At 40.9% G+C, this 70,511-nt stretch overlaps 6 protein-coding genes across 11 annotated transcripts in view; 1 reads left to right on the plus strand and 5 right to left on the minus strand.

The window, feature by feature from the left end:
- plppr3 (phospholipid phosphatase related 3) overlaps nt 1-1,326 on the minus strand; it is a 12,277-nt gene extending 10,951 nt beyond the window's left edge. The window contains exon 1 of the mRNA XM_015399005.1: nt 1,095-1,326. The gene's annotated coding sequence lies outside the window, so the exon portion shown is untranslated. The remainder of the gene's footprint in view (nt 1-1,094) is intronic.
- A 3,027-nt stretch (nt 1,327-4,353) lies between these two features.
- med16 (mediator complex subunit 16) lies at nt 4,354-15,228 on the minus strand. 2 transcript variants are annotated; one of them, XM_015399004.1, is made up of 16 exons: nt 14,877-15,228; nt 13,299-13,480; nt 11,210-11,317; nt 10,932-11,101; nt 10,569-10,850; nt 10,342-10,491; nt 10,166-10,271; nt 9,938-10,093; nt 9,630-9,844; nt 8,008-8,214; nt 7,705-7,915; nt 7,500-7,633; nt 5,414-5,606; nt 4,767-4,983; nt 4,612-4,695; nt 4,354-4,491 (listed from the first exon to the last, which is right to left on the minus strand). In XM_015399004.1, exons 2-16 carry the CDS (start codon nt 13,435-13,437, stop codon nt 4,365-4,367), a joined length of 2,499 nt encoding a protein of 832 aa, XP_015254490.1. In that variant the 5' UTR covers nt 13,438-13,480; nt 14,877-15,228; the 3' UTR covers nt 4,354-4,364. The 2 variants fall into 2 exon arrangements, with proteins under 2 accessions (XP_015254490.1, XP_015254489.1); XM_015399003.1 differs by having other exon boundaries at nt 7,491-7,633; nt 14,877-15,227.
- Nucleotides 15,229-19,453: 4,225 nt separating this feature from the next.
- Nucleotides 19,454-21,385, plus strand: LOC107100507 (piggyBac transposable element-derived protein 2-like). Its single transcript, XM_015399018.1, has 2 exons — nt 19,454-20,941; nt 21,056-21,385. The coding sequence occupies exons 1-2, from the start codon at nt 19,454-19,456 to the stop codon at nt 21,374-21,376; spliced, it is 1,809 nt and encodes a 602-aa protein (XP_015254504.1). The 3' UTR covers nt 21,377-21,385.
- A 2,632-nt stretch (nt 21,386-24,017) lies between these two features.
- misp (mitotic spindle positioning) lies at nt 24,018-35,157 on the minus strand. 2 transcript variants are annotated; one of them, XM_015399007.1, is made up of 5 exons: nt 35,042-35,157; nt 29,862-31,815; nt 27,353-27,561; nt 27,226-27,264; nt 24,018-24,384 (listed from the first exon to the last, which is right to left on the minus strand). In XM_015399007.1, the coding sequence occupies exons 1-5, from the start codon at nt 35,099-35,101 to the stop codon at nt 24,295-24,297; spliced, it is 2,352 nt and encodes a 783-aa protein (XP_015254493.1). In that variant the 5' UTR covers nt 35,102-35,157; the 3' UTR covers nt 24,018-24,294. The 2 variants fall into 2 exon arrangements, with proteins under 2 accessions (XP_015254493.1, XP_015254494.1); XM_015399008.1 differs by lacking the exon at nt 35,042-35,157 and adding an exon at nt 34,689-34,703 and having other exon boundaries at nt 29,862-31,813.
- Nucleotides 35,158-43,411: 8,254 nt separating this feature from the next.
- Nucleotides 43,412-58,804, minus strand: LOC107100505 (paralemmin-1-like). 4 transcript variants are annotated; one of them, XM_015399012.1, is made up of 10 exons: nt 58,726-58,804; nt 51,916-51,955; nt 50,495-50,575; nt 49,508-49,635; nt 46,614-46,677; nt 46,467-46,488; nt 46,332-46,400; nt 46,166-46,231; nt 44,963-45,094; nt 43,412-44,584 (listed from the first exon to the last, which is right to left on the minus strand). In XM_015399012.1, exons 2-10 carry the CDS (start codon nt 51,949-51,951, stop codon nt 43,938-43,940), a joined length of 1,245 nt encoding a protein of 414 aa, XP_015254498.1. In that variant the 5' UTR covers nt 51,952-51,955; nt 58,726-58,804; the 3' UTR covers nt 43,412-43,937. The 4 variants fall into 4 exon arrangements, with proteins under 4 accessions (XP_015254498.1, XP_015254497.1, XP_015254500.1 ...); XM_015399011.1 differs by having other exon boundaries at nt 46,166-46,240; XM_015399014.1 differs by lacking the exon at nt 44,963-45,094.
- A 5,025-nt stretch (nt 58,805-63,829) lies between these two features.
- Nucleotides 63,830-70,511, minus strand: part of map1s (microtubule associated protein 1S) — a 15,070-nt gene continuing 8,388 nt past the window's right edge. Inside the window, exons 6-7 of the mRNA XM_015399020.1 lie at nt 66,582-66,805; nt 63,830-66,506 (exon numbers count right to left, since the gene is read on the minus strand). Coding sequence (XP_015254506.1) covers nt 66,351-66,506; nt 66,582-66,805 — 380 coding nt within the window. The 3' untranslated portion in view covers nt 63,830-66,350. The remainder of the gene's footprint in view (nt 66,507-66,581; nt 66,806-70,511) is intronic.

Genomic DNA, 70,511 nt, shown 5'->3' on the forward strand with positions numbered 1-70,511 from the left:
AGATTAGAGCAGGATTTTCACTAAATGTCATGATCTGGCCTGTTTGCTCTCCCTTAATTAGTCATTCCTTTTACTTGGATAAAAACTGGACCTCCCCACATATAGAGCCAAAAACCAAGAGGACACCGCAGGGGAGGAACAGTGGACGATTAGGAGACGAGACAAACACAAAAACCCTCTTTCCAGGACAGAAACCAAGGAATAAAACTGACAGGCTAACAGAAAGGCAAGTAATGATCTGGCACTGAATGCTCAGGCTGAAATGAATATAACCAAGAGGAAACAGGTGAGAGGAATAAATTATATTAGAGGCAGGGAGGGAAAACAGGTGAAAGGAATGACTAATTAAGGAAGAGCAAACAGGCCAGATCATGACACTAAATGTCCTAAACATTTAAAAAATAATATGATTAAAAACATGTTTCTGCAATGTTTTCCTGAAATATCAATAAGATGCAGACGACTAAAGCTCTGGTTCTGGAAAGCCCAAACTGGGCTGCTAGAACAGAGCATAGATTTAACAGATGGCTGCTGCATCTCTGGTTGTTTTGATTCTATGAAGGTGGGTCTGTATTTATGCTGTGGAGGTTCAGTTTCTATTTTTGCAAGAAACTGAAAATAAGGAGGTCTCAGACAGCAACAGCCTGTAAATTAGATGGGATCAGGCCTTATACTGGAGCTGTTGGATCTGGAAGCAGTTAAATCTACCCTGGATCATTTGGCTTTGTGCTGGATCAGCCCTAAGACCATCAGCAAGCTGTGGAACGGTCCACAAGTTCTACAATGGAAAGGTCCAATACTGGAGAGCTGTGCAGGTCCATTAATGGACCGGAACAGAACATGGACATCTGTCATAGAAACATGGAGGTTTCCCATCATCATCCTCCTCAGATCAACCACCTCAGGCTCACTGCCAATTAACCTCCCACCAATCAGAACACTGGGATACAGATGTTACTGCGGCGCGTGCAGGATTCATATCTCTGCGGAGCGGATAATCCGGATCGCTCCTGAAATGTTCCCATTCTTAACCCGCAACGCGTGTGCATGCATAGCCAAACACGCATTGACGGAGGAGAACGGGTTGGTCTCACCTCAGATCATGGAGCCGCTGGGATTCCGGATCTCTGCTGCAGAACCGGACCGCCTCAGCAGGATACCTGCTCTAGTGGATCGCGGGCCTTTGGCTCTGGTCCAGTCAGTTTGGGTGCTGGAAGTGTCGGTTCCGACCCATGCGGTTTGGGTTTTCAATGCGTTCGTCTGATTTGAAACCTGAGATCTGTCAACGTTTTCTGGCTGGTGGGGATGCTGCTGCTCGGCGGGGGCGTGCGTCTGCGCGTGCACGTGTGTATGTGGGGACAGAGAGAGAAACACAGAGGAGAGAGAGGCAGCTTCTGAGAGCAAACTGGCTCTAATGGTTCTGACCTACAACCAGAACACCTGACAAACATGGAGAACCAGCTTCAGAACCTCAGATCTTTTAATCCAGGTAGTTTATCAGATCAGATGTCAGCTGGATCCTCTCAGTGAACTAAAATAATAATATCACACTGGAGAAATTCACCTCTGCATTTAACCCATCCCCTTTGGGGAGCAGTGGGCTGCCATTCTGCAGCGCCTGGGGAGCAGTGTGGGGTTAAGGGTCTTGCTCAGGGACTCAGAGTGGAGGCTGTGGGGATCGAACTTGCAATCTTCTCAGAGCATAAGTGCAGGGCTCTAACCACTGGGCCAACACTCCCTACTATGCAGGATCTCCAGATTCTGTTGCATTGATCTCCTACAACGGTCCAAGCTCTTGTGTTGGTTCCATGGTTCTAGATGTAATGCTGTGAGTGGTACCAGTGGGCTACTAATGTCTCCTCCTCCTTGGCTTGGACTGGGTCACTGGGTGTGAAAAATGTTTGAAATCATCAAACTGTTCGATCCCCATAGTCCTGCAGCAGAGCCTTCAGGAGGGAAGGTGCTGCAGGTTTCTGCTGGGATCAGTTTCCTGGACCGGTCAATCTGGATCGATCTCATTAGATTGTTGTATCAGGATCGGCCTCTTCAGATCAGTCTCCTTGGATTGGTCAGACTTTCTTCCATAGACTTCCTGTATCTCTTACTCTCTAAATTGGTCTCTTTCTAGATCAGTCTCTCTGGACCTTTCTCTTCGGATCAGTCTATCTGGTTCCATCTGTCTGGATTGGCCTACTTGCATTAGTCTCTCTGAGCTCGCCTCATCTGGTCTCTGGGATACCTGCCCATTCCTTAGGGATTCATAAATGACCAGTGTTCTTTAAATCAAAACGTAAATTATTAGAGGTCTTAACTCTTGTTAGATCATTTCAACATTTAAATGTCCTTTAAAACGGCTCTCGTGCTGCTCTGCTCTCACATTAGTTATAGACCTCACTCATAGAGCCCTTATTAGTGCCAGTGATATTTGGATGCAGTGATGCAGATGCATTTTCTGTGACTTTAGTTTTTGATACAAAATTGTTTCAGGTTGTGCTTTAAAAAGGTCCATGCTCTTGTCTGCTAGATCAACCTTTTTGGCAGGTTTCCATAGGGTGAATGACTGAAAATTTTCTTCAATTAAATGAAGAAAATGGTGAGGTTATCATTTTTATGTTAGAACATTGTCTCAGATCTCTGGTTTGTCACTCAGTTAATCTTCCTTTCGGCATGAGATAAAATCTTAACTCATGCTTTTTTTTTTTAAATCTTGTCTGGATTGCACTTTACTTGTATGCTGACCTGATCGGACCACCACCAAAATGTGTTCATAAGACTTCTAGGTTCTGTTTAACTGTAAGATGCATTTCACACAGCAAAAACTATCTTAAAATGTGTAAAAGATTCTTAAAATAAAAGTGTATTTACCCTGTACAAAAAAACTACAATGCAGCAATTGAGTTAATCCCTTCCCATTGCAGCTCCAGCCCCTGTACAGGAGAGCAGAAGACCTCTCCTATTCACCCAGGCTAATAATTTCCTTTAACGACCCCCCTTTCAGACACTTAGACAGGTATGGGTCATTGCAGGCTAACAAAAGAAGCCAAATGACCCCCATTCCAAAGGGATGGACCCCTTCGTCCGTTTCAATTTGCATGTTTTTAAAAGACTACTGTATAAAACCTCAAACTCAAAGCTATACATGACATTTTGAAATGAAAAAGCTTCTTTGGATGGGAAGCGAAAAATCTTCCAACTTGGAAAGAAAGTCCAGTGGATTGTTTTTAATTTTCTTTTTTTGGAATGACTATGACTATTAATATGAGTGGGTATATAAGATGTCTGCCAATGGAATCAGTATGTTTAGGCTTAAAATAAGATAATCAAGTGTAATGCGCTGGAAATAAGAGACAACAGTAATTTTTTTCTTATTTTAAATGTAAATGGTCTTATTCAATTTGCAAAGTGTCTCACTTACAGCTCAATTCAAGGGAAAAAAAATGCAATTAATTTTAGAAAAATTCACATAGATTTAATTTTTTTGCAGTGCAAGATGTCAGTTTTGAGTCTACACTGAAAAAAATAATGCAAGCATTATTGGTATTTACTTCATCATATTTAGTTACTTTAACACAATTGCTTTATGTTAGCAGGATAGGACATAAAACAATTGCGTTAAAGTAACTAAATATGATCAATAGCAAAAACGATTGCATTATTCATAGCCAGACATCTGTCTTTATCTCCGAATACCAACATCCTTTTACCTCTATTTAGAGCCTTGAGGCAGACTGGCAGGTTCTGTTCCACAATATTTCCTGTATTTAGCACCATCCAGCTTTATTATGACTGGAATCAGTTTTCCAGGCCGTGCTGCTACTACAGCATGATGCTACCATCATGTTATACAAGTTTTCTTGGATGCTAAGAAGTTAAACTTTAGTTTTATGAGACAGTCAGGTTGGTTTTGGTATGAGGATCTTTCCATTTGAAGATAGATTGGGTGGTTTTCCAGAGAAACAATAAAAATCTGGATATTTAGGGAGAAGCACTCCGGTTCATAAATGGGCGCCTCTGCTTACATTTTTTCACTAATTATGTGGTTTCAAAAACAAACTGGTTGCACCAGAACATTTTGGAGCTTTGTTTTTATATTTTTCTAATCTAATTTAATTATTTTTGACTATTTTTTCAGATTCATCACACAAAATAAGATTAAAACCATTAAAATTAAAGCTAAGGTTAAAGGGGGTAAATTCTTTTGTAGGTCACCTCCACCTACAGACGACAGACTTGGACACTTTACTAGAAAAACAGGTTTTATTTACAGGAAACGGGGGCACTGCAGCCTCACAGGAGTAATCAGGTCGTCAGGTTCTGGCACCCTCTTACTTCGAGCAGAACCTGATAACAACAGGGGGTTTGGTTCATGAGAACGTTGGCGGGATCCTCCTCCACAGACCCCCACAGAGGCAGTTCTTGATCCAGCGCTGCTCCCACTGCTTCATGGCGTTCGTCTTGTTGGGAGATCGCAGCATCGTCACACAGCCGCACCTGGAGGGGGAGGAGTTTAGCACATTACAGGTGACGTTTCAGAATGAGCAGATTCTGCTTCCAACATGCCAACCATGATGGATAACTGAGATGCAGTGATGTCACTTCCTGTGGACTCACCTGGTGCACACTTTACTCTCCTCGGTGGGACTGACGCCCATGTGGATGCAGCGCAGATTGTCCATCTTCTGAGCTCCGGGACTCCTGAACACAATCAAAGATCAGTCTGTCTGCAGCTTGATGACGGTCCGCTACAGCTGCCAGGGGAGCTTTACCTGGTGAAGACGTCCAGGGGGGCGGTGCCTCCCACTACCTGCAGCGATGACGCTCTTCCAAACTGCAGCCGGAGGGGGAGCTTACCCTGCAGCTTCACAATGATCCCATCGTTCACTGGGAGCCAGTCCATACTGGGAACCAGCAGCTGGCTGGGCAGAAGGCAACATTCGTCTATTAGGCTCTCGTCAGGTTCCTGGGAGGTGCCATCCTCCCGAGCTGCCAGACAGAAGGGGGGGTTAGCTATTGGTGTTTCAGATCAAAATGTACCTCAAAGTAAAAGAGGACTGGGTGATGTAACTAAATCCATAAGTAGAGACAGAACTATTATTTACTGTAAACATGTTTTTTTCCCAGTGTCTCTAAATGCATCACTTATGTTACAGCTCTCCAAGTCAATTTTCCTGGAATGTGATTATTTTCCATTGTTTTTAATGGGTAAGACAGTTTTTCAATAAAATTAAGATGATTTATGTTTAAAATATTAATTTATTTCAAGTTGATTACATGTAATTATTTAATTCTAAGGGCAAAACCACTCATTCCATAGTATAAACAAGATCAATTTCACCTATCTTAAGAAATCTTTACTTATTTTTAGATCAGTGTTTGGTAAGGTGTTGTGTAAGATCAGGACTACGTCTCTTACAGCACAGCCACAGCTTGGTGAGCAGTCTGAACAGCAGCTGCATGCTGTCCTGGTTGTCTGACATGGCCGTGAAAGTGGGGAGGCAGCCGGGCTTCAGCAGCCCCCAGATCCGGATCATCACCAGCATCTCCCTCAGCATCCCCAAAGATGCCCCGTCTCTCATGAAGCCAAAACCGGGCCGCACAATGGAGCCCTGCAGGAGACAGAAGAACGTGGGAGGAACAGGGTGAGTCCACGGAGCGCCTGAGGGGGAGGCAGGATCTAAAACTGTAAACTACCTAGTTCTAGGGATGACATTCCAAACTCTATACCAAATCTAAGAAAAAAACATTTTCAAAAAAACTGCAATTTATCTTCTTTCATGGAAAGAGTTATTTACAAAAAGTTTACTATATATAAAATTTACTATATAAAATTTTTTTTTTTTTTTAGGGGAAATCTAATAAGCACGGACATTTATTCAATTAATATGCTGGGAAAAAAGGTTAATTAAATCATAAAACACGGTAAACTAAATACTGATGAGATAAGAAAATAGAAAATAAATTCTTATTTTTTAATTGATTATAAATTTGTCATTATTTTCAACCAATATTGTGATTTTATTGTAAATTTCCTTTGCACTTAGCATAAGCATGTAGCTTTTTCACTCCAGGGTTCCAGTTTCTTCAGGACATTGAAAGCTTACTTACCCAGAGTCCTTCGGTGCAGGACTTTACTGTAAACTTTACATGTTCTTATTTCTACTATAATGCATGGATCTGCATTCTAGCTGCAACTCTCTCTTTCAGTGTGGTGGCAAACCCAATTTAAGCGTCTTACCGCCACCTAAAGGCCTGGAGGGTGAAATTTAGCGTCTTACACATGTTAAGTTTAATGTGGCTAAAATAAAATTCTGTTTTTCTAAATTACGATTATATTGCAAATGCAATTATTCCCCCAGCCCTACATGCAATCACACATCAGAGCTTAGACGGTTATTAAAGTAATAGTCGGGCGGAACTACCTTTACCAGCTTAAGGATTATTAGGCAGAACCAAATAGCAGAGAAATGTTTGTCTGCCAGAGAAAAAGGAAACAGGATCTTGACCCAGAGAGAGCGCACACACAGTGAACCTGGGCAAAGTGTTCCCTGGACGAAAGCGCTAAAAGAAAGAGGAGGCTGGAAAAACACATGCAGACCTGGTGATGTTGCTAATGTTGGACACATAATTAAAGTTAGCTGTATGTGATAATGTCTATGCTGCATATAGCTATTACCTTTGCTAGATGGTACTGTGTAACTTTAGTAAATTTGCCAAGAGTTGTAATGTTTGGACAAGCTGTGAGATCATATAGTCGTACAATGTGAGCAGCAGCTGCGTGCAACAGTGTACGCCCGGCTTAATGCCTGCTTTGGGAAGTGGCGGCCTAGTGGTTAAGTCGTGGCGCTTGGAATCCTGAGGTTCTGAGTTGAAGCACCACTCCCACAGCCTGCCACTCTGGGTCCCTGAGCAAGAACCCTAACCCCACACTGCTCCCCAGTGCCGCACCATGGCAGCCCACTGCTGCCCAAGGGGATGGGTTAAATGCAGAGAGTACATTTCGTTGCTCTGTACTTGTGACAGCGTAATGACAATTAAAAAAACAAAAATGCTTGAACTATTAGCAGTCCTTTAATGGCAGCAATTCTCAAATTGTAACAGGAGGAGCCAGAGTGTAAAGGTTATTTAGTTCTGCTTTAAAAGTTATTCTGCTGCAGGGAGGGAAGTTGGAACGAAAAGATTAAATGGAGGTGCCCATTGCTTTGACAGTTTATATGGTTCCCCTTATATGAAGGTTTTAATCAGAATCAGCTTCATTTGTCCATGTGTCTACTGATCCAAGAACACAGTAATGAAAACCTGATCAAGGTAAAAAATCCATAAAGACTAGAAATGAGACGTAACAGCTGCTTTTCTTTTGTAGGGTTTTAGTTTTGGTGAGGATTGCTGTTCATCTGTGAAGATTTAACGTTTGTGTGCCTCAGTTTATCTGAGATGGTGTCCTCCATCCTTTAGGATTAATCTGGCTACACCTGCTGTGTGTTCTTACCCACCTGGCTCACCTGGTTGGGCAGGTTTGCCAGCAGGTACAGGACAAAGTCTCCCACCCACTGGATGAGCTGCTGCAACGACTGCAGAGGAGGTCCATCCAGAACAAACTCCTCCGTCTTCAGATTGATCATCACCTTATCAATGTCTGAGGAGACATGATGCTCAGATCAGCCAAGGCCGCCACCTGATGCCGTTCTCAGCGGGTGCCCCTCTTACCTGTGTCTGTGTTCTTGGCGCAGATCTCCGTCAGTCGGTCACCTGGACTCTTGTCGGGCGTGTTGAGGACGTGAGGTCTGAGCAGAGACTTTAAGGTGGAGCTGATGGCGATCAGCAGCAGTTTGGCGTGAAAGTCACACGCTCGCGCAGCCGTTGCCGTGGAGAGTTTACAGAGGGAGGCCTTGACGGCTACGATGCGTGTCGCCAGAACCTGAGAGAGAGAAATGATCCCAAATCGATGAAAAAAAAACTGGAGACTAACACACCTGATTTAACGGAAGGTTCCATACGGCGTGTTCTGACCTGCTGTAGCGCCTGGTTCTGCCTCATGTACTCCTCGTGCAGCTTCTCCACCAGGTTGTGGACCATAGTGGGCTGAACGTGCAGCAGAACGTCCCACCAGTCATAGCCTGTCACCATGCAGTACTCTAGCAGAAACAGCAGGTGGCGCAGTGTGGTGTTCATGTCCAACACTTGGCCCATAGAGGGCGACACTCGCAGCATGTGGAGCTGAGGATCAAACAGCACAGAGGTGATGAGAAGAGGAATTCAGGTTATTTCACATTAATAATCTGAAGCACTAGATCTATAATTTTACTATACATCTGCCGACAGGTAACCTTTAAAAGGCTGAAGCTGGCCTTAAACTGTAAGATTTTTTGCACTTTTCGGACCGACTTTCCAGTCGTGCAAGAATATTCTGATCAGTCTGACTTTCAGCCTGATTGTGCGTCATGCATCGTGTTGTGTACAGGGGGTAACGAGGGGCGATCAGCCTTTCAGACCACCTCCCGATCAGGAATCGTGAGAAAATGAAACATGTTTGATTTTCAGTAAGAACAAATCCTTCACTGAGCAAATCGCTCAGTGAAGGATTGTTGAGTCCGATTGTTGAGTCCGACGTGGTTTGTAGATGTACAGTGTGAGCAGGTAGATCGCATCAGAGAGTCAGGTCGCACAGTGGGAGAACATACATCGTGAGCTGTGAACTCAAACTGTACGACGAAACCCTGCGGTTTTGTCGTACAGTGTGAGCTGTAGCTGCGTGCAATGATTGAATAAATCGGCTTTAAAAAAAAAAAGAAATGGGACCTTTAAAGAAAAAGTTTTATCTTAAAATGTCTAATATTGACAGTTGTCGAGGTCCACATGATGTCTCAAAGTATTTAGTGTTGATGAGGTTCAGATTATTATTGGTTTAACTGAGCTGGATCTGCTCACATTCCCAGCTCAGGTTCTTCTGCATAGGTACAGGTACAGGTTGGGGCTGTGTGCACCAAGATATCCCACAATGCCTTGTGTCTCCAGCAGCTGGAGAACAAGAGTTTTTAGTTTGTTATAGAGTAGTGTTAGGTTTTATTATTTATACATCATGTGCATTGTTATTTTGTTAGCCAGATTAGACAGAGCAGAAGGCCTTCCTTCACATTGTGGATGTCGTGGTGTGTACGGAGGTCATCTAATCAAGACAGCCTTCGTGTCTTTAAGAATACACAGGATATGAGACAGAGAGGCAACCTGCATGGAGTTCAAGACATGGATGGCGTGTCAGTTTCTGATACGGACAGCTAAGCATCCACATGATGCAACACAGACTCAGAAGGTATAAGAAGCAGGAGATGACGTTGTTCGGGGCTCAAACTTTGCCGGACGCTTGCGGACGTGATTTCTGAGACCACAGCTGTGCATAGCTCTAAGCATTTTTCTCTGTCCTGTAACGACCTGATCTGGAATAAACTCTGTTACTTTTTTACTCCTGTTTTTATAGTCCTTTTTTATATGGTTTTAACGAGTTTGAGTTAAGAGTAGTAACTAACTTGCTCCCAGGAAAAGAACCGGTGAGAAGGCCCCTGGGGCGCTACAGCCTTTACTTCCAAGGGGACAAATCCTTCTCACTTTAACAGTAGTTAGAAGATGTTCCTCACCTTTCCGTGGCTGTCAACTCCAGCTAGGGCCAATGAGGTCCAGGATAACTGCAGGGCCTTGAAATGGAGGGCGGGACCTGCGGTCCTCTGCCGTTTGATAGCTGCCTCGTCTCCAGGCCGCTGGGCGGAGGAGGAGCCATAGAAGACTGCCATGGTGTGGAGGGAGAGGCGATGGAGGATCTGGATGCTGCCGTCGTGGAAGGCCAGAGCCAGACCTAGGAACAAGAACAGGCGAGTTTCTTAGAACCGGACCAGACGCTGCAGCTAAGAGATGGTTTCAGGCAGGTGGTTCTGCTCTGTCTGCTCACCGAGCCCAGGAAAGAACTTGGTGTCTGAGGCCACCTTCAGGTCGGTGTTGGAGGTGGAGATGGGCAGTTTGGGTAGAGCCATGGTGGAAACGCGCTCCAGGTCGCTGGTGGTCGTCAGGATGCGCCACTTCAGGATGGTCGGCTGCTTCTCGCCCACTGAACACAGAAGGTCAGAGGTCAGGATGGGGCTCTGCATCACCAGCAGTGTACCCAGGACGCTTCTCTTACCAACTGGAGAGCGGTGCTGGAAGATGTTATTAACAGGAAGTCCCTCCTTCCTCAGCGACCAGCACTCCACGATGCTGCCGCTCTGATTGGACGCACACAGCAGCACCTGAAACACAGCCCAGCCATCAGACGCTGGCTCCCGCCCACCTCCGGCTCTTACTACTGGCACTGCTCACCTGCTCCGAGTTCTCCCGGGTCAGGAACTTGAGGTGGGTGACGGCTGGGTACTTGTCCCTCCTCATGGGGTCGGTGGTGCAGCGCAGGAACAGCGATGGCAGCAGCTCGGTGTCGATGCGACATTTCTCGCTCACAACGCTCACCTGCACCTGAACGCACACAGAGAAATAATTTAGCTCTCCTAAGAGGCAGGTAACCGTAGCAACAAACACTGTCTCCCTCTGACCTTGTAGAACTGGACCGGGGAGGAGCTGCTGCCATCGGTGGCCGCCACCACGATGTTCCCGCCGCCGGTGAAGGCGATGTCGGCCGAGGCCACGCGGCCTCTCAGCCGGCACAGGCTCTCGCTGGCCGTCAGCAGAGCGCCGCCCGGCTTCAGCAGCGACACGCTGACCAGACCGCTCACCGTCACCGCCAACCAGCCCTCCATCGGCTTCCCGCCGAAAAGAGTCATAGACGGAGAGAACTTTACCCTGGAAAACTTCTCCCCGAAGTTTGTGGAGCCGGACTAAAATGAGAGGAGACAGGATGGCGGATTTCAACGCTCGGCATTATCCCACTGGCAATTATTGACAGGAAGTGACCTCACCATCTCGACATGCAGGGCCAGTTTGACACCGTTGTGCAGCCAGCTCAGAGCCACGATGGGATCTCCATCCACAGAGCTGGAGAAGGCGCACTCCCAGCTGTTGACCAGGTGGTCCGACATGGACCAGCACTTAATCTGACCGTCACCATCAGCGGACAGCAGGCGAGAACCTTCAGAACCCGACAAGAACAGGGCTTCAGTTAAGAGAAACGTTCAGAACCTAGAAGTAATATAACCTGACCACCAGCAGGGAAACCAGCTGACATCTGCAAACCTACCTGACTGGTCCCACTCCAGACAGGAAATGACCTCACTGTGGCCAGAGTTGATGGAGAACATGTCCCAGGGGTGCTCGGTGTCGATGATGTGGATCATGTGACTGACATCTGAAAGACAAACATGGCGGAGCCTAAATAGGCCTGAATGGATCTCTGGGAAATTCTGTGGCTGTTTCTGGGTCTTTGTGGGGCTCTGGAGGAAGTCTGAGGAATTTGGAGGTTGTCTTTCAGTCACCATCTACTATCGCTAAAAAAACACAGCAGGTTAACTCCAGACCAACATCCTTCAGATTCCGCCATCTTTCCCATCAGTGTTGGAAGTAAACACCAGAAGTTGGTCCCAACTCGGACATAAAGAGGATATAAAAAGTCCACAGACCCTAGATTCAAGTTCAATCTGCTGTGAATTTATTGGCAAAAAATAGATAATTAAATAAACAAAGAACAGAGTTCAAACATCTTGGTTATCAGCAGTCAGGGGTATTTTTTTTTATAAAGAACCTTAAACTTGGAGGATAAATGACATTCTAAATTGCCTTAAAGGGATCCATGATACGTTGTGAAATACATATGAATGTAAATGAAATACTGGGAATAATGAAAGCTGTTTATTTCTATAAACAAATTTAAATTTAAATAAAATATCACACAGATGTCACTGTGTTGTTTATGGATGGAGTAAATTATGTATGCTCGGTCGTGTAGCGCTTGCTCGGTCTCGCCAAAACAGTAACAAGTGAAAAACCTTTTCAGTTTGAACAGGAGCGCATTGAAACTGATGGGAATGTAGAAATCAGGAGGATGGTACAGTTGTCTAAGGCTACAGTCACACTGCAGGCCTTGATGCTCAAAGTTTTTGTGAAATCCGATTTTTTTTTTGCGTTGCCGTTCACGTTTCCAAACATATGCGACTTCTATGTGATCTCCTTTGGGAACTGCAGTCATACAAAGCAAGTGTCACGTATGCGCAGTAGAGGATGCAATGACATCACAGGCCAGTGTGCTCTATGTTTACGAAAGTAAAGATGGATGGTAATGCAGGGGCGCATCTAGCGATCTTTCCCAACCATAAAACACAGTCTTTTCAAGATGGTTAAGCATAAATACTTCTCTCCGCATCATCGTCTGCCATGGTTGTTGTTTTTCTTGCCACTTCTTCATAGCGAGACCCAGAATAGTGACCTTTGTCGGGTATTAACAGCGTTCAGGTCAGATGAATGCGACCTGGCTGTTCAGACACAGGTCGCAATTGAAAAGATGAGATACGTATCGGATTCAGAACCACATAGCCAAGTAGTCTGGGTCAGATTGAAAAAAATAATAAAAATAAATCAGATCCATGTTGTTCAGACTGTCATGAAAAGATACAGGTTGCATATGGGCAAAACATCGGATTTGGGTCACTTCAGGCTGCGGTGTGAACATAACCTAAAAGTCCCATTCTGCTTTTTTAATCCAACTTTAGGTGTGTATATAATGAAAACTGCTTCTTGCATGATGGAGTAGTCTGTGGTGCTCCTCTTTAGGAAGGCTGAACAAAGTAAAAGCTTTGGCACCTTTAGCAGCTGAAAAACATTTTAGACCTAAAAAAACAACTAAAAGGAGCAGTTGCTGTCACTGTGAGGTTAGCCACTAAACAAATGTGTTTGTTGAACAGAATGCACTTATTTAAGGTGGTTGCTTCCTAGAGGAGTGTGTGTGATAACTGGTCTTTGTAAACTTGTTACGGCCTTCCGTTTTCCCAGGACTGGGAGGGGCTGCTGCTCAGGGAACTTAATTCATGAGGATTTCTCCTCAGACATTAATAAATCAAGCACATTACCCCTTTGAAATGGTTTTGATGATGGGCCAGGTGAATTAGAAGCATTATAACAGTTAAAAACCCCAAAAGGTTGATTTTTCCTGGTAGAGACCCTCAGTTGAACTACAAAGAGACATTCAGGGTGGTGGAAACTTTTTTAGGATTTCTGTAATTTATTTTTCCGATGCACTGCTTTAAGCCTCTGGCAGGCGGTCAGCTCTGATTGTTAACCTCATAATTTTGTGATAATATCCACTCAGAATTTGTGTGTCTGTGGTTTCTGCATACCTTTGTCATCGTCGTCATTCTTCAGGTCTGTGGTGAAGGCTATCAGGTTCCTGCAGGACCAGGAGCAGACCAGAGGGATGGATGGGCAGTGGGTGCTTTTTGGACGTTTCTCCCACTCACACACATAAGCCAGTTCCATGATGCAACCAAAGAAGAAGAACCAGGGCAGGTGGACGACTCACCTGGGGAAACAGGCACGGCTCTTTAGGCTTTAGATTATTGATCAGATCAGTTTATCATTTCTAAACATCGTGCTCTGGGTTAAAATACATTCCAGGTGTTGTTTAGTTCTCCCATATACTGGGGACAAACCAGCATATTTCACTTTCCTCTCAACTGGTTATCAAGAACCTAGAACTTTTGTCATTTTTGTATACGCACCGGAAAAAAAATCACCAGCTAGGTAATTAATTTTTTCTTAAAATAAGTGCATTTAAAAAGAGACATTTTGCCAATGGAACAAGACAATTTACATTTAAAATAAGAAAACACAATTGCATTGTCTCCTTTCAAGTGTATGTTTTCTAACTATTTTATTAAAGAATAAAAATACTCATTCTATCTCATTTACCTACTCAAATTAAGGGTAAATACACTTCATTTAAGGGATTTTTACGTATTTCTAGATCGTTTTTCCATTGAATAAAATGCAGCAGTGATCAAACTTAAACAGTGTGGAAGAAAAAAAAAAAACATGGTGCAAGTTTAGAGCATTAAATATATATGGTGCAAATAGACAGTGTTTTGGTTTGGTGTTGTCAGTGTGATGCAGAGTCTGTGTAATGAAGAAGGGGTCACAACCACCTCAGTGTGATACCATCAGACTGGCTGTAGTTGCATGCTTCAGGTACTGCCTGATAACACCATCAGCCCTTATGAAAGACGCTCATTAATGTTACAGAACCTCTGGCGTCTGTTCTAGCTCTTTCATGACATTTTAATCCTCATCATTACTCTAAATTTGGACCAGATCAGAACCTCCCACCATCAGCAGACCATTTTACTGGAATACTGTCACTGAGTATTATTATAACAATACTCATAATGATTAAGCATATTTTCTGATTTCGTCTTAGTGAGACAAATAAAAACAAGAATGAGCATCAAGGACAAAGGAAATATTTCCCTTTAAATCTCAACACCTCAGCAACTCTTTCCATTCATTCAAATGAATGGTGTGTTGTGATGTATTCGATCTGAATAAAGTTTCCTTATGGGAGCTGAACCCTTTCAGTCCTGGAAATATTCTACAAACCAATATATACCAATAAACATTAATAGAATGGATTTAAAATATTAAATCAATCTGATGATCGGACCATTTAGAATAAGTTAAAGATGCTGATCCATGTAGAAGCTCCTTTAAATGCTAGCCCATTTAAACTTGATTCGGTTTAAAGAAGTTTTAGAACGTAATCGATGTTTTTCTTTATCTTTTTTTTAACAATACAGCCTCCTTACCCAAAATATGCAGCTGAACTTAACCAATATTCAGGCCCAGTAGCCGAAGAAGTGACATTTAGGTGGTTAACCGGTACAAAACAGTAATTCTGCGCCTGTTAGCTTTTGTTAGCTTACCTGACTGATTCGTCGTAATAAAGACGAATAAACAAAAAAATAGATTTCAGCTTCACGATTAAAAAATGAAGAATAAATGGTGTAAATTAGTGGCCGAACCAGGCCAGGCTCAGACCAACTTCATTCATGGAGCGGAGTTGAAAACTAGCAGGTTTTGCTTTAAAACAATCCGCCTCGGTCCAAACCACGGTAAATTCTTTCCTCTCCAGTTAAAGCTGCCCAAACAGCTGCCTGGCCAAAAACATATTAGCACATTTAATAATAATAAATACAAAAATATAACAACAGATATGGTCCTGATGCGTCTTCTTTTTTCTGTTAAACGTAATTGTTAGAGATAATATACGTCACATCCGGTTAGAACAGTCGTGCTTTTTACAGAAAAGGCGGTGTGGGCCATAGATATCCATATATCTATGGTGTGGGCAGCCCTCTGCGCCGGGAAAGTTTTACCCTCAGCGAGTTCTTGCAGGCACTGTCAACCATACATGAACAGTAGCTCCTCTGCTCTATAAAGGTGTAGGAGAGCTCGAGGTGACAGGAACAAGTCACAGCTCAAATAATATTAGTGAAAAGGGGGGGGGAAAGGGGGGGGCAGTGAGGGAGAATGAAGAGTTACAAGAAGAAGAAGATTCTAATGACTTATTAAACAAACCTTTCACAATGATAGAACAGATGATGATAAATTAAAGGTTAACATACCATATGGGAAAAAAAGGATATATAGCCAAATACCAAAGTGGTTTTAGGGAATGAAGAAATACAATGGATCGAGCTGTATGTTTAGAACATGAAATTAGAAAGGCACGAGTAAACAAAGAAAGTGTAGTGGCTGTCTTCTTTAAAAGAAGGCATATGATATGATGTGGAGAGAAGGACTGTTAATTAGACTCTCACAATTAGGTATCAAAGGACGGATATATAGATGGATTAAGGATTCTTTTTACAAGGGAGATTAGTGCAAGTTAGAATAGGGAAGAATTACTCAAGGAAATATATTATAGAGAACGGAACACCTCAAGGAAGCATAATAATAATTACATTATTATTCTCCATATTAATAAATTATGTTTTCACTTTTTGCGGATGACTGGGCAATTTGGAAGAAGGGAAGAAATCTGAAATCTATTGTAAGGAAACTACAAGATGCTAAAATAGAGGAGTGGTAATATAAATGGGGTTTTAAATTGTCTGTAGAATAGACAAAGACAATGGTTTTTACAAAGTAAAGAATTGGTACTGACATAAAACTAAAGTTGTTTAATCAAGAATTAGAAAGAGTTAAACAATTTCAGTTTTTGGGGTTATGGTTTGACGAGGGTATAACATGGAGCATACATATCCAGAAAGTACTGGACAAATGTAGGACGGTGTTAAATGTTATGAGATATTTAATGGGAAGTGATTGGGGAGCTGATAGAAAAGCATTGAAGGCAATTTACTGTGGACTAATTAGATAAGTATTGGATTATGGGTGTGTTGTGTGTGGATCAGCATCAAGTACATCTCTAAAAAAAATTGGACAACATCCAGTTCCAGGCTTTGAGATTATGTACAGGGGCTTTTAAAACAACTCCAACAGCAGCATTACAGGTGGAAATGGGTGAAATGGCTCTTGAGTTAAGAACAATTCAGTTATCTCTGAATTATTGGGCTAATTTACAAGGTCATAGTGAAGATCATCCAGCACAAACCACTTTAAAATTTTGTTGGGAAATGGAGAAAATGGAGAGTAAAAGCTTTGGGCGGACAGTTAAACAAAAAGCAATGGAGTTTGAATTAAATGATGTAAGGTTCAGTCCAACAGTACCATTACCAGCAAGGCAAGGCAAAGGCAAATTTATTTGTATGGCACAATTCAGTATAAAGACAATGCAAAGTGCTTTACATGATTAAAATATAGGAAAATAAAACAGAATCAAAGCAAGTACCACCTTGGATACAACCTGAAGCGAAAGTATGCAGATCTGACACTATTAGAAAAGAAAAATGAGGATAGGAGGTGTAATTTGAATTCACATACAATACAGGATTCACATACAATACAGGTACTACAGTTTCATCCAGATATACACAGATGCATCAAAAAGTTTAGTTACCAAGATAGGAGTATATTTTATTATTTATTTATTTATTTATTTTAATAGGAAAGAGAACCGGTGATAATATCTCAGTATACACAGCAGAAATGCTTGCAATTCTGTTTAGAGTACAATGGGTAGATGAAATAAGACCACTGAGCGTGGTTATTTGGTCAAATTCATCGTCATCACTAATCAGTTTACAGAGAAGTCACTCAGATAGCAGAGCAAATATTCTGATTGAAATCCAGCGAACATTATACAGAATTCAAATGATGGGCATAACAGTCATATTTTTGTATGGGTACCAGCACATAGGGGAGTTAAAGGAAATGAAATGGCAGATAAGGCTGCAAAGGAAGCTACAAAAAGAGAAGCCATCGATCTGTCAGTTAAAATTAGTATGATGGAAACAAAGAGCATCATTAAACAGAGATTGAAGGCAAGGTTGCAAAAGCAATGGGAAGAGAGAGGAAAGGACGGTGTTTTTTATGATTCAGAGGAGATGTGCAGGAAGGAACAGAAGAGAAGAAACAATTATATCAAGACTTAGATTTGGGCACACAGGATTAAACTTTACTTTGTTTAAAACAGGTAAACAAAACACCAGTATGTGTGAATACTGTGAGCAACAAGAAATAATTGAACATGTTATGGTACACTGTAAGAAGTATGAAAGGAAAAGGAGGGAATTGGTTCAAAATCTTAAAAAAGAGAGAATACACTTTAATTCTATAGAAATCCTTAGAAAGAACTCAAGAGCTAAGTGGTATGTAATTGTTTTTCATTTTCTTAGATTAATCAATGCAATTGAGAGGATTTGAATCTTATTTTGGTTTTGTTGATTTAGTTGTGTTCAGTTTAAGTAGATAGTTGCCATTCAGATCCACACTCCATACCAGTTGGTGGCGGTAATGCGCCATTTCGTTGCGTAGGAACCGCCAATAATATCCCATAAAGCAGAAGAAGAAGATGACGGGAATGGTATTCGCTCACCACCTCCCGCCACAGAGCAGACGTTCAACTGGTGACTGGAGACACATCGGATACTCGAATCTGACCCAGCATGGATAAAGACAGGTAGGACTGATTTAAAGCACTTTATTAGAAAAGGCAAAGAAGAATGAACAATCTAGGATTCACATGGAAAGTAATATAATATAGTCTACTTTTTCTACATGTTTTTCATTGAAAAGTTGCTCTTAATAACACATTATCAGAAAATACATAGTTTTTATATATATAAAAAAATTAAATAAAAAGCTGACTAAAGCCAGGCTTAAACGGTTCGATTTTTTTGCCCTTTAATAGGAAATGAGAAATGTAATTTAAGTTGGATCAGTGAATTTAATTCAAGATTATCATTTATTAATGAGCATGAATCAGTTTGGTAGACTAACTGATCTGAATCATGAGTTGTTTTTTTAAAATAGAGACATTATGTAAGTCTTACTGAAAAATAACCATTTATTTGACCCTTTATTACAATTTGACTCCATTATTAAACAGGTAAATTTTTTTTTTTGGTCAGTGACACCATATTGGACCATGCAAAACACAGATATGCCTCCACAAAGCCTCAGAAGGGCAACATTTATGTACAAAAAATAAACCTGTATATGGAATTGTGTTTTGTTTTTATAAAGTGTGTTTATAAAGTGTTTTTTGTTGTTGGCATTCATATAGATATACTGGTGTGATAAATAAGTATACGTTGATTTTTGGTATATGTCCATTTTGAATTTATAGCCCCCCCTGGAGAAAACTCCACCAGCCGCCACTGGTAAAGATGTAGTTATTGTGTAAAATGTGCTCTACATTTTATCTAGAGCTTGTTTTGTAGTTGTTGCAATATAAAAACAATGGATGACTGTGGTAGTCAAAACAACCCTGCTTTTGATAGGAACTTTTCCCGATATAACATTAAACTACACATAATTTACACATTCTATCCCTTAGCCTTATATTGCATTATATATATTAATGTGATAGAACCTAATATGCAAAGATATAGTGCCATATCTAATCATTTTAATTTACTTATAATGATTTCTAACCACCTTCAACACTCAGTATTTTTCCCTTATCACAGAAAGCAGGGCTTTCTCACAAAGAAATTCAAATGTCTGCCCTTTTTTCTTGGCTATTGATAAGAAACTGTTCCTTTCAATTCATAGTCAAAGTAGGTTTGGGGCATTTGCATTGCATTGCTCTGGAAGTGGTGTTAATGTTCAGGAATGTAAGGTGTGGCTGTAAATTGGGGGCTACTTGCATTCCTGTTTTGACGATAATCAGAGTTTACAATTGCTCGGCCATACAGTATCGTGTGACCAGTGAAATGGGTGAATAGGTTATTTCAGTGCAATGTGCAAACAATTCAAATTAAAATCAGTCTCTCCAACACCCAGTCTTTTCCTGCAGGTTATCTGGAATTTAATAAGTATGTGTACTATTTATATAAACATTTGTTTTAATGTAGTTTTTTTCCATTTCAGAATGCCAGCAGCAAGGAGAGATCCTCGGTACAGTGTGCAGGATATCACTGAAATCGTCGAAGATGGAGAGAGTGATGTGGACATACCATTTGATGACACCGATGCGAGTGACGAGGAGTCAGACAATGACTGTGTGGACAATGAAAACCAAGAGCCCTCTGACTGCCCAGCCAATTCTGACATTGAGCTCAGAGAACATGAACCCATCATGCCCCGTGACAGATATCACTGGCAAAAAAAGGACTTTATCAGTCCCAATACTGATTTTTCTGGTCCACCTGTCACAGACCATGTAACCTTCCTCCAGACTCCACTGCAATACTTCCAAAAGTTTGTGTCAGAGGACATGATTCAAGCCCTGGCTACAAGTACAAATGAGTACAGCGTTCAAAAGAATGCAAGGTCTGTTAACACTAATACAAAGGAAATACAGAAAATGTTGGGCATGTACCTGAGGATGGGCTTGGTACAAATGTCTGGAAGCCGTATGTACTGGGAGACAGATACACGGCACCCACCTATTGCTGATGTGATGCCACGCAACAGATTCCAATCTCTGTTGACAAAATTACATTTTGTGAACAATTTGACAGCGTCAGAGATTGAAAAGAAGGACAAACTCTGGAAACTCAGACCATGGCTTGAATCATTCAGGGAGAATTGCCTGCAGGTGGTACCAGAAGAGCACAATTCTGTGGATGAAATGATGATTCCTTTCAAGGGGAAGTTCAGCAGCATCAAGCAGTATATGCCAGGCAAGCCACACCCATGGGGGTTCAAAGTATGGGTGAGAGCTGGAATCTCTGGCATGATGCATGACTTCCATGTTTACCAGGGAGGCAAGAAAGGAATACGCGTCAAATCTGAGCTTGGATTGTCAGGTGATGCTGTGTTGAAGCTTGCCTCCACACTTCCAAAAGGTCAGAACTACAAGATCTACGCAAACAAGTACTTCACCTCCGTTCCACTGATGGTGAAGCTCCTTGAGCATGGAATCCATTATGTGGGTAAAGCCAGACAGGTGCGGCTCCCCAACTGCAACCTTAAAGATGAGAAGACTTTGAAGAAGGAGGGTAGAGGAAGCTTTGACCACAGAGTGGAGGGGACACACAACATCTGCGCTGTAAAATGGTATGATGACAGGGCAGTCACACTTGTGTCATCCTTCACTGGACCAGAACCTGTGCAGGAGATTCAGCGCTGGGACAAAGCCACCAAAACCTACATTGACGTTGAAAGACCTTACATTGTGGCTACCTACAACAAATACATGGGAGGTGTGGAGTTGTTGGACTTGCTTACAGCGAAATACAAGTTCACCCTGAAATCCCGGCGTTGGTACATGTACATCTTCTGGCACACCATCACCCTCGCCGTGGTCAACGCCTGGCTCCTCTACAAACGGCACTGTCAGGCTCTCGCGATGCCAAAGAAGGAGATGCTAACCATGAGAAAGTTCCAGGCACAGCTAGCATCCTCTCTAATCCTGGTAAGAATATATCTCTGCTATTTGCCATGTTTTGAGATTTCTTCATGCATTTTTTTGACATGTGCACAAATTGATTATTAATAATAATATTGATTCTTCTCCTTTTCAAATCAGATGGACACAACACTCACAACTCCAAAAAGAGGACGTCCATCATCAGGCAGCGGGAACCCAGACGCAGCAGGGAGTCCTTTGGCTGCTAGGAAGAGACCATCCTCAGATGAAGGGAGTCCAAATTGTCCCTCCAAGAAATCATGTAGTCACCCCCCACTCGATGTGCGCAAGGACCTCACTGGACATTTCCCCATGAAGTTGAAGAGAGGACGCTGCAGACATTGCAGTAAAGGGTATACGAATACCCAGTGCAGCAAGTGTGATGTTCGCCTCTGTTTTTCAGAGGACAGGAACTGTTTTTGGGACTATCATTGTAAATAAAAAAAATAAAAAAACTGTTCATAACAACATGACTGAGATTACTTTTTATTGTTATACTGTTCTGGGACCCCTTAGTCTGTTTCAATTTGCATGTTTTCAAAACAAAAACAAGGTTTTGTTGGGCTACTGTATAAAGCCTGGAACTCAGCGCTATTCCTGACATTTTGAATTACAAAAGCTTCCTGGATGGGAAAAAAAATGTCTTCAAACTCGTAGACAAATTCTAGTGGATTTTTTTTTATTTTATTTTCTTGGAAAGAGGAAAAGATATGTCCCGCTATGTATTTCAAATATAAAAATAAAATCCAGCAGTAAAATAAATTATTTTTGCAGCTAAAATAATCCATGAATATATCGTATCAAAATCTGTGTCAATGATAAAAAAGTTTAGATTTTTATATCCAGATAAATTCACAACCATTAAGACAGCTATAAATCTGGATCATTCCCATTAGCAGCCTGAAGCTCCCACACCAAAAAATACATGTTTTGTTATTACACGTATTCGTCAATGAAAAATAATTTCTCAGGGCCAGCATAAAAATAATCTGCCCTTTAATAAAATTATAGTTAAACCTTACAAGACAATATTTTTAATCCAAAGCCTATTTTTATTTTTTTTCATTTGTGCATAGATACAGCTATGGCTTTTTTTTTTATATATATATTTAATATAAGGTTTAAAGTGAATGTAGATTTTGCTTTTTCACTGTACGATATTTTTCTTTTGTACAAATTTTACAATAAAAGTTACATAAAAAATGTAAAGTATATTCTTCAGTGCATCTTTATAGCAATTTTAAAGTTTGCATCCATTTATTTATTTTTTTATCAATGTCCTTCATGGGGACAACAATTCCTGGTGCTGAACTCTGCACTGAAACTATCAACTTCCAACATATAATGTTAAAGAATTCTTTAAAAATGTATTGGATTACTCCGTGGACTGAGGTGCACCTTAGATAAAAAAAAATTCATGAAAATCTGTTCATAACATTTCAAGTTATGAACAAGTTATACCCATCTGTCTGTACACTTAATATGTTTAAACCATGTTTATCTGTATTTTTGTTGTTTCTTTCTTATACCTTATGCACTATATAGCATAAGGTTAAAACAAAACAAAAACTCAAAAAGACTAGATTTATGTTTAAATCCAAGCCGAAAAAGTTGTGAAAAAGGGATTTTAAGGCATCTTTTTTTGTCAGGAATTACATAATTAACCTTTAAGACATTATATGTTAGTACGTTTACTATTTTTGGGGATGGAAAATGTTGTTTAGGTATTTTTAACAAAATAAAATCAAGGAAGACCCGGATGTTTTTTTGGATATACATCTAATATACATCAACAGATCGTAGATCAGGTAGTAACAGGGAACTCTAGCTGGGTCGATCTCGTACAAGATGTTTAAATGCGCACGCATGCTGTCATCATTGAGAGATTGGAGCAAAACCTTACTCTGCAATTTAAAATACAGTGCATGATTTTGTTTCACCTTTAAAATCCTGATCTACTGCTCAGAGAAAGAGTCAAAACTGAAACAAATCAAATATTTTAATGGAAATATGGTGCATCTGGCATCAATAGCCTGGCTGTCATTAAACATGATGCACCAGACTACAACGTGGTAATTCCCATTGGAATACCTTGGCAGTATTTAAAAAATATTGATAAAAAAAATAATAATTTAAACAAAAAGAAGATGCATATCCTGTAGAAAAATATGATTCAAGTCTATTTTTGACTGATCACAGAGGACTCCCCTAAATCATTGATTGCATTCCCTCCCCATCAGCCATTAGGACTGTGGAGGACACTCTTTTTATATTGTCTTTAATGGCATCTTGTTTTAACTCCGTCATTTGTACCCTATAAAAGCTCCTGGAACCAGAATTAACCTGAAGGAGTAATCCCAAGGGATACATAAACTTGAGTCTAAGCCTATGAAGTCATAATATTTAGGTTTTTGGTGTGAAGGCAGGGAAACATTTAAAACATACAGTAGGTCCCGAAGACCAGGAAAGAAAACCATCCATCCATCCATTTTCCGTCACGCTTTATCCCAAGTGGGGTTGCAAGGGGTGCTGGTTCCTATCTCCAGCTGTCTACGAGCGCGAGGCGGGGTCCACCCTGGACAGGACATCAGTCCATCACAGAGCAAAAAAGAGACAAATACATGCACATTTAAGGAGAATTTAGAAAAGCCAAGTAACCTAACAGTCATGTTTTTTGGACTGTGGGAGGAAGCCAGAGTACCCAGAGAGAACCCACACATGCACAGGAAGAATGTGCAAACTCCATTCAGAAAGACCCTGGGCTGGGAATTTAACCTAGAACCTTCATGCTGCAAGGCAGCAGTGCTACCCACAGCATCACTGAGCACCCCAGAATGAAAACCTGATGGCTTAAATGATTTTGAGTTTCCTGAACCATGTACGGATATAGTTGCTTCTGAGGTTAAACCTGAGCTGGAAAAACATGATTGCTTCTGTCCACTGACGTCCAAAGAAAGTATAAGATCTCATATTGGAGGACAAGTTAAGATCTACTGACTCTGCAGAGAGAACCAGAAAACACCAAGACACACAACAAACTCTGATAACATGATGTGATTTCAATGTTTTATTCATTGTGGTGGATTCGTTTTAATCATTTACAGTTACAAACTTGCTGCTTTACTCTGTCAATTTAAAAGTCTCTAGATCAAAGTGCTGCTTCACTATTCGGGGTTTTACAGAAAGCCACCAGCTGTCTACTCAGTCATCTACTCAGCTGTTTGGAATTCACAAAGGATGCCACATCTCGCTGCTCCATCAGCTACTGTCTGTTTTGTTGCAAATCCTTCACCCTGTCCTGGATTTATTTACACTCAGTTCTGGGACCAGATCTGATTCAGCATTTAGTTCTTTTGATCTCACTGAGGGTCCTGGTTAAGGAAATGTCCTGCCTCCCACAGCAGAGCTCGCTGGTTCTTATGGCGAACGACCCGTGTTGACTCCACCACCTGAAACAGAAGAAATGGAGTTAGAAGGAAAAAAGGAGTAAGAGGAACCAAGGAGCCAGAGAGGACATCTAGTCAATGAGACACAGAGACTAAGAACAAGAAGACAAGGAGGAAGAGGAGACCATGAGACCCGGAAACAGAAGAAATACTAATGGGATAGTAGATGCATGGATTTAGTTTTTGTCTTAAAAAATAAAAATACTTAGAGACTGGTTTTGAGTTCAGAGTTTAAACAAACTAAAGGGTTAAAAAATCAGGGCCTTTAAAGTAGACTGAATGGAAGTTATTAGGGACAGCTTTGAAAGGATTGGCTTGTTTTTTGCTGAGTTTTTAGCCTTTTAACCAAGAAGTATTCATTTGGGCTGTTTTTCCCAATGTTCTTTGCATTGTTGTAGCTGTTAGGGTGATAAGAAAGAACGTACATAATTCAATGGAATGATGTATCATTAACACTCATATTACTGGTTAATTTCATTTGGAATGTAGAGAATATGCCACCTTGAAATAACAAATCAGTGATGACCATAGGTAAATAAGTATCTTTGTAAAACTGTTCATTCAGTATGTTAAGGTTGGCTATATATTCATACTTGAACTATAAACAAGCCTCCACCCACTAGGTGGCAGCAGTGTTTAACCTTTTCATAACATGAGGACCCAAATTTGGGTCCTCAGCACTCGCCCCAAGATGGTTTTTAGACCTGTAACATATTCTCTGGGGTCTTGCCTTTATTTTGATACCAAAACAATTAAAATAAACTCTGTAGTTCTTGAGATATATATTCAATTCATTTTGGGCATGTTATTTTCAAGCATATTTCTCGAAAACAGGCCTAGTGTCCAAGAGGTTAAACTAATCAACAGGTTCAGAAACCTGGAGGTCTGAGCTTAACTAAGCTACACTGAAAAACCTTAGCCTGTGGGCCTTTACTGTTTAGCTTTATCTTTTCGTTTAGAGACAGCATCATGCTAAAGTGGGAAAAAATAAAAAAGAATATTGCAAATGGAACGGGGAGCCGATCCTGGGCTACAATTATTTACTAAGTGGGAGGCTGGATCAGGAACTAAAATCATTGGCTGTGTCCGAACATCAGCCCTAATCTCTCAATCTCTATATAGAGTAGGGACTTCATAGAGAACTCAGTTAACTGGCCTTTTCAGACAAATGACCACTCCTTTTCGCTCTCTGTGCTCTCCGCACAGTGCCTGGTGTCATCTTTGTTCTTTCCCGCCGCAAAAATGCTTTGTGAGGAGAGCTCTTGCAAAAGTATTCAGGGATATATCTGTTCACCAAGTCACCATGATTACATTATAATTTTCAAGGTGCATTGTGGGAAATTTTTAGTCCACACGGTAAATTTTGCACTGTTTAAGTAACACTTTAAGAGTTAAATTTAACACCAATCCGAGTGCATTTGGTCTCACTCTGAGTTAGTGTTAAAGTAACTCTCTACATAGTGTATATCTTGCTCCAGTTGCTGTAATAACTCTAAAAGAGTCAATGCACTTTGACACCACATATTTAACACTGTGGAATTAACTGTGCACTACTTTTTTTTTTATTCACTAGACATTCAAACACTTGTAAAATGGCGTAACCCCTATAGAGTGCTGTATTTAGGGGTCAGGCGTTCGGACACAACCATGGACCCCCTGGGGGGCTGGATCAGGAACTAAAATCATGGACTATCTGGAATAATGTATATCTGTCCCAGATGATTACTTCAAAGCTTAATTTAAGTATTGTAATACCAGTCCAACTTCAGGAATTCAGAGAATTTGGTTCTGCATTCTTTAATATACGAATGAGGTTCAAGAGAGGTGGAGATTAGACTGCTTTTGTAATGAGATAACCTGGAACTCATTGAAGTGGTATGGGTTATTTTTTATGTTTATTAGCCACTGTTTATTGAAATGGACTGGTTTTAATTGTGTTTGAGCTGAAAACAGTCTGGAAGATCGTGTAACCCTGATTAAAAGTGCCACTCCATGATCCTCGAAGCATACATCCAACATGTTCATTCCAGTTGTTCCATCATCTGTTAGAAGTTCTCCGGCAGGACTGGAGGAACCAGGAGATGTTTGATCGGGAATTGTGTGCTCTTACTTTAAAAACAGGCACAGAAAGGAGACCTGAAGATATCTGTGAAACTTTCTCTACAGAGGGCTATCATGTTTCAAACTCCACCAAAATCCATGCAGAGAGCAGCAGTATAGCATTGTTTTTCAAAATCTTGGAAGAAATGAACCCATCTTCATTGCAGTTAAATATTCAGTCCTATGATGTCAGTTTATACCATAACCATCCATCTTTGCTGCTTCCTAGGGTCAGATTTCTTTAATTTATCCATCCATGCTTCCATCTTGTTCCTCTTATTCGGTCAGGGTTGTGGTGGAGCTGGTGCTTATCTCCGGCAGTGTATGGGTGAACAGCGAGGTCGCCAGTCTATCTTAGGGCAACTCAGAGATATTCAGATACATGCAACCATGAACACACACTCCCACCTAAAGACAATTTAGAGAAACCAATTAACACTCATGTTTTTGGACTGTGGGAGGAATCTGGAGTACCCAGACAGAAGTTATAGTTTATTTTACCAGGAAAAAAGTCCTTAAACTGAGTGTAAGCAAAGATCTTTAACACTCCAGGCTCTTGAATGGCTTTTCAGAATAAAGATAACACTTCAAGTAAAAGTGCTGCATTCTCTTGAGGCTTGAAAGAAAAAAGGTTCTTGGTTCTATCTTTGCCTGAATATATAAAGTGTTCTAGCTGTGGTTTTGTTCTGGAATTGGTGTAACTTGTTTCCAATCCTGCACCCATTGATGGTTGATAGTGTTTACCTCATTGTTGATGTCATCAACCGGCTGAATTCCTGCATACTGAAAAAAAAACAAAAAAATGTTATAAAGGAGGTTCTGCTCCATTGTCACAGGCTAAGAACTTTTGAAATATCAACAGGAAACTCACAGCGCTTTCTTCCAACATCATCTTGGCTCGATATTCTTCAAAGTCCTGCAGCAGAGTGTCCGTCACACCTCGAGGAACTTTCCGGACCAGTGGGGAGGAAGAGGAACCAGGGGAAGGCATGGAGGACCAGGGCTTTGCAGTGACGAAGGACAGGGAAGCTGTACGAACGTTGACTCGAGGAGAGAATGAGGATGGAGTGAGGGGTTTGTCTGAGACACAGGAAGGAAGAAATATATGAACATCATAACTTCTAGAAACACCTGTGAAAGCTTTTATAAGTTCCTTTTTCCTTTTTCAGAGGAAGCATCAAAGCTTCCTTTGATGGTCTTTTTTTATGCTAAAAGAGCATCAAAGGAAGTAGTGAGTTCCAAACACAGCAGTGTGGGACACCCCTGATATTAATTCGGAAGTTGGCAAAAAATATTCTGGTTGTTCAGTTCTGGTTTTAGAGCAGTTCTAAACCCTCGTTAGATTCTCCCTAGTATTTATTAACAGTGCTGGAGTGTTCAAAGGGAAGGCTGCTCAGAACTTAAGCTAAATGCATCTCCAACATGGTAGGGATTTGTAATACTGCCCCCAATAGGTCACAATAAGAAGGACAGCCCTGTTTTTCTCAATTGTTCAGGTGTGGTATTCCTGAGGAGACAATCTAACAGGGACTGTGCTGTGAGTCAAAGTTAGAAGCAGTTACTAATTTACTCAGACTGCTGGACTCTGGCCTCATTAGTTCAGCAATTCTGCCAGCAGCGGGTTTATATTGGAGCCAGTCCTGGTTTTCACTGATTCTGTCACCTTTAACCAATCTGAACCACCTGATAGTAACCTGATAGACAGTAATATAAAACCAAAACTATGAAACACCATGAAGCTAATAAGACTGTGTGGTAAAGCTGAAAGGTTCTTTCTTTAAAAATGACAGACGTCAGCAGCAGTCAAGAGGAAAGATTAATAAGTCAGAAACTTGATGTCGTAGCCATTTTTTATCTACTGCTTAATAACTGATAGAAGGTCCATCAGGACATTCAGAACAGCTCTCTTCAAGGTGCCTTTTTGCCTTCTTCAAATGTTCTGTAGATGTACTGATGTGGTTAAGGGGCTTCAAGTCAGCCCACCCTTACCCCTGACTCACAGAGGGGCCACAAGCTCGGATTAGCTGGCCTCATGGGTTGAAAGAGTAAGATGTAACATTTTTATGACTGGCAGGCCGGAGGGCTTTAAAAAGAAATCGTAACTCTTCTTCTGCCACTGTTAGTCTAAGAATAACATGGCGAAACTAACCAGCCCAATTGTATGCAATGTATTGAGATGGATACCAATCTCTGCACAACTAAGCAGGATGTTAATGCCTTAATTCATGAATGGCTAGACAAAGTTCATACACTGGAAAAGCAATCTAGAAATAATAAAAAATTCCTTAAATTAAGTGTATTTATCCTGAATCTGAGTAGGGTAATGAGATGATTTGCCAATGGAATGAGTATTAATTAGATAAAAACACACTTGAAATAAGACAATGCAATTGTATTTTCTTATTTTAAGTGTAAATTCTCTTGTTCCATTGGCAAAATGTATCTTTTACCTCCTCAATCCAAGAACAAATACACTTATTTTAAGAAAAAATGACTTATCTAGATTTAGATTTTTTTCAGTGTAGGTGTCACCTCCCCCTGGATTATGACTGAAATGTTTTGGGAAAAAAGGCTAAGTAAATCAGAAATTTCCCATCTTAAAGACTTTTATTCTCAGTTGTCAGAACTTAACCATCGAGGCTGAGAGTTGGGACCTAGCCTGTTTACTATTTACATAAATGAGGCTTCTGTCCATCTGTATGCTGATGACACCATTGTTTACAGTCATGTTAGCCCTGTTACTCTTTGTCCCAAAAAACAAAGGTGATGGTTTATTCCAGCTAAAAGGGAATCCCTGTTAACCATAAGGAATGCCCTCAGAAGTTCTCAGCTTTTGTCCTCCCAACAACATTTTGGTATATTAAGTTAGTGAATAGTTTAATATTCACACTGATGACTTTGAAGAACCTGAAGATAAACAACAGCTTCTTCTTCTTCAAAGAAAAGTAATGCTTTTCCTTTAACACCATAAAATGACTTTTCACCACCATCTTTCTGCCTCTTTCAGACTAAGGTGGCAATTTATATATGAATCGCTCTCCTAATATTTTTCATTTAATGGGTAAACTTATCATAGAGCTCCAAGATGCATAACACGAAGAAGATATCTCATCCATAACTGAGAGATTTACTCTTTAGTTGGTTGGTCCAGAGCTTTTCATTGGTACATTTTTATCTCTAAATCCATCATTGGTTTATTGCCTCTATATTTGTCCTCTATCATGGCTCTTAAACACACCAGTTAGGTACATCTTGTACTGTTGTTTCGTATACGTTTATATGTGCCAACAGGTTTTTCTTGTAAATGAGACTACCTGTTTTAATAAAGTTTTAACTAAAAGTTAAAGTACCATTTGAAATTGAGGATAGGAACCAAGTACCTGTTTTTACTTGAGGGTAGAATTGACTATTGGTCGTCTTGACTGCCTGTTCCACCAAAGGAGCAGGAGAAAAGGTGGCTTGGCTGGTTTCTTTCATGGACTCCCTCAGCTCCCTCAGTTCCAGTTCCCGTTTCAGATTCTCCTCAATCTCCTTCTCAATAAATTCTGGAGCTCCTTGCACTCTTGACTGCAGGCCAGTGGACCCCAGGCTCTTCCTCCAGCTCTGAGTAAGCTCTATTTCACGTGAGGTTGTTGGTGTTAGCGGCACAGAAGGGGAGGAAAAGGACACTGTTTGTCTTCTGCCCTCAGAGCCCCTAGGAGTAAATGAGGAGAGGGAGGAGTTGGCTGGTTTTGTCTGAAAGATCCAAGACTCATCAGGATGTCGGTGAGGACAGCATGGAGATAGGAACACTTCGTCTGTTTCAGGATCAGACTCCTGCATGTTTCCATTTCTTTTGTTCTGATATTGTGGGTCTGACTCTTTCTTCTTGTTATCAAGTTGGGGAGGAGGATCTCTGCTGACTGGTTTCTGGATCTGTTCTGCTTGCTGATGGTCTTCTCCCCTTTGGTTTTCCTTTTGTATCTTGCTGTTGTTGATGAAACTGACTTGAGTCTTCTCAAAGGTTCTCTCGGGCTCGAAGGACGGCAGTGAACGTCTGGTTTTGATTCTGACCATCTCTCCTCGACCACTGCTTTGCGACATGCCCCGAGATCGCCGTAGTTCCTCCTCACGTTCCTGAGCCAATCGAATCTCTCTTTCAATGGGTGTTTCATGGAACACCTTGGACTTGCTTCGGTGATCTTGGTCAATGTCATCAAGCTGGGCATCATCACTGGTGTAACCCCCAGACACTTCATCATGGCCAGAGTCAATGTCATCAAAGACACTACTCTCCCTACTCAGATTTCCATTAGAATAGATCACTGTCACCTTTCTCTCAAGATCTGGCTCATCTCTCCCTGCTGGTTTAAATTGAATTGTATCATCAGTTAGATTCATGGTACCATGGATTAGCTTTCTTGACCCATAACCATCAAGATCTGATTCCGAAGTTGTGTTCAACTGTGTTCTGGAGGACTGCAGAGGGCTCAGCATCGATGCCAGTCGTTCCTGCTCCATCTGCAGAAACTTCTGTCGGGCAGCACCAAAATTGATTTGCTCCTTTACAACAGTACCTGGCTCAGTAGAGTGAGGAGGTTCTGGTCTGGAGCTGATAGGACTGAAGCTTAAGCTGAACCCATCTATCAGCCTATCTGTTGAAAGGCTAGGGTTCATAGACTCCCCTTGGGTCAATGACTCTCTCTGGCTCCTCCTAGGAGCTTGGCTGTGGATGATCATCTTTCGAAACTGCTTTTCGTCATTTTTATCTATTACTTTGACGCCACTGTTGTGGTCCACCCTATACCGGTAGTCTCCATTGCTCTCTGAGAACAGACTCTGTGGTTTCTTGTTGCTGCTGTAGGTCTGTAGCTTGAATTCTCTCTCTTTCTTTAGGATGGCAAGTTGGGCCTGCCGCTGTGGTGACATCATCCAGGCTTCATTCATCTCTGCTTCAGGACTGGTGGGATCATCCACAAAAGAGTAGAAGCCGCTCTGAGAGCCAGTGCTGCTGCAGGGACTGGTGGGCTGCCACTCCTCACCACTGGAGTTTCCATCCTGAAACACCGCAACATGCCGGACTTCTACCACAGATTTTTGGGTTCTGTCATTCTCCTGTAGGACTAACGAGGAGTTTCGGTTTAGGCTAGGAGCAGGGCCAGCAATGGTTCGCAGGTCTGAGGGCTGAAGCAAGGGGGACAGAGGCTTCATCACCCAATTCCTGGGGTAGCTATTCATTTCTGTAGGGGAAACTGTGCAAACACAGGAGGGAGGCTCTGATTGAGGAAGACTTCCTCTGGACTGCTGAGGACTCTGTAGGGACCAAACAGGCTGATAGTCTTCGTTTGAGAGTCTCTGAAAAAATACCAAAGAGGATTACAATAGAAAGGAATAAAGTAATCATTTACTCTTCCATATTCGGAAGCTTAAAGACCAAAATGAGACAAAAAAATACCAATTGATCACAACAATGTTGATCAGTAATTGCAACAACAATCCAGGAAGTGTGTTTGGTCTTTGCAAAAGGTGTGGGACCTGTCATCAACAAGAAGTAACTATCAACTCTCTGAGCTGGTGTTAGATGTTTTATGGTGAGAAGTAATTCATGTAAGGAATGTCTTATTGTTCAGTGATTAGTTTATAGCCCTGTCAGCAGCGGCCTAAATCACATGACACAATAACTGTCTGTTTATTGATATCCACTCTGTAACTGCAGAGATAAACCAACTATTTACAAGCTGCAGTGTCCTTGGTTTGATTCAGTTCAGATTAACCAAGTCCAAAATTCTTGATCATAAACCAGGCTGAAAGACCAGAGTCCAGATGGCTGCACCAGCTGGTTTACAGGAAATGAACAGCAAATGAAACAGTGCAGAGGATTATTATGAGAGATGTGTACCTCAATGCATCCAGATTTACATTGGTTTTCAGTATTACTATCCAGTACTATTGACAGTCTCAACCTAGGTTTATTTCAGGTTTTTTTTTTATAGCTGATCCATAGTCTTAGAACCACAGAGACATACTGGACAGCACTCTTACTGGGTTCAGCCAAGTTGTGTTAAAAACAAGAACATGGATCACATTAGTGAACTTTAAACTGATGTTACATAACCAGTTTGACAATGGTTTTCAACTCATACCACTGTGCTTTTTTTATAGTGTTTTTTTCACTGTTCCTGAAATTGCTCCATCTGGTGACATTTACAATAATTTTAACTGGGTTATTGTGTAGTTCTGTTTAGACTATATTCACACTGGTCTTAAGATGAATTTTGACTGGATCACTTATTTACTCCAGGTTTTAGCCAGATCCTGGACTGATTAAATCAGACTATTTTTTTTCAGTGCCTGAAGGGTGCACTGCAAATGCAGAAATGAGCTAGAAACACACAAAAAATAAAAAATAAAAAAAATTCTGAACAGGCTTTAGACTCCTAGACATCATTAGACAAACATTCATAGAAGACAGTTGTCATATTAGGACTACAGCCCTCTGAAAGTGAAACTACAAAAAAAACAAAGTTGGATAAGAAGCACAAACGTCTGAGGCTCGTCATAATAAAAACCAAATTGTTGAATTTACTTAGTGCCTGTGCTTAAATTTCATTTTGTGCAAAGGATTGTGGGATTCTTTATAACTCCTTATTTCGGCAGTTAGGAACCCTGCATGCTCCCTATGCTAAATTAACTATAATATGAAGCATGTTGACTCCTTTCTGTAGCTCCTTCCTTACTGCCAGCTTATAGTGACCGCTGGCGAACTTGAGCTTTGAATGAAAGTGCTTTACAATTTTGATGTATTCGGACTGAGCTAATGTCTAGAACCCTTTGTAAAAACATAAATAGGATGAATACAGAAGAAAGAAAACATTTTATAAGCACTGAATCTCTTTGAGAATCCCCTTTATGTTTTTAATCAGGGTCTGGTTTCATATGAATTGCTGACCATCTCTCTTTGGTGGTTTGGAGCACTTCCATTATGCAGAACTATTTTACAGCTTTTTCTTAACCTGCAAGGTTTTTAGTGCTATTTGTAGCATTTTTCATTTGAATGTTTTTGATTGTTCTCTGTGTTTGTGCGCTAATAAAATTTATTTTTTGCAGTACTTTTTGTATTTATGTTTTTGCCGGGTGTTTTCACCTCACAACCACCTTTGTTAGTTTTGAATTGAGTGATCTCCATTAGGGCTGGTTTTATACTGATCATTGCAAAGGCTGTGGAATAGCTCAATTTAAACTGTTTTTATATTGATTTAATGATATTTCCATTATTCTGATTTCATATTGGTTTTATTTCTGTTTATTCTGATTTGTTAGAAACCCTTTTTTTTTTGCTTTATAAATAGACTGGACTTAGTTCTGAACTGGGTTGACTCTGAGTCAATTTATTATGGTTCTGAAAAGCATTTCCACAAATTTATTGGCTCAGAAATGCATTCACTGGGTCTGGACTCCTGTGAAACAGATATGCTCGCTATTGGATTAGAACTGGCCTCACTTTCAGGGTGGGTTTAATACCAGAACTCTGCTGGTTCTCAAACAAAGGTGCAGACATGAAAGTCAATATGGAGATGAACGGATTAAATTCAGAACATCAGAACTTTTCTGACTCAAAAATTACAGCAGATCCTGAAACCTTTTAGAACATTTTGTAGTATCCATAAAACTTGAGATTTGAACGTTTCAGAACTTGACTGACACAACTGATTGTCTCTGATGGTCCAGAGTTTGTTTCCACCAAAGAATCCTGACAGCATCGGTCCAGTTAATCATGAAATAATCACATTGTAGAGGAGAAGCTGGACCGCACCGAATCTGAGGAGGAAGTGTTCAGAGGTTCAGAACTGCAGCTAAGTCTGAGTCCAACTGATAAGCTGCCACTCCTGCAGAGAAGCTGCTGGTGGCTCCTGATAACTTCCAAGAGGTTCGACTGTTTTACCCGCCTGAAGCTCTGATGGCAAACAGAACAGAAGAGGTCTGGATGGACCCGGAAAAAACAGGGACCCGATTAGAGGTCAGTAGCCCTGGAACCAGCAGGCTGACCTTACACCAAACAGCTGATCCAGAGCCAGATGTTGTGTGCATGTGTATGTGAGTCATGATGTTTCTGAAGCCAGCTGATTGTGGACATGACTCCGCCCCCAACAGACTCAAACATCTCCTCCATCGCTGCTTTTGACCTCAAATCAGTGGATTTTAGTTAAAGAACAAAGTTTGAATCTTACCTCAGATCAGCTTCCAGTCCGTGACTCCAACAGTCTGAAGAGGAGCTGACTGATGTGACAAAGGTCATTGAGAGCCCCCGCCCCCACAGCCAAGCCCCGCCCCCAGCCCTCTGCCTCAACATGTGGACTCTGGATCATCCTCATGGAGATAGCTGGTGTTATAACTTTTGGATTCGTGCCTAACAGGAGAGGTTCTTAGCTGAAGAGGGGGATGCTGCAGCTCGGATGGTTTATTTGTTTGTTTGTTGTGTTCAGGATGTTTCATTTGTTATGCAAGACCAGAAACCAAACCTAACTCCTTCCTCAAACTGCATCCTGTTGTTGTATATTTTTTTGTTGCTTGTGTGCCTCACCTTGTTGTCCGGATCCAGACTGTGACAGAGAATCTTCCAGGGTGGAGTGTACCGAAACATACTGATGCTTCAAACTGGACCTCACTGGTTCCTCCTGGTTCTGGTCCAAGTCAGTGTAACGATGTCACTGGGACCCTCATCCAGCAGGAGGGTACCAGCATCAGCCCTGAGGCAGAATCGGGAGGATCATTGATCTTCCTTAGGTCAAACAGGAAACAACAACACAACAAACAGGAAGTTGTTAAAAGGGAAAAAAAAAACAATCTGTTCATCCACAATGAACAGATTAACCAATCCTCGATCTATAGACTTGGATTAGTCAGGAAAATTCTGACTGATCTGATATGTTTCTGGAAAGACCTGGAGAAGTTCACGGATCTTCTCACCAACCTCGTGGTGTCTCTTCAACAGGCTAAATGCTAAAATTTCCACTGAAGCAGCAACTTTTGCTGCAAGATTAACCCAGAACTTTAACATTTTGTTTGGATCTAAAAGCTATATTAGTTAAAAGAAACTGAACATAGGATCTACAGAGACGTTGGATAAATTCTTGGTTCAGATGGTGTAATTCAGTCTTTGGGGTTTTGTTTTGTCTCAGAGTTCAGATGTTCTCTGGATAGTTCTTGGTTCTAGGCTCTGATTGGTTCCCTCTCACCTGTCTCAGTCTGTCTCTTCTCACAGTGTCTCCATCTTAGGTTCAGTTCTTCTTATTTGATTTTATCTCATCATCCTAAGTTGCTACACACTGACTGTCAGAAGCAGAAGCAAGCAGTGGTCAAATGATTTTTGAGGTGATGATAGGGAGCACCATCTATAGGTGAGCCAGATAATTGCAGTCAGTTTGAAAGAGCTTGTCATGTCCAGTTATTGTTGTCATTCTATGTTTATATAAAATAACAGATAAAAATGTCTTTCTCAGGACTCTAAATTATCTGCTGTATCTATGTTTGCTTGTGACATAAAAAATAAAAAAAACATAAAAAAGTTGTTTACTGGATAAAACAGCAGCTGTCATCAGCTGAAGGGGAAAGGACTAAAGCTTACAGTCACAGGTATAAAGGTATGTGATGTCATTATGATGTCACACAAACAGTAACACACAGAGAGAAAAGCAGGACTCACCTGCCAGGGTCGCCTGAACTCCAGTGGTCCACTAACAGTCTGTGTGTTTGGCTTGACATGTGGAGAGGTGGGAGCGGTCAGACATTGTGTTTGTGTTTTTGTCGATCAGCACCATTCCTGACTAATCCCCCCCCCCCCAAAGTCTGCTGTGTGATGAAAACAATGTTCAGGGCCTGAATCAGCTTAGGAATGGACGACAGGGGGCTGCACCGAGCCCAGCCAGAACATCATCTCAAGCAGAGGTTGGACTAAATGGGAGGAAAATGTTTGATTATCAGAAACCGTTTAGGAGGAAATACTATTTTATTAAGAGGATGTTTACAGTTTTAAGTGGAAAAAAATCAATGAAGACCACACAGAGAAGGCAAAAAATGGTAATTTCACAAACAAGAAAAACATGAGTGGGGTGAGTAATGAACCCTGAGGAACATCAGATTTAAAGCTAATAAAAAAGGCTGGACGCCCTTCTGTAAGACTCCCCTTGGTGGCCAAAACCCAGACCAGTTCAAGCTCTGCGTCTCCATGGAAACAGGCATGTCAGGAAGTCAAGTCATATTAAGGATCATGTTTTCTCAGACTGATCATATAAGACCTGAATAGATCTAAACTTCCAGCACTGTGAAGGAAATGGAGGCACAGGCAAGACTGTAGATTTTGTTTATTTTGCGCCTTTCACAAAAAAGTCACATTCCAGACATTAAATAAAAACAGGCATTGAAGTCTAAATCGAAGGTCTTAAACAAGGGGGTCCGCGACCCCTAGGCCAAGGAGCCAAAGTGAATGGTTTATAGTTTGTTTATATTATTTTGGTGGCACAGGTGTTCAGATCTCCCCACACCTGGGGTGATTGCTTAGGGTGGAGGTCTTCAACAGGGGGTCTGCGACTCCTAGGGGGTCCACGGAGGTACTGTATGAGGGTCAAGAAAGTTTTGGTAGATTAGACTTTTTTTTATATATTCCCCCATGCAATTTTTTACCACTAATTGAAATTTCTTGAAATACACATTAACATGAATTCAACAGACTGTAGCAAACAGATAAATGGAGGCAGAAGATGTCTTTCAGTCATCAATGCACACATTCAGTGACACAAATGAGCTCTTTCAAGCTGGGCACCGTTTTATTCACAACACCTGTCCCATCAACCAGGAATCAGAATCAGAAATACTTCAATTATCTCAGGGAGAAATCACTTCCGTCACATAACTTCAGCTGTAATAGAATGACTATAGGACCGGTTTGATATAACACAATCCCATAAATATATATAATTAGGGGGTCTACATAATTAGACCCTTGGCCTAAATAAACCATGACTTAAAGCCTGGTGGAATACAGTCAAGACATCAAACAGGAGCCAAAATTGAAAGGTCTGATCCATCCTGGGTTTTAGCTTATCACAAGGAATATTTAGGAGCTTCTGGACTTGAGATAAAAGGCTACAAGGAGGCGAGTTTTTGGTTGAAACTGACACAAATGGCGAGGAGGCAGTCCATTAGGGCCCTGTAGAACCAGAACTTAAACGACCAAATAATATGAGTGCATTTTCTAGATTTAGTAAGAAGCCTGGCTGCTGCGTTTTGAACAGCTCTGAGGCACAACATGAGGAAGGGCCAGTACTCTGGGCTGGTCATCTCTGAGCTCCTGCTGTGATTCACAAAACATCCTGCAGATGGCGCTGAGTCTAATGAAGGGAAGAGGAGAGTGTAGCTTGTTTGATTCACTGAGGATGACCAGACAGGTGGTGACCATGGTGACAGCAGGTGATGCTGCAGGGTCCCAGGTGTCCATCATGGAGGTGATGTAAAACTGAAACCCTGTAGAAGAAGAACAGGAAGCTTCATGTCTGAATGAGATGGAAACCTGAGTGCAGCTCAGATGTTTCTCTTGTTTTTTTGTTGATGTTAATTTTGTACTTGCTGGTTTCAGACAGAACAACATAGAACCCGTCGACGACAGACTGTGATCTATTGAGGAGGATTCTAGAGCAGCAGTTCCCAAAGTGGGCTACGATGGCTTTCACAATCATTCCGATGTCATGTGATTTCACCACAAATAAATAAAAGCACCATGAAATAAATAAATGTAACATGAAATAAATACATGTTCATTTATCTAAAACATAATTTATATATATTAAATATACCATGAATTTATAAAAGGCAAAATGTAATAATTAAATGTCACATTAAGCAATTAAAAATACATTTAAAATCATTAAATATTGTTTTATTAATTTATTTATCTAACACATTATTCAAATTTTTTATAAAATGTGAAATTATGACATGCACATTTAATTGTCCCATTAAATCATTAAAATAAATTTCCAGTCATAAATTATTATATAAAATATTCATATTACATAAAGATGAATTCTGTTTTTTCTTAGAGGTCAACATTGGGACTATTTGGTGTTGCAGGCTGAAATCTTTGGGAACCCCTGATCTGGAGGACCATTTACAGCCCCCATTCAGACATTTCCAACAACACTATAAGACAGTCCTTCATCATAAAAGGCCTTCAAATTAGAAAAGACTGTTGCCAGGATAACATGTGCATTTACTTAGAGACATTTCCCAGCTGAGCGAAATCTGTCTTCTCTGTTCCTCCGAGTTTTAAGCAAGTTTCCAACAAAGTTAAAGTCAGAGCTTATCCCATCTTGTATTTTTTATTGCACTGGTTCCTTTCAGCCTGTTCTGCAAATGATTCAAATACTGTTTTTTTCTGGACAGGCACCAGCTTACCGGGGGACCCTTAAATGGAAATTGACTCTTAGAGTTAGTATTATGGTCCAAAATGTAATCATCTGACCCAAACTGTCCTCCATAGCTACTGTGATTGGAACTGGAAACAATGTGAACACCAGGTTCACTGTCCCCAGTGTTAAACAGGTTTAAAATAAACAGACTGAGACGACCAAGAACGAAGCTCCTGCTCCAACATCACCAACATAGGAGACACAGGAGCTGTCAGGTTACAAGGGCATGTATGGTGGCAGCATCATGCTGTGGGTCAAACCTTTTTTCTTATTTTTTAATGATCCAAAGTGAGAAACCAAACTGGTAGTGGGAAAAAGTAACATGAATCACCTTCCCAGAATCTGGTGGGAATTCATGGATTAAAAAAACCCTGCTAATTCACACAAGAGGCATGGTCAAACTGATGACAGAAGCTCATGGGTGGACAGGAAGCGTTTGGTTAAGGAGATTAATTTGAGCCGTAATGGAGCATTCTGCAAAAATACAGTCTTATAAGGGAGGTTCTTGAAAAAAAAACTGTGTTTGAGCTGTAAGTCTCATAAGCTGGTCTGCAGCACAGGGGAACCATAGGGAATGTTCTGGGACCGTTCCCGTTATCTCTCTACACTCCAGACTTCTCCATCATCTCCTCAGAATATGTCCTCCAGATAATTCGGGGCCGGGGACGAGGCAGATGTTCTGGCGGGCAACTTAGAGTTCAGGCAGTAGACAACTTTGTGAACTGGTACCAGCAGAGCCATCTGATGTTAAATGCATGGATGAAGCTGTAGCAGAGCTGGAGAGTTAAGTGACAGACTGCTGCACAGTAGATGAACAATAGAACTCCATTAAAGATCCTTCCAGCAGCGGCTAGACCCTGCTGTTTTCTGCATTGCTCTCCATATTGTACATGACCTTCATTTATCCAGGTGGATCTCCTTGATATTTTGAAATCTTGTTTTCAACAGAGAAGTGTTAATATTTTTGATTGGTATGTTTTTGCTGATATGTATATACCAGCAAACAGTAAAAGTTGTTTTATCTTCATATTTTATTCAACATAAAATATGGATTTGCTTTATCTTAGAAATGATTAGTTTTTACATAGTATATAATATGTATTATGTATAGTTTTGTCCCCGCTATACATTTTTTAATGTTAATTATTTTTGTAATTTCTCCTCTGTCTCATTATTTCCACTTTTTAAGTGTATCTGTTTTATTTAAGTTACCAACTGATCCAAGAAACTTTGCATGAAAGGAAAAATAACTGTTCTATTGTAAAATTTTCTATACTATTCTAATCTAATATCTTCTATTTTATTCTATTTTGATGGATTCTCATCTCAGTAACAACGGTTTCTATTTTCTATCATCAGCAGCTCTGAACTTGTCTCTCTGTAGTTCACAGGATCTTCTCCGTCGTCTCAGCTGCTGAAGCATGACAAAGATCTGAGGTTTACCTGGGGGCACAGCAGAACACTTTAATGCTTTTTCAATGACAAACCTGAGAGCTACACCTGAAGTACCACACTTAAAAGTTGGTGGCAGCACTGAGCAAGGTCCTCACATGATGGTGACTTGCAAAGTATAATTTTTTTGTTTTCATCCTCATGGCCTTACATTTGCCATGTAAACATGTAAAACATGTGAAATGAGCTCCCAACCATATTTACCAAAGATAGGAGGAGACAATTCATGAGGCGCAGTGCTTCAAAACAGACGCACAGGTTTTAGGCGTTGTGTCAGGCCAGTAAAGCCCTGCACAGTCTGTGCGATTTTTTTGTTGTTTTTTTTACATGATTTTCCAGTCATGCGACAAGTTTGGGGATCAGGCTGACTCTTGGCCAAATCGTGGGCCGCGCATGTTGCAATATACAAGGAGGTCAAATGGTTTCAAACTCACGTCAAGCTCCCGATTAAAATTTGTAGGTCATGAGAAAATCAAACGGGTTTTATATTTTGGTCATGGATTGTGAGTGAATGGCATATTGAAGTGAAACAACCAGACAGAACTCTTTCCTCTGAGATTTTACCATTACGCATTCGCAAAAAAAATGGAAGTTTCTTCATCTTCTATTACTAGCTACCTCTATTTATTGCTTTGCATGATGGGATTGTTCAAGACCCCAAGCTGTCTTTTAGGACGTACAGTGTTGGTTCCACAGCATGAGGACATACATCGCAAGCAGTGCACTTTTGAACTTTGCTATTGATTTGCACAATTTGAGTTGGGGCTGGCCGCGATGGACTGGCGACCTGTCCAGGGTGTACCCAGGGTGTACCCCGCCTCTCGTCCGTGGACAGCTGGAGATCCCGCATGGGATGAGCGTGATGGAAAATGGATGGATGGATGGATGGATGGTTGGATGGAGTTAGGGCTGTGACCAACGACTGAAAATATCGCATAGTGTATCCCGGGCTAAAGTTGATTAAATATACCTGTCAATTATATATAGATGTTGTTTTTGTAACAGGGCAGTGTTATTAGTTAGTAAGTCCTCCCGGCCGAGACGGGTAGTTTGTTTGTTTGTTCTCACTGGATGAGCTCCTTTGTAACAGTTTGCTGTTTAGGTTTTTCTTTACAGAAATCAGCAGGTGACCTTATGCTACTTTCATGGTAGGGGAACCTGTAAAATGGCAGGACCCTTTGGGCAGGGCTGGTCTAGTCAGAAACAAAAACCTTAAGTAACCAGCTCCTTGTCATTATTTAATTACTAGAATCAAAAGCATTTCAACACTAAAACATATGTCATTACGGACCACCTCTCACCAGTACTGTACCATGTTTATTCAATGCAAGCAGAGTTATATGTTAATTCACTCATATGTATGTGTATTTATGTTGATTTAGAGTTAGGACCTTTAGTGGTTTTGTTTTTGTTTATTTGTTATCACTTCCCAGTCTCTAACAGAATACATAAACAGTAAAACAAAGAGCAAAACGCACTGGCTGCCTGCAGGTGAGACACTGATTAGATGAATTGCCTCTTTTGGTGGAACAGAAACAGAAGCTTTTATAGCAAGGTGGGCTAATGTTAGCACCATTACATAATTAATGTTCATTATGAAGGATGATCAACACTGTGTGGAGAACGTGCCCAATTACGTTCCTGGTTCAAACATTTTTTAAGTTTTAATAGGCTCAATCCACATCTCCACTACTTGCTGAAGCAGGTGTGCCTGACCTCAGCAACTGTGACAAAAATGGCCACACACCTGGATTTATCAGTTCGTCCAGTAATCAAAGACAGGAAACAAAGGGGCTGCTTTAAGTTAAGGAAGTAGTGGAGTTGTGGCTAGACCCCACTGAAGCACAACACTATCTCACATGTTTTAACATGAAATGTCTGATAATAGGGTTATGGCCTCTTTAAAGAAGATGGTGAGTCAGGTTTAAACTTGTGTTCCAAAAAAGAAAATTAAAAACAATCCACTGGACTTTATTTCCAAGTTTAAAAACGTTTCGCTTCCCAAGAAGCTTTTTCAATTCAAAATGTCGGGAATATGGTTGAGTTTGAGGTTTTATACAGTAGCCCATTGAAACCTTCTTTTTGTTTTGAAAACATGCACATAGAAACGGACAAAGGGGTCCACCCCTTTGGAATGGGGGTCGTTTGGCTTCTTTTGTTAGCCTGCAATGCCCCATACCTGTCTAAGTGTCTAAAAGGGGGGTACTTAAAGAGACTTGTTGGCCTGGCTGAAACCAAACAACCTCTCCACAGACGCATGGCCCAACACAGAAGAGCAACATCCACGGGACAAGACTCTACGGTGCATCTACACTAGAGACTGACAGGGGAGTCGATTTTTACTCCTTTCCCATCCCACTCCCACAGAAAATAATAGTGTCCCGTCCCGATCCCGGGCCAGAGTAGAAATCTAAATCCTGTCCCGTCCCACTCCTGGTGAAATTACTCCCACTCCCATCCCGCTCCCATTCAGAATGACTCCCGCTCCTGCACCACTCTCATTCTTGTTGTCTTCAATAACGGTACATGATACATTACGGTACATGATTAAACATTAACGGAAGCAGACGGGAGCGGGAGCAAACCAATAGTAACTAAAAAAAACTAGGATCGATGCCAAAAACTAAAATAAAATATAAAGAAAAATAATCCAGTACTGGCGCCGCCATTTTGTAGTTTTGTTCGGGAATCTCGTGACCCGTGGGATTCCCGAAAAAATGTCAGTCTCTAATCTACACCTTATGGACCCCTTCCTCCGTTTCTATGTGCATGTTTTCCAAACAAAAACAAGGTTTAGATGGGCTACTGTATAAAAACCTCAAACTCAATGCTATTTTTGAATTGAAAAGCTTCTTCGATGGGAAGCGAAACGTCTTCAAACTTGGAAACAAAGTCCAGTGGATTGTTTTTAATTTTCATTTTTTCTTAAATGACTATGACCTGGATGAATGAGAATCTTCCCCAGCATGTTTCAACTTGTGCTGGATCCTCTCTGTTTCAAAAACTACTCCCTTTACATTTGTAATAATCTTTATTTTTGAATCAGTAATCAGTAATTTTCACATAAACAGTTTCCAGTATAGCCAGTAGGACTCGCCAAAGGGGCCAGTTAGTGAAATCAAATGTGTGTGAGGCCTGTAGTGACAGTGGATCTAAGCTAATTTTCACAAAAACTGGTTCCTTTGTAGTTGAGGCCCCTGATCGTTAGCAGACTGCAAACAGGACGCGGTTCTGAAGCAGGAGGATTAGTTTAAAGAGCACACCTCTACATTTCACCTGCAGCCTTAGGCCGATATACACAAACTCCCATAGGTTCATGTTAACTTGGTTTATTTCCTCTATGAGAAAATGGACATCAAGCATACAGTTAAGAGGGTAATGCTAACATATCAATGCTAATGCACTTAGGTGTTCTAAGCTTGAAACAGGAGGCGTGTTAGAGTGAGCGCAGAGTAGAAAATCATATAAAACTGGTGAGGGAAAGAGGAAGTGATGTCATGTAGTTAAAGGCAGGGAAATGGGTGGAATTGGTTAAAAGAGTCTTAGGGAAATTTGGATGGGTCACATGATGCTGCAGCATTTACATGGCTTCTTTTTCTTCCCCACTACCCCACTTCCCTCTAACGCCGCCTCCCCATTTGTCGCCACCATTGATTCTGAAGATTTGGTGGATATGGGTTGGGCATCAGGGAGTGGGGCAGCAGAGGTGTGAGGGTCAGCGCTGGTGGGGCGGGTGGCAGCGGGGGCTGCAGAAGCAGAAGCAGGTGGATCTACCTTTCCGTTAGTGTCATCGAGGAGCACCAGCTCTGCTTTAACCGTGCCCTGCAGCCCCAGCACTTTCCTGGTCTCGTCCTCATCCTCCACGTCCTGATATCCCATGAACACCATGGTGACTGGGTTCTCAGCACTGGCTTCAGCAACGCTCGATTCACCACCTTCTTTGGTCTCCAGCCCGGTGATCTCTGTGGCTGAGTGCGGGGCAGGGGTAGGACTGGTGCCTGGCACGCGGCTGGGTACTGGGCTCAACATTGGACTTGAACCTAGTTCTGGTGTGAGGCCTGCATCTCTTGGGACCTTTCCTGTTGGTAGGGAGGGTTTAATGGTGACAGGTGGTGACATCAAAGAGGCCTCGTCAGCTTTATGGATGAGCTCTTCAACGTCAGAGGAAGTGAGCAGCTGGCTGTCTTCTCCGTTGATCTCATGGACAACTGGGGGAGAGGGAGAGAGAGCTTAGAGCGGGTGGTATCCCCAGGAGAAAAAGGGCCAATAAAAACAAAGATCTGGATGATATGACAGCATGATTCACTGAGTGTTTCCCTGAGCTGCACTGACCCTCAACCCGCTGAGGTCCTCAAGAGGTCAGATGTGGATCAGATTTTTGTGTTTTCATGTACTTTAGTAGAAGGACTCAAAGTCCCAATGAACGTCTGATTCAATCCTCCTCATCGTTAGGCTTCTCTGGTCACTGATGATAATAAGGGGTCAGTGATGAAGAGGATTCATCAGGCTCCCCTCTGAGGCTGCCCGTCTCATCACATAAAGTAAGTCTGATTGTGTTTATCTCACACTGGCGTTCAACCGCTAACCTTTTTGCTCGTCTTCATACACTTTGACCCCTTGATCTGACAGGTCAACAGGAAGTTTGGTGTTAGTGGACAGAACCCTGGTTTCTCCGGTCAGTTTGTCCCGCTCTACTTTAATCTCCACTGAGTACATTGCTGAAGGACAGGAAGTTGATAGAGAACACACACAAGGTTAACATACAGGGTTAATCAGCAGCTACAACATGCAACAGGTATTAGTAGGAAAAGATAGGCGCCTGGTTGACGCATGCTAGTACGCTTCCCCCTACTAAACCTTAAGTTCTGGCCAACCACAGGGTGAACAGACAGTGAGTTTACAATATCAAATATCATGTAGAATTAGAAAACATAGGCGCTTCAAGTATTTTCAAAGCCTTTTCCTGTCGTCCAGTAGTGACAGTAATGTCTTCCTAAAAAGTAGTTCCCAGTCCGTCAATTGCAGTGATGTTTATAGGTCAATGTCAATAACTGTTTATATTTGCAAACCTTGGCCAGTAGGAGTAGACCGTGTTTTTTCAGCACTGAACTGTCCGCATAGTTACAAAACTCACAATAACCATGCCGGTAACATTTAAAACATTTATTAACATGTAATAAACATTTATTAAAATGTAATAATCTTCATGAAAATGTAATGAAGCTGTTGTTAACATATATTAAAACATTCGGCAACATGTAGCCAACACTTTAAAAGTACTGTGCTGTTAACATTTAAAACATTTATTAATTTAAAATGAACCTTTATAGAACTGTTATAAATGTTTATTAATATGTAAAAGAGTTGTTAGTAACATGTAATAGAACTGTTGGTAACATGCAAGAAATCAGTTGGTTACATGTATTAAATGTAGTTATGTTTCTGTTTCTTATTGCTGGTAACATATAAACCCCGTATTAACATGTAAAAATAAACCTGTAATGTTGACAGGAAATTAGCCTATTGTTAAGATGCAATAAACCTATTTACATACTGATGTTCTGTTATCTTTGACATGTAATAAATCTTTAATAAGTTGTAAGAAACCTGGTCACATGTAACTAACTGTTTAAATATAGGTAGTTAACATATAAAACCTTTAAAAATATGCAATTGACCTGTTAAAATGGATTTAACATGTTTGCATATAAATCACCTGTTAAAATATAAAACTGACATTATTATGTAATAAACTGTTATAAATAAACTGTTGACTGTTTCTTACTCACCTTTTTTAAACTCTCCCGGTGCATCCCTTGGTTGGCTGATTTGAAGATTTTTGTGACCTTTGATCTCTACGGGGTCTCATGGGAAAGAAGTAGCAAAGAAAGTGTGACGTCATCATTCTTTACTGTAACAGCTTTACAGTAATATGATTGTTGAAATCACTCTAACCTTGGATCATCTGAGCTGGTGGCTTAGAATCAACCAGCTGGATTTTGCTTTGAACTTTAACCTCAACAGCTGTTCAGAGACAGAAGTCAGATGTAAAAGTAACAGAACAACAAGAAGAGAGAAGAATCAGTTTACCTGGAACAGGGTCTGGCATCACCTGGAGGCAAAAGAACAGAAAGTAGACTTTCACAACCAAAGCCTCTATTAAAGAAACAGGAAACAGCTGAGGCCTCTTTTAAAATAAAATTATCCTTGTGAGATTCGATGAGCATGGTAACTTACAACAGGGTGTGTTATAGGCTGAGAGACAGATCCAGTTTCCAGACTTAAGACTTCCTGCTCCAACCTGCAGACCCAAAAGGCATAAAAAAAAAAAATCATGGATACTCTTGATCAAAAGTTTTAATTCCAGAATTGTGCTGCTTAAGCTAACTGCACATTTGAGTAGCTCCTTTTTTACAAGTGTTGCGCCGATGCCATTTTTTGGCCCCGATGCCGATACCCGATACCTGGCTGTGCAGTATCGGCCGATACCGATACCACCATTTCAGGGCAGTATCGGGGCCCCGTCCGATACTGGTATCGGTATCGGTGCAACACTATTTTTTACCAATGGTGTTAAATACTGTGGAATTGCTAGTAATCTGACCAATATTTTTATCTCTAAACATTTCTAAAGCAGAAATAATACTTCAACAATTTCCGCAAGTACCAGCTGAGTGGAAAAAAGGGTGCAGAGGATGCAGAGCAGGAAGTAGGAGAAGAAAGTGGAACAGGCAATTTAAGCTGACTCTTCCGTCAATCATTATGAGCATTGTGAGATCTTTAGGAAATAACTTAGAATAACTCTACGAGCTAGCAAGGAGAAAGCCAGAATATCACCAATTCCAGCATTATGTGTTTTTTCTGAAACATGGCTGACTGATCATATCCCTGACTCCAGCATCTCTCTGCCTTCTGACCATTTGAGCAGACGGAGATTTAAAGAAGCGCAGAAAACTCACGGGAACTCACAGTAACATGTCCATCTTGGACAAGTTACTGTGAAGATTTGTCACTGCAGCCCAGATATTGAACTGTTGGCAGTGAATTTTGGGCCATATTATTTGCCCAGAGAGTTTGGGTGGTTTCTTTGGTAATTTTTTACATTCCACATTCTGCTGATGCCAACACTGAATGAGACGTAATCATTTTTTCTGTTAGCTAAAATACAGATACAACAACCCAACGCATTTGTAGCAATAACTGGTGATTTTAATCATGCCTTACACTCTTCTACACCGCAAATATTTCAACAGTTTGTCAGCTGCAGTACCAGAAAAAAAACACACATTGAATCTGTTTTGCAAATGCAAATGTCTTACTGTCTCCGAAGTAAGACTCTTGTGAAATCTTCACAATCAGTTTTTTTCTCTGTTCAGAGTATAAGCCCCTTTATTAGAGACAATCTGCATTAAATAGAACTGTGAGAAGATGGTCACAGGAAGCTGAAGAAGCCCTGCAAGGTTTTTTGAGGACACAGACTAGAATGCACTGTATCAACCACACAGAGAGGACATCAATACAATGACTGAGTGTGTGAAATACTACATAAACTTCTCTGTAGACAACAGCATCCCCATTAGAACAATATAAAGCTTTCCAAATAATAAGTTATGACACAAGTGATCTAAAGGAATTGTTTGACAAGAAAAGAGCCTTCAGTAAGGGAGACAGTGAATTATTGGGGAGTAAACATAGAAGAACCTTAGCGTCAACAAAAGAGAAAGCAAGGAGACACAGGCGGAGGCTGGAAAGCAAGCTCTACCAGAACAATATCAGAGTATTGTAGGTGATGAAGACGATCACAGTCTTCAAGCAATAGGATGAAAGTCTAGAGAAAGCCCATGAACTAAAAATAAAAAAAACGGTTGAGTTCAGAAACAAGCTTAACTTTGACCCAAATCTTCTGACAAGTTCAAAAGACGGTGCTACACCTTCCTGTCTCCAGAAATCAAGTCAACAAGCAACTAGAGAAACTTAATTGTAAATAAGTCATCAGGTCCTGACAGTGTCAGCCCCAGAGTCCTGAATGCCTGTGGAGCAGCTATGTGGGACTTTACCACACCTCTTCAACCTTAGTCTGACCCAGAAGAAAGTTCCAATGATGTGAAAGACCTCCTGCCTTGTTCTAGTTGCAAAGAAATGTCAGCCAACATTCCTCAGTTACTATAAACGCATTGCCCTTACATCCTACATCATGATGGTCCTAGGGAGACTCTTGCTGCTCCATCTGAGCAAGAATCCAAGCAGCTAAGCTATCAGGACTCCTTGGAGTCTGTGGAGTCTGAGTCGAAAATGCAATCATACAACTGCTTAAACAACCTCCCTCTCATTTAGACTAGGCAGCCAGCACTGTGACGATCATGTTCTTTGATTTCTCCAGTGCATTCAGCTGGACTTACTTTGTCAGAAACCTCAAAAGCTACAAGGCAACAACACCTGACTGAAGGTTCAACCATCTAATCAAGCAGTTAACAGTACAGGCACACTACAGGGGACAGTACTCTCATTGATTTTCTATACTCTGTACATCTATGACTTCCACACTAAGTACTGGAGTACTCGGGTGACTCTGCAGTCATTGGGTGCATCAAAGATAGACAAGAAGCTGAGTACAGGGAGCTTGTGAAACTTTTTGATCATGAATGTGAAGAAAACGAGGGAGATAATTGTAGAATGGACTGGAGACTTGAGATGCAACTGTGAAGTTGTCTACAAGAAGGGACAGAGCAGACTGTAAATCTTTAGGAAGTTTACTTCCTTCAGTATTTTTACACCTTGACAAACTTTATTGTCATTTTGTATACACAGTGTATACAAAACAAAAATTTGTTTATACAGCTTTCCGACAGTGAATGAGCAGCAGCTTAGCAGTGAAAAAGAACAGGAAGGTGCTGGATATCTTACAGGGATTGATGATTTCTACCACCATCTGCTAGAGTAACAGCAGCAGAACAAATGAGCTAATAACAAAGCCAATAACAGAGGGTGGCTCTGTTCTAGGAACTCCACTAGTACCTCCGGAGATGGTTTCAGAAATTAGAATTTTTAATATGTTTTTGATTTAATTTGAATTGAATTAAACAGGGTGTTTCTGATATATGGAAGCAGATAACTGTTACACCAGCTCAGACCTTCTGATGGACTCTTCCAGGTTCCTGGTCTTAGCCTCGTCCTCCGCCAGTTGACTCCGTACCCGATCCTGATCTGGGCCAGAGGTTGGAGCTCCTTCCAGCAGCCAGCGCTCCCTCAGAGCCTTTGACTGAGGGAGAGACAACCGTAAAAAACATTTACCACTTGGCTGATTAGCTGCCTGTGTCTTTCTGGAAATAGGTATTGCAGTGCATTTCTTTCCCTTTGTCTCTAGGCAGCCAGTAACATTACCAACACTAGTTGACATGACAGAACATATACAACTATGGCTTTTTTGTGACATTTTAAAGTTTTCTGTGTTAAATGAGAACATAACAATCCATCCATCCATTTTCCGTCATGCATATCCCAAGACAGGTCACGAGGGGTGCTGGTGCCTATCTCCAGCTGTCTATGGGCGTGGACGAGAGGCGGGGTACACACTGGACAGGTTGCCAGTCCATCGCAGGGCAACATAGAGACAAAAAGTACAAACAACCATTCACACACACACTCACACCTAAGAAGAATTTAGAGAAGTCAGTTAACCTAACAGTTAACCCACAGTCTTTGGACTATGGGGGGAAGCCGGAGTACCCGGAGAGAACCCATGCATACTAAGGGAGAACATGCAAACTCCATGCAGAAAGACCCTGGACTGAGAATTGCAACCTTCTTGCTGCAAGGAAGCTGTGCTATCCGCTGCCCCACTGAGCGATTGTTAAACCTATGATTGTCTGTTTAACCATCCTCGAGGTTAAACCGAAGACCACATCCACTCTGCAAAACACCTCTTAAGCCGCACTCATTGAGACACACATTTTAGGCCACACCCACTCAAATTTTTGAAAACTGCCTCAAATTGCAGGGTTTTTTTTGCCTAAATAAAACAATGTCAACCCCACACCTTATTCAATCAAAGCAATATGATATCTGGGGACATTCGTTGATACAGGGTCTGTGCAAGCAACTGGAAATGTGGAACAAACCTTCAGGTGTTGCAGAGCTCTCCTTTCATCCTCCAGTTGACGACACTTGTTTTCCAGCTCAGTTTGCCACTTTCTCTTCTCCTGAGGCATGATGGGAAAGTGAGTCAGTTTGCATTGTATGCTTCTGAGTTAAGAAAATCTCTTGGCAGATATCTTAAGACAAATTCTTTACTACGAAGGCTTGGTTAGCTGGGTGATAGTTGCTTGACATTTTGACTCTTCCTCTTGCTTCCAATTTGCCTGGAAGCCATGGTTAACTGTCACCCAGCTTACCTTATCATTTGATAAAAAGAGCATCTAACTACTTGTAGTCCCCTCTGTCTGTTTAACTGTCCTTGGATGACCTTTTACCACCACCTGTTGGAGAAGCTGTAGCTGGATAATTGCTTCCAGCAGTACTTCTGTCTGTCTAAAAACCAGTATCAGGATTCTTTTTCCACAACACGGGGGACTGATTAACCTCCAGTTGATTTTTGAATAATAATAGTTTGCCTCAGGAGGAACTCTTTAACTCTACCTTATGAGAGTTTTTTACAAAACAAAAAACAGATTTGGTGTCACTAAGCATTCCCCCTACAGTGGACCTACCCACAGATCGATATCTTAAAGTCAAAGGTTCTGTATTTTTAATGCTTTTATTCTTATAAACAGATTACCTGGTTCCTTTAGAGGTTTGTTGATCATTTTAATGTTTATTTACCTTTTGTGGAATCTCCTCTCCTCTAAGTTTATTAAAGCTTTTTGATTTAGCTCTAATCCCTGCTCTCTGACTGTCAATTGTGTCTCTTTCTGAGTGTCTGAATAAAGCTGGCCTGGTTTGAATGCAGAGCAGGGAAGGTGTCCGTTTCCACTTAGCCCAACCAGATCAATACCTGGATCAATGTGACACTGCCCTTAGAACAGTTGCTGCAGTCAAGCTCCTTCATCGAGGGCAGAGAGACTGTCTGGGCTCTGGGTCCTACTTACAGATCGATTCAAACCTCTTAGAATAAAACTGCTGGGCCTTGGCTTCAGGCGTAAAGTACCAGGTAATAACAAGGATTTAGTCAGACCTTAGACTAGTTCAGAACTTTAGCAGAATGGGTCAGTCTGACCCAGAACCCTGACGGGATCTTTTCCTACTTTTAAAAGGATTTTACTTTCTCTAAAGTGATCAGTTTAGGTTGGATCTGTCCCTGGTTCATGTTGGACAGAAGTTTGTGGTTCTGATTTTCTTCCTGAATAATCTGGGACCACCTGCAGACATGTCTACAGAACCAGACCTTCCATTATCCGGTTCTGATTCACCAGCTCAGGATGTCACTGTGTCCTGAGTTTAAGACTGATGCCACCCTGGTTCTGTCTTGTCAGAGCAAATAGGTGAAAACTTCATGATACTATGTCGGTTCTGTTAAAAGCTGCAGTCAGACTAAAAAACTCACTGCGAGAAGCTGCAGACGGTCCTGATGAACCTCCATTTCTCTGAAATATAAAACAGAAAATAGTTAGAGTTGGTTCTGCTGAGCTAATAAAGTCTGAACTCAAATGTTCTGGACCACACACAGAGAGACTGGTTTTAAATCCATACAGCAAAGAGGAAAAAGGCAAAAAGTGCCACAGAATTTTAAACCAAATCAGTTTCTGTAAATTTGGATATACCTAAAAATAATAGATAACGTTGATGTTTGGGCAGTCATTGTTTTCTCTTAGAGCAGAACCATCCTAAATAGATGTTCAGCCCAGGAACCTTAAAGTCAAACAAATCCACTTTTCTCTTCAGAACGGCCCAGAGAACCATGTCCTAGTGCCCTCACCAATGAACATCTAATCATAAAAACTATGGGTGTGGGAAAGCTGAAGCTTCTGATGTTGAACATGCTGATATTTCCTGCAGCTGAACTCATAAGGGACTTTGACCCTGAGCGGCCCAGACCTGCCAGGACCCTCTCAGACCTCCCAGGACCCTCTCAGACCTGTCAGAACCCTCTCTGATCTGCTAGGACCCTCTCAGAACTGCTTCTTAGACCGGCCAGGAATCTCTCTGACTTGCCAGGACCCTCTCAGACCTGCCAGGAGCTTCTCACACATGTAGGACTCATATGACCCATTTAAAGCCTGGGTGGGCTGGGCTGGGTCACAGTTTCACTATCCCTTACATTTGAGAACCATCTCTGTGGTAACAGAATCATTAAAAGCAAGGCAGTCCGAGATGATGAAATGATTTGATTTGGACAGAAAAAACACAACCAGAATGAGAGCGTCATGATCTGCTGTGATAGCTGGCCTTAATTACTCATGCCTTTCACCTGCTTTATTCTTTTCAGCTCCTAATTATCACTCATCTCATCCACCTGCCAGTTGCCCTTATATTGGACTCAGTTCCAGCTATCATGGCCAGATCATTATTTGTTTTCTGTTAGTCTGTCTGTTCAGTTTATGCCACGGTTCATGTTCTGGATCCTGCTGGCCAGTGGAAAGAGGGTTTTTGTGTCTGTCTTGTCTCTAGCTCGTCCACTGTTCCTCCCCTGCTGAGTCCTCTGGGTTTTTGGCTCTTTACGCGGGGAGGATCAGTTTTAGTAAGCCTGGCTCCAAGAAGGAGACCAGTTTAAAGGTCCTGCTCAAATTCTGGTTCCACTTCCTGTCTCTGCTACCCTCTTCCACTGAGCCGGCCCGTCTGCACCTGATCCTGTCTGCTCCTGTGAGTGTCCGCCTGGTAACGCTTTTGGACTCTTTACCTGCCTGTGAGCTCTGGGATGCCTGGAAGCCTGGATCCTGTCTGTTCTGTTTGTTCTTGCCTGTTCTGAATCCCTGTCCAGGATTGGCTTCCTACAAGTTCTCTGGGACTGCTGCACCAGGGACACTCAGTGACAAATGCGGCGTCTGTCTTCAGTCCAGTGGCTGGATTGCTCCCCTTTCCAGGGAGATAGACTGGACTGTTGAACCAGAGTGTCAGATATGCAGATCCTAGCAGCCCCACTTTAGTTTTGTTTGTTTTTCATTTAATAAACGCTTTGAGATTTCCTAGGGGTAGCATTAGGATAATTATCATTGAAGATGGGTGAAGAAGAAGCAGGGTGCATACACAGAGCCTGTCTTTAACAGTAACAAACAGAAAGCTATGCAAAGCCGAAATTTGCAGGCGAGGTGTAACCACCCTCCCTCAAAAAACAAATAAACAAAAAAACTGATCCAGCAAATAAAATCCCCAATCAAATCGTTCTACTTTACAAAGATATGCTGCATTAAGAATCTGCTCATTTTTATTTTAATTTCCCTGAAATTTTTTTTATGTTTAATCATTATTTTCCATTCCATACCAAAAATGCGGTGTGTATCCTCTGAAACCCAAGATGATTAATAAAAAGCCCTCAGTCTTATGAAAGATTACATTCAAAAGAACATATTTGTCAAAAAAAGACATATTAAGCCCCAAAAGGAATTCAGTTTTCACACTTTATGTGAAAACAATCAGATTTATTTATCTTGTATTCCATATAAGAAATCCCTTCTTGACTGAACCTGACAATGAGTCAAATAAAAAAAGGAGACAAAACAAACTATCAGTCCCAGGGCTTAAGGTGCGTCCTTACCTGCACGGTTACACTGACCGTGTCTCAAACATGGCTACAATGACAGAGACGGCTTGTTTAAAAGCAGCTGTGGAGTTAAACAGAGATGGGGGCCTGGTGCGAACAGGAACAGGTGAGAAAATTCAGCGCCATACCTTCAGCTGAGGTTAGCATTAGACTCTCAATGCTGAGTCAGACTGTGCTAATCAATTATATTCACTCAGCAAGACATGACTTGGAGGATTACGCTGCAAAGCACCATTAGGGTCATGATGAGTCACAGACCTTCAGCCAAGCTACCAACGGATGATAACAGAGGAAGCATCTTCAAGCTAATCACTCCTCCAGAGACAGATTATTAATTCATACAGAGCAGTCATCTCCATCATCAAATAACAATTCTTGTGTAACACCAGTGTGAACACAGACAAGAAAAAAATCCCATGAAGGTATAGAGGATGAGCTTTTATTTTTGGGTGGATCATCTAAATAAGTGGTCCTCCTAGCTGTAAATCATTCTGGTGATATGTTTACATAAGGCCGTCCTACGTGCTCGTCCCTTTAGCAATCTTTTTGTGTGCATGCGCACTTTCAGGCATAGCTCTACGGTTTCAGACAGTCATTGAAGCTCACCTTTCTCACCCTGGTTCTTTGAAAATGGCTGAGGGTCATAAGAGAAAAAGTGTCTATAAAGTGTATGAGTAAAACAGAAAGGCCTCAGAAGAGGCAGATATATCCCGGACCGCTACCCGACAGCGGCAACTAATAACAAAGATGGAGCAGGCACCGCGCAGTGGACCAATGGAGAAGTGATCATCTGTCTGAACGATAAGTTAACTGAATTCACTGTAAAGTCTCCGCTCTATATAGTGATTGAGGGATTTAGGGATTAGGGCGGACGTTTCAGCACAGTAAAATTGTATGAGCTATGAGAAGAGCAACTTTTAAACGGTGTGCAGGGGGAGAAATGTGCTTGTGCACGCTCTTGCACATGTGGAGAGGGCAGGGTCTTTTAAAAAATTCACGAAAATCCTCCACAATACCTTTAACTGTAGCTGCAAATTGATTGCAAATGTAAATGTCTGCATTCAGCTATAAAGTTATTTTCGTTTGAGTTTTACTTTTCTCCGTATGAAGTTAAGCTTAGCTTAGGTCATACATAGTTTATAATTTAACATTAGTCTTCATTTAATGATGATTATGGGTTATGGCTACTGCTCTCAGAACATATTGATGACTACGTTAAACCAATTTATGTAATGATGACTTCACTAAACCAACTTTTAACCCATTTAGAGAACAGCAGTTAACCTTAAGATACTTTGCTAAAGTTACTATCCACAACCAGGTTTCAGAACGCTGAGTAACGGCTGTATATATTGAATCAAGAAGTTTTCTCAACCAAATTCTAGCGCACCATGTAAACACTAATATTTGGGAAATTTAAGTGTGTTGTAAAATGCAGCCTTGAAATAAAAAAAATATTTGTTACTGTGTTAGAAGAAAGATTAAGTCTTTTTTATTGTTTGACATTGAACAGAAAAGATGCAGAATAAATACAAAGAAAACAAATCTAGACTATCGCTGGAAAACAATGACAAGCCATTTCTAAGGTGTGCTAAATTAGCCCCACTTCTTCACCTAAAGTTACACCCTTCTTGTTATGGATTAGGCCTACTTAAAAAAAAAAAGCTACACTACTCATGCAAGCAGTTTTTTTTTCTAATTTACACAATAAGAGCAGCATAAAATAATTATGAATATGCATTATAGCATTATAATATGCTGAGACTGGTGATGCCACCTACTAGCAATCAGTAACATGCTTTTTTCAGGTCAGCGTCGTCACGAACCGCCTTGAATTTGTACCTGAGGAAGCGAGTCTAGAGAGGCTTATAGTCCATCCTCTCAGCATGTGTTCTTTTATCAGTGACTATTAGTTCTAATGAGCTTCTACTAAACCACTTTTCTTCTAAAGCACCTAAAACCAACATGTCAGCTATGAAAGTAAGAGATTGGAACCACAAAGAAATGTCTGATTCTGATCCAGAGCTGTGAGTGACATTTCTTAATGTTAGCAAATTTCTACAGGCTGGATAAGAAGAAGACTGTTGGGCTAGCCCAAAATTCACATCAGCTCCATCAGGGTGGAGCTAACTTCTGATTATCAGAGATCTGAAGATTATCATGTCTCGTTCGCAGGGGTAGAGCTAGGGGGTGACCAGGGGTGGCCATAGCCATTCTTAGCCAATCACTGACCACCCCTACCAGGTGATTTGTCCTTCCTATATGTACAGAATTACCACCTCCAGAGCTGGCAGTTCCACTCTAAACCAGATGGTGGCAGCAGTGATATTCATAGGTGGAACATGCTGATCAATTTGACATTAATTCATTTGACATGATAACTGTTAGACCATAAGCAGACAACAAAATAATTAAGTATTAATACCAGTACTCTAACACTGAAGATGACCACACAATTCTTTTTGTTCCAGACCAATGTTTGTATTATTTGGGTGAGAGAATGGTGAGTCATTAGTCTCTGTAAATTGGCTAAGAATCTTCTATGTAACTAGAGATAAACTGTTCAACCTATATATGAGTATGTTCTTCACCATAAATAATTAACACAATAGCTATAGGTGAATATATAAGAGTGCAGGATATTGGTGGCTGCTGGTCTCTGAAACAGTGGAGCCTCAATGGTTAATTAAATCCAAACATAATATGTTGCATTGACAAATGGTGAAACACATTACAACAACCGGTGAAAATAGCTGTTGTGAAGTGCTGTGAAATTGTACTAAGCTCCAGAAACCACACCAAGAGTTCAACACAAAGCGACTGTTGTGACTGAATAATCGCTTCTTCCTCCCGTCTGAGTCTCATGAGGAAAACCTCACCTCTGTCCGGCCACTGTTAGACTATTGTAGGGCTGAAACAATTTATCGGATTAATCATTATTTACCAAGTACTGAAATAATCGCCAACTATTTTAGTAATCAATTAACCGTTAACTGGAGTATAGACACTGTAACACATGCCTTTAGCTTACAGAGTGACCCACTTATATCAAAAATTTGTGAATTTTTTTTTAACATTTTGCATTTAAGATAAAAAAAAAAACATGTTTTCATCTGTCAATATTTCCTATCCTACTCCTCAAATGGAAAAGTTTTAGTTTCACCTGGTTTAACTTCATAAAAAATCTTCTTTAATGAACCTTTGGCTATGCGATTTATCGATTAATCGAAAAAACAATCGACAGATTAATCGATTTGCAAAATGAATTGTTAGTTGCAGCCCTAGTGTTTGGTCAATCAGCTTTGAGCACTCAGCTTTCTGACCCACCACCAGACCCTCCCTGCTCCATAGACTCTATAAGAGGTTTAACTTCATTAGAAGGGACAGGTTTTTGCATGTTATTAAATCAGAGCCTCACTTTCTCCCTGGCTGACTGACAGGCAGCGTCCTGCAGCTCCAGAGCAGAGGGAAGATCCGGTCAGAGAACAGGCTCGACAGCTGACTGAAGCGCAAATTGCACATGAAATCAAGCACATTTTAGCACATTTAAATCAATTTAATGACTCCAATTCATTAAGTTTAACGATGCACGTTGACCAATAATTTTATAAAATTTACAGGGGAGGTTGAGCCTCCCTTGTATTCAATGAGAAATCACCACTGATGTAGGTTTTGTATTTGCCAGGGTTTCATAGATTGAAAAATATGGATGTTGTGCTTGTTTATTTTCCTACTTTGACCCTGAACTGGTTTCAAAACCTTTCAGCCATCCCCTAAGAGCTCATTGATCCCTGCCTGGTCACTTTGGGGATTTTCAGGTTATGCATTGTTACCTCCTACCTTTTTGTAACTGAAGCAGCTCATGCTTTTACTCTGAAAAGCTTCCAGCAAGTCATGCTCCCTGCAGGAAGCCACCTTAATGGGTCACATTACCCACAAACCCAACTGCCCAATAACTAATATCAGTCACTGCTGCTCAGAAGAGCAAAACCACATTAAGTGAACATTTCCATTAACCTTGTGCCCAAAGAATCTAAAAATAAAATTCTAATATAATAAATGCATAGCTTTTGAAATATTGAAAAAGAAATATTACTGCTGATTGGAAAAGGTTTGGTCTCTAAGATCAATGTCACAATTAATGCCCCTGGAAAGAAAAAAATCAGAACAAGCATGGATTTAAATAAAGAAATCTGGAAGTAATTTATTCAATCAACAGATATAAAAAGGGTTTATTTGCACTTTTTTTTTATTCTACTTGCATTTTACTAGGAGGTGTAACTAATATGCAGATTCCATTTAGGTACACAGCATTAGAGAGAAATCCTTTTCTTTTTATGTTTATGAAAATATTAATTGTTAAAAAAGGTTTTATATTAAACCTAATGTTTCTTAATAAATTATCTGAAGTATGAAAACTTTAAAACACATTTAGGGAGAAAAGAAGCTGGGACCTTCCTAACCGCCCCCCCCCCACAGCGGACTGGGACCAGTTCTGCCGCAGAGGAGAAGTCTGGTGCGGCACAGTGACGTCACTGCACGCACACATTTACAGGCGCGCGCATTCTCAAAGAGATAACATTAATAAAAAAGGTTTAATAAAAAGGAAGGTGAGGATGAAGAGGACAGAGAAGAAGAAATAAAGCAAATACTCACCATAGATGCAGATCAGTCCGCTGCAGCTGGACCATGTGATGCTCCTCCGAGAGACAAAACAGACCCGCCCACCGGGAAACTGGGAGTGGGAGGAGAGTCTGCATCAGGGGAGGGTCTGACTGCTCCAAACCCACATGACCTACAGTTGAGAAATGATGCATCTTCTCTGCTTCTGATCCAAATCCTGATCCAACCTGCAGGAGCTACACTGGAAATATATAACCTTGCTCAAATAAAAAAAGATGTCTTCACAGGATCTGAATTTAATCACTTGTTATGACCTGATTATATTATGTTGATGTAAACAATAATACTGCACTTCACCCAGTTTTAAATCTTTGCCCTGTTCCAAATGATTTTCATTCAGTTGATGAACCAAACTAATATACCTACTTTAAACTAAATTAACATGAAATAATGTTTGTATTAAACACCAGTTAATTGATTTAAATATAACCAAATTATAATTGTCACATTTGATTTGACTTTACTTCAAAAATAATTTCCATTTCCCATCTTACAAACTCTATTAAAAAAACCTTGTCCAATTACTTTAAATGTATTTATTAATTGTTAATATAGCCTTAAATTGTGTAAATCTAATTGGTGTAAATTGACATTAACTAAACTCTGCAAGTGGTAGCAGTTAGCATCCGTCTCAAAGATGCTCACCACAACAGCCCAGTGGCGTAAATATCGGTAAGCAGAGAAAGCAGTTTCTTAGGGGCCCCTGACCTCTTAGGGCCCCCATCACTGACTCCTGGTTGGCCCCCTACGCAGTTGTAGACTAGGACTTCTCTTTGCAGATGTAATAGTGTGAAAAATTCCTCTTAAACCCATGTAGAAGCCATTTGTCTTTTCCAGGGGGCGTATTTCATTTTGAGTTCTGATTGTTTGATGGGGGATGGGGTTATTTAAGGTCAACCATGATTCTGTTCAGGTGTTGTTAATGACAGGAGGCAACAGTTTTATACTGTGTTTGGTTTAGATCGATGTTGAATTTATGTATTTTGTAAGGCAATTAGTAAAACTATGGACATTGTTGTGTTGATAAATGACTTTATCATAAGTCAAAGTAAAGATCGGCATGATAGTCTTAATTTAGCACACGTAAAACCAACGCCTTCAGGAATGACAACCAGTAGCCTAAAATATAGGATTTAAGCCGCTACAACCCACCTGATACTGAAGTGACTGACTGCACCGGACCTTATTTCTACCCCAAACACATGGCAGATTTGAAAATGATGGTGAGCCGTTTAAACACGACACCAATAGCAAAGATGACAGTGGTTCTTTTAAATACTATGTTAATAACTGTGTATAGTTCATGTTTCAAACCGCAATAAAGATCTTAAAAGAACAATGCATTTGAGTATTTTATTTTTTACACTAAGGTAAGCATCTCCCTGAAATGAGTTTTTGGAACTTGGGATGTCTGTAACATGTGGTGGAGCACTGTCACCAGTGGTCCCATTCAAGGTGCGCTGTCACTATTTTTCCGTGTGTGATCATATACTACTAATTGTAATTAAATAATTGTATCTCCTTGGCCGATTTATGAAACCGTAACCGTATCCTGAACCTTTATCACGTGTTGTACTTCATATGGGGCCTACCTAGATAATGCTGCTTACAGGCCTATTGTGTCGTTACGCCATTGTATCAGCCCTCTTGCTCTTTATAACATAATACTGGAGGCTCCCGCTGCCAGTGACGGCGGGTATCCAGCATTTAACTCGGTCTCCACACTGTACCTTCAAGCAAAGTTTGTTTAGCTCTGGATGTAGCCCGGTTGAACGAGTGAGGGCTTTTGGCTAGCTATTGTTAGCGATACATTGTCATAACGTTATCAGCAAATGCGTTATCCCTCTCAGATGTCAGCTAGCTAATATTAACCAGATAACTAACCAGCTAGAACTTTGATTATATGCAACTGCTTTGCTACTAGCGTTAATTTATGGGCGGAATCCCCCCACTATGTAGAGACGACCAAAATGGCGCTCTCTCACGGTCTGATACTTGGACTTGCCCTGACTGCAGCGTGCAAAGCGCAATTCACATGTGACTCAAACAAAAAAAAATAAAATACATGCAGGTCATGAATAAATATATACATATTGAGAGAAATCGTAAACTTTGTTTTGGGTCCTTTGTACATGTATTTAGTTCAGGTTAAATCAAACTTGACGTCTCAAAATCCAAAAAGAATGAGTTACACAATCAATTCAATAATTTTATCCAGTTTACAGTGACAGTCATTAGTTTAAATGAACATGTTACACTTTTTTAGTGTAGAACCTTTATTTAGTTTTCCCTCACAGATTGTTCATATCTGAGTTATTGGTGGAGGATGAGCACCTGTGAAGGATAAACTGCTGGTTGTACATCAAACAGGTTTTAGGCAAGGAGAACCAGCTGTTGGTTCTAACTCCCGCTGATCAGGACTCAGACCAGTTCTAGATCTTAACACAAAGTGTTCCTCTGCTAAATGATTTGATTTCGTAGTGATTTATCAGATAGTAAACTAATAAACCAGACCTGCTTCTTTATTTCACTTTTAGTTTTTCCCCTTTTCATTCTGAGCACCAACCTTCTCTGGAGACAAAGGTTAAATGTCCCGATGGTTTGCTTCACATCAGCTGTTATCAGCCTTTTATTCGGCCTCAACTGATTCATTTGGATCTCCAGAACCACCTGTTGCTGTTTTGACCAGTGAAAATAAACCAGGAAGAACAAACAAGAAGCTAAAGGATAATCTTCAGTTATTATCTTGATATTGAAGTATCACTTTATATTGCGATATTTTAACCAGCTATCAAAACAAAATGTTCAGATAAAAAAGCAAGTGCTGTATATGCTCATCAGAAGATATTGATTATTCAGTTATTTTGATAGCCATGTGCAGAGGTAGCCCATTTTCCCTCATCGCCTCATTGTTTAAGGTAGAATGTTTTTGTATTTTTTAAACTGATCAGGGTTCCTACAGCATAAGGCAAGTTAAGTTCAAGACTTTTAAAAATTTGTAATGCCACTTAAAATAAAAATTTTAGACCAACTTTACAATAAACACAAGAAAAATCTGGTAGCGAGAAATTTACCCAAAATGTTTATTTTAACATAATCCATTACTTTCTGGTCCAGTAGATGTTTCAAATTTTTAAAAACTTTCCATATAAGAAGAAAGCTAAAAAGACACAAATAACAGATTTGCATATCCAAATGTAATAGCAAATAACTTAGGAACTGTAAGCCAAAATTACATGTGTACTACATTATTTGAAAGCTAATAACTTCCAGTTTCTGAATATATAAATGAGCCCAAGCTGCATCAGTTCAAACATGACTCAAAAATGTATTTATTTTTTTATCCTCAAAAATAATAGGTCTTTTTTGAACAGTAGTAATAAAGACAATAAAGACGTTTGTTGTGGCTGCTTTGTCATGTTTACATTTTGAGATGCTGCTATATCTGTGTTAATTGTGCTTTGCTTCTCACTGTGTCCATATTGTGGAGAATCTAAGCTTTCCAATGATGTCCAGCATGTCTATATTGGTAAACAGTTATTAGATGTAAATGCTTTAAAACAGCATCTACTGAACTGAAATCACTAACATTTTTTTGTTCCCTACTTAATCCTCCTACTTTCATCGTCTTCATACCACCAAACATTATCCGGAGATTTGGTTCTACTGACCCTGTTGTTGATGTGAGAGATGCTGTGGAGGCTTGCAGAGACAAGGTAGGAACAGAACGGAGAAATGCTTTAAGTTTCATGCTTTGCACGCATGTCTCCACTGCCTTGATTCCCATCGTGCTTCATCTACATTCCCTGGTAATGGTTTTAGCCATGCAGGAAACTCATAGATGGATAGCCCCTTTTTTGCATTGAATTTAAACTTCTCCATTTTGTCCAGATAAAAAGTTAGTGGCACATAACCCCAAGGTCTGGCCACAAAATTGTTTTTATTGGTTCCGCTATCGGGATGGAACCAGTAATGGTTAAAGCAAGCGGTTCGGTAAATGTAAGAAAAATAATGTCAATTATTTTAATGTTTGATATGGATTACAAAAATAAAATCCTATTTCAAGACCTATGAAAGACAGATTTGAAACATTTTAATACCAATTAAGGCCTTGAATTTATGAGAAAATTCAATGCCTTTTAAGTCTGTTTAAGGACCTGCGGGAACGATCGATATATCGGGCTGATGAAACTTACGATATGTTGCCAAATAGATTTTTTTATCTCATCACTCCTAGTTTGCACCTTCAGACTTAATTCTCTTATCAGCTGCTGTTGATCCAGCTGTGGTGATCATCTTAGACAGGAACATCTGGAATAAACCTGCTGCTTTCAGTCCAGTTACCGTCACATCCATGACCTATAACTTATTAGGATACACAGATCTGGGATTCCTCAAGGTTTTGTGGTTGGAAACCTTAACATCTACAACTTGTTGTGAGTTGGCGATAGATAAACTAATATGAATTGGTATTGAAAGCAGAGCTGTAGTCCACCAACAGGGTCATGATGCAAGGTACTGGGGAGTCCAGGCACTGCAGGGTGTTGTTCATCAACCATAGACCTGTTGGCTGAACGGGGATCCAGAAACGCCTCTCTATAAGACATTCATAGGAACGCATTATGATAGAGGACAGAGTGACGGGTTTGGAGTCATTTGTTTTCAGGTATGAAGGTGGAGGCTTTAAAGCAGGCTGGCACATGCAGTGTCTCCAGTGAGGTGTTAAAAATCCTTCTTAAAACCAGGAACAGCCAACTGGCACAGTCCTTCATGGTGGATGCGGAGATACAGCAATGGAAGAGATTCTATCTCCTGTTCTATAAGAACCAGGAGGGTTTCAGAGATCCTGACAGGTATGGGCCATGTAGACCTCTCAGACTATTTTACATTATCAGTAAATAATTACTTCCTGCCTGGCAAATCAGGAGAAACTATTGTCAAATCCTTTAGCAGAAAAGTGACTCACCTGAACAGGTAAGGTCTCTAGGGGTCTTCATCTGATCCGGTTCTGCACCTCTAGACCGGGGAACTCCAGATTATGCAAATCACAATAAAAGCCAAGACACAGACTCTGTTCAACAGCTACTTTTATTCTGAAAGGTCACCCCTAGTGTTTTAGGACAGACACTGACTGGGGGGGAGGGCAGGTAAAAAGCAAATCGTCAGAACCTCATTAGCAGGTTCTGATAGGAGCATGACAGAAGTGTCTCGTCTGTTTTCTAACAGACCTTCAGGATGAGTGGAGGACGAAAACAGCCTGCAGCTTTAAGAACAGTCGCCGCCCTAAAGGACACTTTGTGATATTACATTAAATTAAATAAATAATCTGAAACGTGGGACACAGTCGGATTCAGTCAGATTAAAAAAAAACAACAAACAAATAAAATATAACAGCTACAGGAATACTGATCTACCAACTACCCTCCTACAGCTTTGAAGTACCCCAACAATGCCTGCAACTGCTATAGCAGATGCAGGCATTGTTGCAACTGCTACAGTACGAGGGAGTGTGGGGAGACAGAACGTTCTGAGGTCAGTTCAGGTGGAAGAGGCGCCACCTGCTGGATCAGGACCTTCAGGTGGAACAGGAACTAAAAATCATGAGACCTGAAAGATGAGCAGTTAATATGGACACCAGAACCTTGGAGGATCCAATTGGATATACAGATAAAACAACAGTGATCTACTGAGTCAGACAGAACCAGGATGTAAATAAGAAATGGCCTCTCGTGTGTTCACTAACAATTTTCAGAATTTCAAAATATGAATGGGAATCTGTCAGGAAATATCTGGTCTGGCTAAAACACAATCGCCCCCTGCTGACCCATTGATAGTACATGATTAGATCCTTTCAGCACTTTCTTCCTAACATCAGTCCAGTTTGTGAACAGTTAACACAGTTATTTTCATTGAAATCTGTATGTTTAGTTAAATTATCAGGGGTTTGAACTTTTTAATTTTTCTTCAGAGCCAGCTGATCCAAAATGGAATTAGAAATAAAATCAGCCAAAATATGGAGGAATCTAAAACCACAAACAATACCCTGTAGATTATCAAAATTGCAGCTAAAAATTCAGGATCGGTGTGAATATTTATCTCCAAAATTTGTCTGTAATTTAATTATCCTCGCTTTTTTGAATTTCTCGGTTATATGAACACAAACATTCTGCAAGTTCTTGTTTTTCGGGTTCAAATCATCAAATTTGTGAACCCCGAGTTTCACAAAGTACTTGAGCATATTTAATCGTGCTTGCTTAGTGTTATTTTCAGCACTATTATGGCTCTAAGCTCTGTCTCTTTTGGTGCCTCTCTGTCTGATCCTCTCCCCTGCTCTTAGCAAACTTCTTAGGGAAAATCTTGATCAGCATTCATCCCGCAGCTCTTCCTTCTAGGAATCCGGCCAAATGTATTTGTCCTCCAGAACTGGTAGCTCAGGGTCCAGACTAGGAAGCAGAGTTGTAGTTGAATACATCTATATGCAGCTTTCCTGTCGTTACCCACCCATTAACCCTCTCAGCGACTGTCTAGCTCATAGCCAGAAACTAACAGATTAGAAAATAATCTAAATGGAGTAAATTGCAAAAAAAAAAAAAAAAAAACTAAATAAGTATGACTTAAAAAGAGCAAACAATATAATGAAATTATAATTATTTTTTTTTAACATAAGACTGCTCTCAAAGATTTAGACAATAAATTGATTTGTGATAATCAGAATAATTTATTTTGTCTCACAGAAACCTGGCTGCAGCAAGAGGATTGCATTAGTATAATTGAGTGAACTTCTAGTAATTTAACTTTTTACTTTCCCAGAAGTACTGGGGAAGGGGTAGCAACCATCTTTCAGTCTGACTAACCGATTAATCCAAAGCCAATTGAACTTTCTTAATCCTAAACCCAGATTTGTTAGGCATGAAAATAAACCTCTATTTTTTGTTTAGCATCGTACACCAGATCCTTACTCTCAGTTTTCAGACTTCCAAACTGATTTAGTGTTAAATACTGACAGCCATAATAGTGGGGGACCTTAACATTCATACTGAAACTGATAGCTTGAATGCAGCCTTTAATGCCATCATGGACTCTAATGACTTTGCTCAAAACATCCGCAGCAAACACACTCCTGTCTTTATAGTCTGGACCTTGTTCTGACTGACATTTGGCATCAAGTGTGAACAAATGACAGAATTTCCTCATAACTCTGAATATTTCCGATAACCTTTGACTTTAATTTATCCAGATATCCTCGTCTGAGAGAACATTTCATTCAATTCCATTTAGATAACCCAGTTTAAGTTCTAATCCAGCTAATTTTTATTGAATTTAACAAACATTAACGAGGTGAGCTAGAGGTTCTGGTCTGACTCTTTAAAAAAAAGAAAACATAAGCTCAACCTGCTTTAACGAGGTGAGAAGAAAGTTCTGCTCAAACCTGTTTTATTTTTTGTACTGAAGGTGCTAATCCAGCAGCTGGGAAAGGACCATGATGTCACACAGGTAAGAAAAACATGGAGTATACATTTCTTTCTGAGCATGCTCGCTTACAGTATAGCAGGTACATTCTGCTGCGAGGTTGAAAGACAGGTGGGTGGAACCTGAGTTTAAAACTCCACCTTACAAGCGGGAAACGTCTCATCCTGCATGGCGACAGTACTGTTGCTACCCAACACGGTCAGATTGAGCTCTCGCTGACGTTCGTGCGTCTCCTGGTACCACTCGTGCATCACCATTGAATCAAAGGTTGGAATGAGGGTCACCTGGAAACAGACCAAACAGAGGGCAGGTTATATGAAGGGCATGGCTGTGAGATAGTCAAGGGTAGTGGCACCCACCGGAATGCTGGGCCAGCTGCTCTTCCCCTCCAGCAGACCATCCAAGATGCTCCTCATCATCTCCTCCTTCACCGGATCATCTCCACTAATGATATAATAAGAAGAACGCAGGCGTCTAAACAAATCCTGGTCGACGGTGGAGGACGCAGCGCCAGATGGAAGATAGGCTAGGTCCACATAAACCACCGGACTTTCAGAACCAGGAGTAGTAGCCGACCTGGAACCTGGACATGATAATAACTGGTTATATTAGGTTATTTCCAAGGAACCAGCTTAGTTAACAGGCAGTGTTAATTTCGTCAACCATGACGATGATGAAAATATTTCGTCAACGCCCCTTTTTCCCGTGTCAATGACGAGACAATAACGAACAAAAATTGTTTCCAGAGAAAAAAATTATGACGAAAATAAAAAATGATTTTCGTCAACGAGACTAAGGCCCCGTCCACACGAAGCCAAACCCTGCCCTAAACGCACAAATTTTTCACCAAACCAGCCTCTCATCCACATGAAGCCGGCGTTCCGGGGGTCTGTAAACGATCTTTTTTTTATTCAGCCTTCAGAGTGGGAAGATTTTGAAACACCGTTTTCGCGTTTCCATCTTTAAGCTCTAACTGCATTTTTTTTCTTACACGCATGCGTCATAGCGTCGCCTCTAAACACGCATGCGCGACACAGTATCACAACAACAATGGCACCGCACTGTGTTGAATGGTTGCTGCTCATGCAACTCACCCTGCTGTCGGGCTTACAACAGAATCTTCTTCTTCTGGAATATCTCCAGGAAGAACAGAGCAATATCGACGACATAGTTCAGCATCTGAATTTGACTGAACCACGAAAATAGACCCGCAGGGCAACCATGTATAAATATCAGTGCGCATGCCCAACATTTCGTTGTCTATTTTTGCTTTGGCACCACAGCGCCACTTACAGGCCTGGCATACATTTTGCAGCGTTTTCATGCATTCGTGTGGACGATCACATTTATTTTACGTCTCCGTCTTTACGACAAACGTTCTGGAAAATATAAGCGTTTCGTGTTCGTTTTGATTTTGTGTGGACGGGGCCTAAGACCAGAAAATTTCACGCTCCATGGATGAATGGACATTGGATGTATGGAGCCATTTCGTTTACAACGCGAAGGAAAACAATGCAGGAAGGACGCCACCAACAAGTCTGCGGCTTCAAGATGGCAGAACACAGCGAATCTTAAGCGACATCTGAGGAGCCAACAGCTGATATATGGATATGGTAATGAACGGGTGTGTGTGTGCACGCACGGGTGCATGCATGTGAATGTATATGTGTGTGCGCAGGCGCGCATGCATGTGGCTGTGTGAGAGTGTGTGCCTTCCTGTGCCTGTATCTGTCTGTCTCTCTGTCATAGAAGAATGATGTTCTACTGATACACTGGATATTAATTGCTTAAATTTCTTCCTCCCAACCAGATACCTGACACAGTGACACCACAGCCAAATCAGAGGTTGGGGAAGGAAGGGAAGTCTGTTGCAGAGATGCACCCTCACCCCTGACGCGAAAGAGCAGAAAGCTCTGGAGAACTCAATGGCAAAGTGGATTGGTTGTTCTGGCCTGCCTGCAAGGACCATTGAGGATGAAGACTTTGTGGATTTGATGAAACAAGCCAACAAAAGGCTCAATGTGTACAGTGTGATATATATGTTAAAAAGAGAATCAGCGTGTGAAGTTCTATTCTGCACTGTGTTATATAAATAAAATAGAAAAAAAGAGAAGCAGTGTGTGGTGAAGTTTTATTCTGAACAGTGTGATATATGTTAAAAAAGCAGTGTGTGGAGAAGTTCTATTATTTACAGACTAAAATGACTAAAATAACAAAAATGATAAAAATTTTGACTAAGAATAAAATTGATTTTTGTCATTGTGACTAAGACTAAGACTAAATTTAAAAAAGCCGATGAAATTGAAACTGTTAACAGGTATGTTTGAGGAATACAACCCTGATTGTTTTAAATGTTTCCCTGGTTTGGCACACCTGATTCAGATGATTGCAATAAAAAAAAAAAGCCTGTTTATCAGCCATCAAATAAAATCAGGTTGGCTCAACCAGGAGTGCTTTAAAGTAGATTATGTGTGCTTTGATTAAATCATCTCTGTACAGTACCTTGAGATGATGTGTTGAGAATTGGCCCCATCTAACTAAACTGAGGTGAAATGGTGAGGGCCTATATTAGCAAATAATCCTGAGACTAAATTAACCCCACCATGGCTCAACTTATCACCACCAGTGCTAATGAGCCAGATCTTACAACTTCATACTTTTCTCTTAGGATTCTTTGTGAATAAGGGCACAGGATCAGAAAATCTAACTGAAAACATTTAAAGTCATAGGGAAATCATATTTAAATGTCAAATCATTCTGGCTTAAACATGAATATAAATGTACTCTTTATCACAGGGTATTGTCCCAAAATTGAGAACATTTCTATTTAAAAAAAAATCCTGTCTTAAAGGAATAGTACACCCAAAACATGATTAGCCTTCATTTTCTACTCACCCCCATGCTGAACAACACTCTGGAGTACTTTTTTGATATCTCAAATGCATCTGGAGATCTGGGAGGCTTCTTGCTGTCTGCTGACATTCAAATAATGGAGGTCTATGGAGACCGAGTCAGAAAGGTCCATAAAAGTCCACAAAAAACGTGTCAATATTCCTCCATACTGCTCGTCCAATGTATTCCAAGTTTCCTGAGTGGGTAGCATCCAGAATTTACTCGAAACGAAGTCATTTAGAATGTTTTTAGAGCATAAACAGTAGTGTATAGGATTTCCTGAAAGCGCGCGCCAGCGCGTTCAGGACGCTACGGAAGCCGGCAGACCAAACCAGATGAAAGTGCGCATTCAGCGTCTGCTCTGCCAATAATGCAAGTGTAGAAGAAGAAATGTGCCGTTTACCTGTGCAAAGAAAGAAACAACGAAAGAAAAATGTCTGAGGACTTCAGTGTTGAGGAAGAGCATGAGTTCTTTGCCGAGCTGAATGTGCTGGTTTGGTCTGCCGGCTTCCGTAGCGTCGGGATCGTGCATGTGCGCGCTTTCAGGAAATCCTATACACTACTGTTTATGCTCTAAAAACATTCTAAATGACTTCGTTTCGAGTAAATTCTGGATGCTACCCACTCAGGACACTTAGAATACATTGGACGAGCAGTATGGAGGAATATTGACACGTTTTTTGTGGACTTTTATGGACCTTTCTGTCTCGGTCACCATAGACCTCCATTATTTGAATGTCAGCAGACAGCAAGAAGCCTCCCAGATCTCCAGATGCATTTGAGATATCAAAAAAGTAGTCCACAGTGTTGTTCAGCATGGGGGTGAGTAGAAAATGAAGGCTAATCATGTTTTGGGTGTACTATTCCTTTAAGATCTTGTTTTTTTATTTCGTTATCTTATGCAGGCCAGTTAATTATACGTCAGCTTGTACACCTAAATTAACCAATCGTATATCAATGGTCAAATTTTTTTTGGCCCATCTTGATTCATATGTCTCAGCTAATATACGCAACGCTTGAAATAGGAGATAAGAATCATTTATTCTTTATTAGTTTCCCACCGAGTTCCGTCCCAGTGTTCACGGGGATGGACGTCTGTGTCTTCAGCAGGCGTAGAGCTAACAGAACTGGCAGCATTGCGAGGCCAGGGTCCAAAGGTAATTTCCCATTGGGAACCTACTTGCACTAGGTTGCTATCTGGTTGGAAACGATAATGCGGAGAAACCGCCCATAATCAAACTTGCTTGCGAACCTTCCGCCACAACAATCCCGCCCTCTGGATAAACGACCAATCACATTCACTTTATTCACTTGGGCACCACTCGGGAGAATTCGAAAATGAAACGGTTGGAACGACCATTTCCCCACGACTTTAATTATCTGGACCTAACTGAAAC

Source organism: Cyprinodon variegatus, unplaced genomic scaffold (assembly GCF_000732505.1).
Source record: "Cyprinodon variegatus isolate N-32 unplaced genomic scaffold, C_variegatus-1.0 Scaffold980, whole genome shotgun sequence".
NCBI classification, from domain to species: domain Eukaryota; kingdom Metazoa; phylum Chordata; class Actinopteri; order Cyprinodontiformes; family Cyprinodontidae; genus Cyprinodon; species Cyprinodon variegatus.

Bases quoted from the DNA above. Each gene is read 5' to 3' on its own strand.
- med16 (XM_015399003.1), bottom strand. From the start codon at position 13,437: ATGGAACTGGCTTATGTGTGTGAGTGGGAGAAACGTCCAAAAAGCACC. The intron at 11,318-13,298 runs GTATGCAGAAAC...TTTGTCTTTCAG, and splicing joins GAATGACGACGATGACAAAG to ATGTCAGTCACATGATCCAC. The intron at 10,272-10,341 runs GTGAGCAGTGCC...GCTGTGTTTCAG, and splicing joins CCCGGGAGAACTCGGAGCAG to GTGCTGCTGTGTGCGTCCAA.
- LOC107100507 (XM_015399018.1), top strand. From the start codon at position 19,454: ATGCCAGCAGCAAGGAGAGATCCTCGGTACAGTGTGCAGGATATCACT. The intron at 20,942-21,055 runs GTAAGAATATAT...TTTTCAAATCAG, and splicing joins TAGCATCCTCTCTAATCCTG to ATGGACACAACACTCACAAC.
- misp (XM_015399007.1), bottom strand. From the start codon at position 35,101: ATGTTTCGGTACACTCCACCCTGGAAGATTCTCTGTCACAGTCTGGAT. The intron at 31,816-35,041 runs GTGAGGCACACA...GTATTTTTTCAG, and splicing joins GTCTGGATCCGGACAACAAG to AGACTCTCAAACGAAGACTA. The intron at 24,385-27,225 runs GTAAACACTATC...CTTCTGTTTCAG, and splicing joins TTGATGACATCAACAATGAG to GTGGTGGAGTCAACACGGGT.
- LOC107100505 (XM_015399011.1), bottom strand. From the start codon at position 51,951: ATGGAGGTTCATCAGGACCGTCTGCAGCTTCTCGCA. The intron at 50,576-51,915 runs GTGAGTTTTTTA...ATCATGCCTCAG, and splicing joins ACCGTCTGCAGCTTCTCGCA to GAGAAGAGAAAGTGGCAAAC. The intron at 46,489-46,613 runs GTAAGTTACCAT...TTTTGCCTCCAG, and splicing joins AGCCTATAACACACCCTGTT to GTGATGCCAGACCCTGTTCC.